The sequence below is a fragment of the Magnolia sinica genome, chromosome 17 (genome assembly GCF_029962835.1).
Source record: "Magnolia sinica isolate HGM2019 chromosome 17, MsV1, whole genome shotgun sequence".
In the NCBI taxonomy this organism is placed as follows: Eukaryota; Viridiplantae; Streptophyta; class Magnoliopsida; order Magnoliales; family Magnoliaceae; genus Magnolia; species Magnolia sinica.
This window is the reverse complement of record NC_080589.1, coordinates 7,859,823-7,924,453: the sequence shown is the minus strand read 5'-3', so window position 1 is coordinate 7,924,453 and position 64,631 is coordinate 7,859,823. Positions and strand designations below refer to the sequence as shown.

At 39.7% G+C, this 64,631-nt stretch overlaps 4 protein-coding genes across 7 annotated transcripts; 1 reads left to right on the top strand and 3 right to left on the bottom strand.

Annotated features, from left to right (window-relative positions):
* Positions 1 to 5,520: 5,520 nt before the first annotated feature.
* Positions 5,521 to 18,076, top strand: LOC131231822 (kinesin-like protein KIN-14I). The gene is made up of 20 exons (XM_058228126.1): positions 5,521 to 6,046; positions 9,277 to 9,443; positions 9,601 to 9,744; positions 10,633 to 10,893; positions 10,979 to 11,047; positions 11,155 to 11,223; positions 11,628 to 11,786; positions 12,007 to 12,141; positions 12,210 to 12,291; positions 12,394 to 12,489; positions 12,584 to 12,760; positions 12,845 to 12,951; positions 13,089 to 13,267; positions 13,361 to 13,522; positions 13,629 to 13,882; positions 14,303 to 14,466; positions 14,647 to 14,922; positions 16,669 to 17,162; positions 17,501 to 17,647; positions 17,968 to 18,076. Exons 1-20 carry the CDS (start codon positions 5,929 to 5,931, stop codon positions 18,074 to 18,076), a joined length of 3,369 nt encoding a protein of 1,122 aa, XP_058084109.1. The 5' UTR covers positions 5,521 to 5,928.
* A 976-nt stretch (positions 18,077 to 19,052) lies between these two features.
* LOC131231679 (uncharacterized) lies at positions 19,053 to 23,969 on the bottom strand. Of its 2 annotated transcripts, none has more exons than XM_058227965.1 (3): positions 23,862 to 23,929; positions 21,630 to 21,883; positions 19,053 to 19,816 (listed from the first exon to the last, which is right to left on the bottom strand). In XM_058227965.1, exons 1-3 carry the CDS (start codon positions 23,862 to 23,864, stop codon positions 19,429 to 19,431), a joined length of 645 nt encoding a protein of 214 aa, XP_058083948.1. In that variant the 5' UTR covers positions 23,865 to 23,929; the 3' UTR covers positions 19,053 to 19,428. The 2 variants fall into 2 exon arrangements, with proteins under 2 accessions (XP_058083948.1, XP_058083947.1); XM_058227964.1 differs by having other exon boundaries at positions 19,056 to 19,816; positions 23,767 to 23,969.
* Positions 23,970 to 32,079: 8,110 nt separating this feature from the next.
* Positions 32,080 to 47,479, bottom strand: LOC131230966 (protein FAR1-RELATED SEQUENCE 11-like). 3 transcript variants are annotated; one of them, XM_058226995.1, is made up of 6 exons: positions 47,027 to 47,478; positions 46,693 to 46,905; positions 40,067 to 40,190; positions 34,902 to 35,909; positions 34,015 to 34,458; positions 32,080 to 33,150 (listed from the first exon to the last, which is right to left on the bottom strand). In XM_058226995.1, exons 2-6 carry the CDS (start codon positions 46,803 to 46,805, stop codon positions 32,293 to 32,295), a joined length of 2,547 nt encoding a protein of 848 aa, XP_058082978.1. In that variant the 5' UTR covers positions 46,806 to 46,905; positions 47,027 to 47,478; the 3' UTR covers positions 32,080 to 32,292. The 3 variants fall into 3 exon arrangements, with proteins under 3 accessions (XP_058082978.1, XP_058082979.1, XP_058082980.1); XM_058226996.1 differs by having other exon boundaries at positions 46,693 to 46,874; XM_058226997.1 differs by lacking the exon at positions 34,015 to 34,458 and having other exon boundaries at positions 47,027 to 47,479.
* Positions 47,480 to 63,330: 15,851 nt separating this feature from the next.
* On the bottom strand, positions 63,331 to 63,993 carry LOC131231035 (uncharacterized). The gene has a single exon (XM_058227112.1). It carries the CDS (start codon positions 63,930 to 63,932, stop codon positions 63,504 to 63,506), a length of 429 nt encoding a protein of 142 aa, XP_058083095.1. The 5' UTR covers positions 63,933 to 63,993; the 3' UTR covers positions 63,331 to 63,503.
* Between the last annotated feature and the right edge of the window lie 638 nt (positions 63,994 to 64,631).

Here is a 64,631-nt window from a genome sequence, read left to right as displayed (position 1 = left end):
TGACCATCATTAAAATTTTCCTAGGGCTTAACTTAATGTTTATTTGCCATCCAACTTGCTAATGAGGTTACACGGACTGGATGAAGGACAAACAAAAATATCAGCTCGATCCAGAACTTTCGTGGCCCACACGAATTTTTTAATGGTTAATCACCAATGTTTGCTGTGGTATGGCCGACCTGAGAGTTGGATCTTCTTTATTTATTTATTTTTAATCTCATCCTAAATTGAGCTGGAAAAAAAAATGGATGGACAACATGGATATTAAAATGCATACATCAAAGTGGGCCCCATGGTCTGGGCTGCACCTAATCTGCTCCCTTCTCTGAGTAGGGAGCGGATTACTCATTAGGCTTGAGCGTAATGAGTGGAAGGGGATTGCGTAGTGAGTGACTCACTAAGCTTAGCGCACCGAGTAAACTCTGTGAGGTCCACTTGATTTATTTATTTTATCCGCTCCATCCATCCATTTTCCTACATAACTTTAGCACTTGAGCCTAAAAATAATATATATCACTCAAAACATTCAAATTCAAGTGTAGCCTATTTGATGGTTTGATTGGCCTAAATTTTCATTTGTGCCATCATGAAGGAGCCTAGCTCATTTGGCTTGGCCCAAACCTACATCTAGGGGTGTACACCAATCGAGCTAGCTCGACTCAACTCGAAAAAGCTTGATTCGACTTAGTTTGAAGCTGAGTTTGAGCCAAGTCGAGTTGATTTTTTGAGCTCGAAAATGAGTTTGAGCCGAGTTCGAGCTGCCCCAGCTCGAATCGAACCAGTTTGGTGACTCGGTTACTTTGATATTGATGTTGCTCAACAATTGTTTGATGAAATGACTCAAAGAAAGTGTGGCTGGTGATAAGGAAGGTAGGTATATGAAACCAAAAACTTTTTTTTTTTCTTGATTTTTATGTTACTCATAAGGTGTTTGATAAAATACCTATTAAACCATTACTGCTATCTTAAATACAATAAGATTTTGAAGGTGCATTCTACGTGTTTATGAAAATGCCTCAACAACGAACTCCACTTGATCTTGGCTCGAGCTCGGCCCAAGCTGGCCTGAGCTGCTGATCAAACCGAGGACCAAGTTGAGCTGAGATTGAGCTGAGGCCAGCTTGACTTGGTTTGACTTGATGTACACCCCTAAATTGAGGTGCACTTGTCCTGATATAATTACAACCATGGACGTTTATGGTATGATTGATTCATGTTCATAACCAGTGTTAATTACATCACATTATGTAGAACAATCCAAACCATCCAAATCATGGGCTTTGCTCGAGATGGTTCATATCCTTGAAATCAGATCAATTGGACAACCGTAAAGTCTCTGGCCATGGCTAGTAGCCATTCAACCCAAGACGAAGTTTGTAGCTATTCCTTTTTTTTTTTCCCAGAGTGTTTGGGTCCGATCCACCAACAGTACTACCTACTATTTCAGCAGTTTGGATTGGGATAAATACATGCCACGTGTACGTTAGCTATGTGACGGCCTACAGATTGTCATACACTGCAGAGTACGAGAGGTTTTCTCTTTTCATATTTAAGTCTCATGTGTCTTGACGGCGGGCCTGAGCCGGTTTCTGGAATTTGAGCGAGCCATGGGTCCCGCCCCTCTGCAAGCCGAATCTTGTGGGCCGACAGCCGGACAAGAGCATGCCAGCCGCTGCGCCCCACCTAAAGTGAAGACTCATGGGACCTTTTGCTTTTTTATCTCCCCTTTCAAAAAACCGGTATCCAGACCTGTTAGCTTCGGTTCCCGAACCTCTTATCTGAATACTCTTCGAACGTTGGTAGCACATGCAAGGACGAAAATACCCTTATTGTTATTAACTTTCATTCCTGCAAAACCGGAATGGATACCGGTGGTATAGAATTGTATTTGACCCTGTATAAACTTCATCCAACGTTTGAAAACGAAGGAAATGATCATTTGGTCCAAGCAAAAAATAAAATGAGATTTTTGATAGATTTCAAAATCCACTACATTCGTGGGCCTATTTCAATTCATGTGTTTTATTTAAGCCGTCCATTCATATGCACCTCCGGATGGACCAATCAAGTTACATATGCACTAATTGTTAAATCTAAGTATGTTAACAACAATTTCATGATCCACAAAATGCAAGTTTCATTTTAATTTAATGTTTTTATCAAAAGAAGAACTTGATCCCTAACATGAGTTTATACTGTCAAAATACCGTGATATTTTCATACATGCAATCATTTTGAAATGTGTCATTTTCACCTAATGCAATTCAATACTATTTGATATTGCGTTCCAAACAGGCTGCAAGTGTTTTAGGGAGCCTCTCTCTCACTCTCTCAATCATCTATGACTATCATATCTTAGGAGAGGACATGATGACCAAAATTTTGTATTTAAAAGAAAATCATGTATGATTAGGGGTGTACATGAATCGAGCTAGCTCAACTCGACTCGAAACAGCTGGATTCGACTCGGTTCAAAGCTAAGTTCGAGCTGAGTCGAGCTGATTTTTTTAGCTCAAAAATGAGTTCGAGCAGAGTTCGAGCAGGCCCCAGCTCGAATCGAACTCGAATCGAACCAGTTCGGTGACTCGATTACTTTGCCATTGATGTTGCTCACCAAGTGTTTGATAAAATGACTTAACGAAGTATGGCTGGTGGCAAGGAAGATATGTACATGAAACAAATACTTTTTTTTTTTTCTTGATTTTTCTTGGTTTTTATGTTGCCTAGAAGGTGTTTGATAAAATACCTGTAAAACCATTGTTTCTGTTTCACATACAGGGGGATTTTGAAGGTGCAGTCCAGGTGTTTATGGAAATGCCTCAATGACGAACTTGGCTCGATCTTGGCTCGAACTTGGCCCGAGTTGTTGATCGAACTGAGCCGAGCCATGCTGGCCAGTCAGGCTCGAGGACCGAGCCAAGCCGTTCGAGTTGAGGCCAGCTCAACTCGATTTGACTCCATGTACACCCCTATGTATGATTGATTAAACGTTGAAAATTGTGAATTTCAAAATACTGATAAAGATAATAAATTTTTTTTGGAGTTTTTTATTTTTTAATTTTTGAGAAATTTGCTTTGCCCGAGAGAAAAAACTTTTGAGGGTGATTCAAAATGAAGATTGGTTGATATCATCTTCTAATAAACCAAGTAGATGGATGAAAACATTTAAAAGAAAATGACCAATTTATGTATAAATTACTTAGAAGAGGACTTGATAAAGTAAAACTAGCAATATTAACCTGCTATTTAATTATTAATGTAGGTTGTTACTCAAGAGTCATTTGGCAAAGGTGTGTTGGTGTGAATTGAAATTCAACTATTATTGAAGCAATGATTTTAAAATCACTCATAGAGGCTGTGATTTTAATCCTATTTACCATTGATTTCTTCAATGGTCTAAAATTTAGTTGCCGGAGAGATGGTTTTAATCAATTAGGTAATACAAAAGTGAGGCCTGGGCTTGAGGTGCGCCCTAAGGTGATGTATACGTTTAATTCACCCCGACAACCAAGTGTTGCATCCCATACTAATCCTATGACACAAAAATCAGCCCATTTGGTAATTCGGGTAGGCTATAGGGAGGGCAATGGTTGGGAGAGGGACACCCACCATTGATTTTTACATGCCCATTATAATGTTTTTGTGAGATCCACTCAACTGTTAGATGCATCATTCCAAGTTACATCTATGACAAAAGAAAAAAAAATAATAATAATAAAAAATAAAATCTGCCATTAAATGAATCATTCCAAGTTATGTCCATGAAAAAAATAATTCTAGATGTGATGTGGGCTTTCAGTTGGGAGAGAGCTAAATCTAGGCCAAAAAATAGAAGAGGAAGAAGAAGCTAAATTAAGCTTAAGGTTGACCACATCAACCAAAACAGTTGGGAGAAATACATCCACCCTTCATTTTTTAAGGACTGATTCTGATAATTATAAGCAATCCACTTCAAGCATTAGATGCCACACTAAAATTTATGCCTGAGATAAAAAATAAAGCTCAAATTGTAATTTAGTTGGTCCACATGAAGGAAAGCAGTTTTGAAGGTGAACATTGCCTTGTATAATATTTTCAATCGTGTGGTTTATCTGAGAAGCTGATGTGGCTAAATTTTAAGCCTTGAGACTACCATCAGGTGACACATCTGATAGTCGGGGTGGATTTCACATAAACATTCCCACGGGCTCATGTGAAAATTTGTAAAATCCTATCTAGTTAAAACATTGCAATTTGGATAAAATGTACCGTTTCAGTCTATCTGCCAACACAATTTTTAATTATAAGCTACCAAACACAATTAAAGATTTCAATTAACAAGGATTAAGTGACCATAACCTTTTAAAAAGGACCTATTTATTATAAACATATACTTCACAAGCCATACATGGCATGATTAGAATCATCAAACCAAAGTACTCTTTTGGAACAGAAGGCAAGATGTTTCAAGGTGATGATTTGACTTATTTTATTTATCCCATCAATCTCTGCTCTTCATTTATCAAGTTGAGATCATATGTTTAGAATCATCTGATCAACATGATTTTTTCCACGGCAGCCTTTTCTCATGAGTAAGAATAAATGAAAGGCCAGGATCTATGATTGGATATACTGGAGACATTGCCCATGACTGCATGAAAGTGGGCTGTATACAATCGAGTTGTGTAATGTGGTCCATTTGAGTTGTGGGCCTACCTGATTTTTGGTCATAGGATCTAACATCAGGGGTAAAATCTAATGGACGGGGTGGATTTTAGGATGTGATTTGGCTAGTGACCTAAACACCAGCCAGCTAGCTGTTGTCAAATGTCCATGGCCCCACCATGATGTATGTGTCCATTTATCCATCTCATTTTCGGATACGAGCCCAAAAACGAGCCAGAACCAAATGACAGGTGCAACACACCACAACAAAATAGTATTGATTGAACAGCCACCATTAAAAGCTTCCCAAGGCTCACTGTAATACTTATTTGTCATCTAACCTATTGGTAAGGTTACACAAACCCGGATGAAAGGAAGATGCAAATATTGGCTTGATCTAAAACCTTTGTTCCCCCCGCCCCCAAAAAGTTGACTTTCAACGGTCAGCGTTCAATTTCCACTGTATCTTGTGGTGTGGTTCACCTATGATTTGGATCTGCTTCCTTTTTTAGATGGAAAATGGATGGACAGCGTGGATAAAACACATCCATCATGGTGGGGGCCATAGAGCTTTGACATCAGCTAGCACGTTGGTGTTCGGGTCACTATCCAAACCACGTCCTGGATTTTACAACATGGTGGGCCCTGGCCGTCCAGTTCCAACCGTTCCCCATGTGGGGCCCACTTAAGAGCTTTATTATTATTATTATTATTATTATTTTTTTTTTTGGGGGGGGGGGGGGGGGGAGGGGCCCACATTCAAACATGAGCTGGCGCAAAGATGGAAGGAGTTTGACACAGATCACTGTAGGCCCCACATAACTTTTTGTTACACGGGCACCCTACAACAACGGTCGCTGGAAATTCGCGTGCGTATGGTTTCTCCCCCAGCCGCGAAAAAGAAACCGTTCGGACTCCGAACCTCTCGATTCGGGACGAGGCTCGGCAGCTCGGTTTCATATTAGAAGCAGAACGACGACGTCGGAAAGGGAGAGAGAGAGCGGAAGAGGCTCTCAATAGCAGCAGCTTTCCCAAAACCCTAATTTCCCTTTTCTTCTCTTCTCCTTCCATTCCTCTCTCTCTCTCTCTCTCTCTCTCTCTCTCTCTCTCTCTCTATCGATTCTCGTGAAAAGGTTCGATTTCTGGAAGCTTTTTTCTGCTGCATCAATGGCGGAGAGCTTCGATTCTTAAGGCTTTTGCTCTCTGGTGGCGGGAATTTCAGTTCGATTTGCTTTTGGAATTCTCCTTTTTTCCTTTTGTTTTACTTGAATTTTGGAGGGAGGAATGGCGGATGGAGGGATTTTGTCGTTCTCAGTAGCTTCTGTGGTGGAAGACGTTCTTCGGCAGCATGGGAGTCGGTTGAGCGATATCGATCTGGCTTGGCGGAAGGCCGAAGAAGCAGGTGCTTGGATTCTCTGATAACTTTCTTGTTTAAAGATTCCATTATTGTTTTCTATTGGAATGTTTTTGGAATTCTGAGGATGAGCTTTCTCTTCTTCTTTTTCTCATTATTATTTTTAGAATTTTGGTTTGGAACCTTGTCTTTTGGGAAATGCCGAAACTTAGGAGTTTTTGTTTTGCATTTGCAGTAGAACAGAGGGAAATTTGATAGACTGGTGTTGATTTTTTTAATACAACTTTAGATTTCTTTGATGAATTTTGATTGAAATCTGTTGTATTCTGATTTTTTTAACAATGATTGAGCTGGTTTTAGTATAGTTTTTTTTCCCCCTGATTCTCCTATTGAGGAATCATACAATATGTGCAAGAACCTCTGTCTTTGCACAGTATATTGCGGGTTTTCATTTCTGATTAGTGCGGCCCATGATTCGGTATCCCAGACCATTGATCCATTGCATCCCATCATGATGGGTCATACCCCAAAATTTCCTCGATTGGAAGATTGAAGAAGATCATATTGACCAATCTTGGATTTTTTTTCAGTTGAATTTAGACTATTGTTGCATTTCCTTCTTAACTAATCTCTCTGTAGGTTGTAAAGCTTGACATACGATATATCATTGGGTTGAGCCCATCTAGATAAATCTTTGAGTTGATTCTTGTATTACCAATCATCAAGTGAGCCACAAAATTGGACACAAATTTGAAATGCCAATCTGGCAAGGTGTGATGGATGATACACAAGAACTAGAAATTACTTAAAAATTGCACATGCGGAGTACAAGTAACCAAATTAAACTGTCCAAATTATTTTAACCAGTGTAGATGTATCATGAAATGAAAAATAAGCTTATTTGATTATCTGACTATCAGTTTAGTCGACATTTATTGGATGGTTAAAAGTGAAAAAAAAATCGAGTGGTCTTATTTTCACAAACAAGCGTTGTGAATCAGAGGCTAGGATTGTTTCATCTTGGGAATGCAACTTAGTGACAGTGGGGTGCACAATCTAGTCGGTTTTATCTGAGTTAATATATTCCACATGTTCAATTTCTGAGTGCCTATGTATCAAACATCATATGCAGCCTCAGCATCATATAACTCTATAGGGATGTGGATTGCATGTAACCTTGCTGCACGGAGCTCTTGTAACCTAAACTCTGTGGGTCCACTGTGATGTTCGCATGAAATCCACTCTGTCCATCAGTTTCACCAATTCATGTTTGAGAGCCCAAACGTAAGGTAGATCCAAGACCCAAGTGGGTCACACCATTCTAAATAGTGGGAGGGAAATGCCCACGATTGAAACCTTCCTGGGATTCACGATGATATTTTATATGAAATCTAACCCATTCATATGGTGATTCTCACCAAGGAAATAGCAAATATCAGCCTGATCCAAAACATGTGGGCCTCGATAAGGTTTCAATGGTGGGCATTCAATCCCCACTGTTTCGTGTGGTGTAGCTCGCTTGAGTTTCAGACCTGCCTCATTTTTGGGCTCAAATCCTTAAATAATCTGGGAAAACTGATGGATGGAGTGAATGTCATATGGACATTGCAGTTGGCCCCATAGAGCTTTGAGTTAGATGGATTTTGTGTAATAAGGGTTAGAGAGAGAGAGAGAGAGAGAGAGAGAGAGAGAGAGAGAGAGAGAGAGAGAGAGAGAGAGAGAGAGAGAGAGAGAGTCTTTTGAAAACCAAGTCACTTACATGCAATGTTTTCGATATTGGTATCAAAGGATGTATTGCACCCTTGAAATACAGAAACACATCGGTTATCGCATGGGAAACATTGGATGTATCGCATAATGTTTCATTGTTTTGTAGAAACGTTGGAAAACATTGGGAATTTGGTTGAATTTTTCAATAAAATTTTAGGAGATGTTAAAAAAGACATTATTACACACTTACAAATCAAAAGATCATAAAAAAAAAGTGTACATAATAAGTTTCCTTTGTATAAGGTCCTTCTGACAGAAGTAATGCAATTGTATTAAAAATCAATTCATACAATTTATAAATCTAAAACATGGATTAGAAGTAGAAGATTTGATAAAAAAATAAGATTTTGTAGGTTTTTTTTTTTTCGATTTTTTTTGGAAAACCCAAGTTTTGCTGTCGGTACCGATATATCAATGATACTATTGTCAACACACCATCGATACATTAAGATACATTGAAATAATATCGTCAATATCCAAAAATCCCGCAGCTTCCTGCGAATTTCGTTTTGTTGAAGTGTGATATTGATAATATCAGCTGATATTATCGATGTCACAAACATTTCTTATAGGTAAATGAAATTTCTTCTTTTTCAAATGTTTTCAAATAGGGCTTTTACCTGTAACTCACTTATAGCTTGTAACTCACAAGTGAAATTTCCCATCCAAATGCTACCTATAAATGAGTTAACTGTAAATCCATACAACCAATGCAACTTACAGGCATCCAAATGGCCCCTAAAGGTTAAGATTACCCTGCAAAGACGCTTGTTTTTTTCTATGTGTGTGTGCGTGTGCGTGTGCGTGTGCGTGTATTTGCCAATCAATGAGGACACTTCTTGTTATGTTTTTTGGTTGGGCATAGAAAAAGAAGCTTCTTTCTTCTTCTTCTTCTTCTTCTTCTTCTTCTTCTTCTTCTTCTTCTTTTCCCTTGAGTGGTTTTATCCAATGGATTCTGATTGAAGTCTGCAAATTTTTAGCTTTTTAAGTTGTTAATTGTTGAGGAATTCGATTGTTCTTTGTTTGGCATGTTTTCTATTATTAAATTATGTTGATATTTGCATTCCTTTTTTCTTCCTTTGATTTTTAGAAATCCCAGCTTTCTTTCTTTCTGATGGGTTTTCGTTGGGTTTGTCTCTTTTGCATTTCTGATGACGAATAAAGAAACAGAGATTTTATTTTATTTATTTTATTTTTTAATATAAAAAATTCAAAGCTGATACTCATTTGTTTTGTACTACCCTTGCAAACCTCAATCCGATTTAGCAGATTAAAAATGATTTGTGAAAACATTCTCTTATCGTTTTTCCTGCGTGAGTTTCATTCAACTTCATCCCTGCTCTGTAATTTCTGACACACAATCATGAATTCCAAGATTATTTGTGGATTTCGCAGCTTCAGAAATCAAATCATGTGGTGACAAAGACAATGTAGAATTTGTTTTTGTTTTTGTTGTTTTTGGCTTGAATTTTTTGCTAAAGGGAACAAAAATCTGTCATTATTTGCAGCACTAAGAAGGTATGAGGCAGCAGGGTGGCTAAGAAAGATGGTCGGAGTCGTCGGAGGTAAAGATTTGCCAGCAGAGCCTTCAGAGGAAGGCTTTAGGCTGGGTTTAAGAAATGGAATAATACTTTGCAATGTTCTCAACAAGGTTCACCCTGGCTCAATTCCAAAGGTGCACTTTTTTTTTTTCTTTTCGTTTTGCTCGGTTTGATTTGGACTTTTCCAAAGGTGCACTTGATGATGAAAATACATCTGGTTTTCAATTTTGACTTTTCCTCTAATTTTATTCTTTGCAGGTTCTCATTGTTTGTTTTTATTATTGATTTCAGGTGGTCGAGGCTCCGGTTGATTCAGTTCTTCTCCCTGATGGTGCAGCTTTATCAGCATATCAATACTTTGAGAACGTGAGGAACTTCCTTAATGCTGTGCAGGAGATGGGGCTTCCTACATTTGAGGCATCAGATCTCGAGCAGGTTGGGATTGTAATTTTTTGGGAAAAATGAAAGAGATATACTCATCATCATCATTATCTAAGACTTATCCCAACTGATTGGGGCCAGCCACACAAATCCTACTGCAAGAGAGTTTGCTAGTATGGAAAATATTGATGAAGTTTAGGTTGCATTTGACTCAGGCTCTGAGAAAAATAGTTTGATCTCTACTCCAGTAGAATTCTCAAAAATCCTAAAAGATACTCATGTGGGTACAAAAGATCGCTTTCCTTCCAGTACAACACCAAAGAGCCTCATTTCATGATTTTGGCAATTTTAAAGTTACTACTTATTTATCTGACTCTTTCTATTTCTGAAATGTCCATGAGCCAAATACCATGGTTAAATGACTCAGTGACTTGGACCGATTCATTCAGTCTTGAGTCGAGTGGTGACTTGCTTGGAGTCAAGGGTGAATCGGCCCAACTTGCATGATTTAGGGGTGTGACTCAAGAGTGTTGAACTGGATTGGTCTGGCCAAGTCTGAATAGACTCGGACGGGTTGCATGGGACTCATCCTAGTCTTATAACCATGCCAAAAAGACATCTTTAGGTAATTAGAGTTGTGTTCAAGAATTATGTTGACTTTGGCCTATGTCTAGAATTTTGAAAAATTAGATTTATATGCGTGAGTTGTTTTTTTTATTGAAATTTTCTTATGGAATGGTGATTTTAATTTGTAATTGTTTGCAACATTTTTGCTCAATCAAAAGATGTGGTTTTGAAGTTCATTGGGTAAAATTTACTTATCGTTTTTCTCATGATGATTGTGCAAAGAAATTGGAGAAATCATATTCTTTAGAAACTCCAAGAGCTTCCTCAGATACTTTACAAGCAAGTGATCATTTCATAGAACTTTTTTCTTTTCAGGGAGGGAAAGGCACAAGAGTTGTGAACTGTGTCTTGGCACTTAAATCCTATAGTGACTGGAAACATATAGGTGGAAATGGTTCATGGAAATATGTTGGCAGCTTGAAATCCTTCAGCTCAGGAAAAAGTTTTGTGCGAAAGAATACAGAACCTTTCATGAAGCCCTTGTCAAGGAATGCATCAATGAACGAGAGACTTGTGGATGGTTTGCCTGTTGATCAGAATTCGAACGAGGACCTTCCCCAAGGATCCCCTGAAATGGTTGGTGAGCTGAATTATTTGAGATTCATAGTACTATATTCAACCGATTTAATATTGCTGAATTTCTACAAACAATGGTCAGCAGATTAGTTCTGGTTCTTTGAATATCATCCGTGCAGTTCTATCGGACAAGAAGCCCGAAGAAGTTCCAATAGTAAGCCTTCCTTTGTTTGCAGTTCTTAATTTATCTATTGCTGGCTTCTTTGTTTATTCATTTTAATTGATTCTGGGGAGAAATGGATTGCATTCTGCTTGTTACAGCTGGTGGAATCCATGCTAAATAAAGTTATGGAGGAGTTTGAGCGTCGCCTTGCAAGCCAAAATGAGTTGGTAGGTTTCTTTCTTTTATCATGCTTTGCCGCTTTGTAGCAACATCTTCTGTTTAAAAGTAATTGCAAACTCCCTGCTACTTAAGAATGTTAGCTTAGTAAAAGAAAGAGAGAAAATATTTAAAAAAAAACTCAATTTTTAGGGAATGTTTATGTACATTCCATTTGTTACATTGGTTTCTTATCTATCACATTTTATGTTCTTTGACCCCCAGATTCAAATATTTTATATAGGATCACCTAAATTGGTTGACAATTTCATGATGGTGTCTTTTTCCTTGCAATTTAATTTGGATTTTTATCTTGTTGGTCTTAACATTATCTAATTAGTGACGGAAATTTGTTCATGATTTTTATTTTCATCATGTTTGCCCCTATTAAGTTGTTTAATTTACAACCAAACAGGTGAAACCTGTTCTAAAAGATCTTGATACATCTGATGGCAACAAATTTCTTCACAAAGATCTTGATACATCTGAGGGCAACAAATCTCCTCAGAAAGATCTTGATACATCTGAGGGCAACAAATCCCCTCAGAAAGCTGAAGGATGTGGTGAAATGAAGGTATGTTGGGATTTCTCCACCTGAAATGTGAGTTTGAAAGTTCATATTTGAGAAATAGATCCAAAAAAGATCACTTCTTCTAGAAGCATGTTCAGCATAAAAGGTTACTATAGATCTTTACAATGATAATTTTGCGGTCAGCATTTTGTGATACAATGGACATTTCATTGCATCTGGGAAAAAATACAGTTGGTTAACATCTTTCTTTATTGACATGAAGAAGGAATTAGAAGATGAAGATTCCACACAGGTAGAGGAGGGATGCTTTCATGTAAACTCAGTTGAAGACGAGGAATCAAAACATCGGATTCTCAAGCAGCAACTTCTCTTTGACCAACAAAAAAGAGATATTCAGGTATCGATCTGTTTCTCTGAAAGTTTGTTTAAGAGTTTATTGATGTTGCTAACTGAAATTTCGTGTAGGAATTGAAACATACTCTTCGTACTACCAAAGCGGGTATGCAGTTTATTCAGATGAAGTACTCCGAGGAGTTCTCCAATCTTGGTGAGATTTTTGAGTAAAATTTTTGAGATTACAATTCTTTTTTCTATAAACAGCCAAAGCTTTTGTCAGTTGTCTGTTCCTAATATTACTCTTTCTTAACAGGCAGGCATTTGGCTGGCCTTACTCATGCTGCTTCTGGGTATCATAGAGTTCTTGAGGAAAACAGGAAGCTATACAATCAAGTACAAGATCTTAAAGGTAACACTCGCAGTTGTTTTACGTCATGTGATTTTCATAAAAGATAAATAAAGTTTCTCAGAAGGATTGATTGGATCTGTTTGTGTTGAATTAGGAAGTATCAGGGTGTACTGCCGTGTGAGACCCTTCTTGCCTGGACAACCACATCGTCTAACCACTGTGGATCGTCTAGATGATGGAAGCATTACAATTATCACCCCTTCAAAATACGGAAAAGAAGGGCGGAAGTCGTTCAACTTCAACAAAGTGTTTGGTCCGTCTGCAGCCCAAGGTTGCTAAGTATCCCATTTATATGTTTTTTTCTATTTGCAAGTGATTCTTTTAGGTATCATCCTCATTTTCTTTTGTTTCACAGAGGAGGTCTTCACAGATACTCAACCTCTGATTCGTTCTGTCCTCGATGGCTATAATGTTTGTATATTTGCATATGGCCAAACAGGCTCAGGAAAGACTCACACTATGGTAAGATTTCATGCCAAATTTATTCTTTTATATATTTCCTTTTCTTACTGTCATTAATCAATTTCATTTTAAATATTTCATTCCTGAACGACTATTTGATGAGAGGTATACGTGATCCATATGACTTCCTTATACAGACCGGACCTAGAGAGCTTACAGAACAAACACGAGGCGTAAACTTCAGGGCGTTAGGTGACTTATTTCAACTGTCTAAACAGCGTAGGGATGCTATTTCTTATGATATTTCTGTTCAGATGATGGAGATTTATAATGAGCAAGTCAGGGATCTCCTTGTCACGGACGGTCTTAACAAAAGATATCCTTTGCAACGTTTGCTTGTTTGTACTATTCCTATTTCTTCCATTTTAATCTCCTCTTTATAAAGATAACTGCCTTTACACGTAAACACATTAGAAATCCGTAATACTTCTCAGAAGGGATTCAATGTGCCAGATGCGAGCTTGGTACCTGTTTCGTCAACATCTGATGTGATCGAACTGATGAACATTGGGCACAGGAATCGTACAGTGAGTGCAACAGCCTTGAATGATCGTAGCAGTCGCTCCCATAGGTTTGGATTTTATCACTGCCTGTCATTTAGAGTGATTATCCTTCAATAACTTCAACTTCTGGAAAAATAGTTCCTCCGGGAGAAATACTGATGGAAGTACCTGCAGTTGTCTGACAGTTCATGTTCAAGGAAGAGACCTAGTATCTGGAACTACTCTTCGTGGATCCATGCATCTTGTTGACTTGGCGGGAAGTGAGAGGGTTGACAAATCTGAGGTCACAGGTGACAGATTGAAGGAGGCCCAACACATAAACAAATCACTCTCGGCTTTAGGCGATGTGATCTCTGCCCTTGCGCAAAAGAATTCACATGTCCCTTATAGGAACAGCAAACTCACACAGTTGCTTCAAGACTCCCTTGGTACAATTATTGTTTCCTGTTCCTTTGGTTGAAATGGAAGAGCCCTGCTAAGGATGTTCATCAAAGAGTTTGAGAATCTCTTCGAGGCACACATGCATATCCATGCTGTTGCCATTCAAGAGGTGGGCCCACCATGAACATGCCCTGGCCCAAACATCAGCTCATCAGGCCTGGTACTATGTATGATTAAAACTTACGGTTCCAATAGATTGACCAGTTGTCCACATTCACTGCACGTGTTCCCACCTGATGAGTGGATTGGCCTGATATTCAGGCCAGGGATTTTTCATGGATACCATTCACACTTCTCATATTAGCCTGCTTTGCTTTTCCATGCACGAATACCATTCACACTTCCCATAAAGCCAGTTTTCTTTCCTTTTCCGTACCTAATTATTGTCTTTGGTCTTTTGTACTTAGGGGGGCATGCGAAGACTCTTATGTTTGTTCACATTAGTCCTGAAGCTGATGCTATTGGAGAAACGATTAGTACGCTCAAATTTGCTGAGCGGGTTGCCACTGTTGAGCTTGGTACTGCCCGGACGAACAAAGAAGGTGGAGATGTCAGGGAGCTCAAGGAACAGGTTTTTATGCTTCCTTCTGTTTTCCGATTACTTTTGCATGAACATTGATCTTTTCATATGCATCGTTCTGTTTCTCTAGCTATCTTGCTTCCTCCAAAAGTAAATAAATAAATAACAAAAAGAAAAGAAAAAGTTTTTTTAAAAAAGGAAGTTTGTCCTGATACTCGGTCCTTATTTCAGATTGCTAATCTTAAAGCGGCATTAGCAAGGAAAGAGGGAGAATCAGAGCACATACAAAGTCTGATATCGAGCCCTGAAGTACAGAGAACGAAGGTTGGTCTGTCATCTCCTATATATTCATACCAACATGATGAAGGAGAGATGTCAGCTGGTCAAAATTACCACAGGCAACTAGTGGAGGATGTAGGAGGTCACGGTAACCACAGGCAACCAGTGGAGGATGTAGGAGGTCACTGTAACCACAGGCAACCACTGGAGGATGTAGGAGAGATAGAGGTAATTATAAGCCCAAATGCCAGAAAAAATTCATCACTATCACCACCATCATATTCATAACCTTGCCCAGCTATTTGAGCTTGGCTCCATCAATCCTGCTTCACCAATCTCAAGATTTGAAATAGGATTCCTTGTGATTTGTTTGCAAAGGTTCAACAACTGGCTGCCCCATAGTTATACAAAACAATATAGAATTTCAGGGCCTATTTGGTAGGCAGCTGAAAATGGGTTCATCTCATTTTGTTAATTATAATTATGTCTTAGAGATCATGATCTCTGATACGTAATTACGATTAACTGAATGGAATTATGTATTAGAGATCTGTAATACATAATTGCAATTAACTAAAATGAGATAAAACTCATTTTCAGGTGTCACCAAACAGGCCCAACGTTTTGTGCAAAAGCTTCACATATTGTTGGATTGGATAGTTTCATTGTTACATAATTATATTCCAATATGCAACTAGAACTTATAATAGTTGCATATGCATTTGAAATTACCACACATTTATTCAATTACATGTAGATGCATGTTAATGTTGTGTATGCATCACTCGAAAATCTAGTGTAGATGCAAATTTCAAAACATTTGAGAAAAAGGATTAGCTCAGTATAGCTCGAACAAGTCTGATACAATTCATCTGAGTCAACTTGGTTCAGTAGTACCTGATCGGGTTTGATACCATGAGTCGCCCCTCCAAGTCACCCCCTTATTTAGGCGAGTTGTGACTTGATTCAAGTCGGGCTGAGTCACCAACTTTAAAAACTTGGTGCACACTGATCTGCATGCATGACATTCATCTTTGCAAATGCACCCATGAATCCGACTTTCTTTTATGCACGATTTTTAACCTAGTGATTAGCTCTGTCAATGGGTTTGGGTCACGTCTTATAGGCTAACGGGGTCTGGGGCCTTCGAGTCCAGGTCTAGTTATTGAATACCCAGACCCAGATCCGATCAGGTTCAGGTATCGTCGAGTACCCATCAGATCTTTGGATCCAGATTTCAAGAAAAATAAGAGCATCTACATGGTTGGGCCCACCCAATGGATGCATTAGATTCCACACATACATGCCACTTTGACACGTGTATGGTGTGTAAATGAGCTCCTTTGCATGTCTCTCTTAGGAACCTCATTTTGTTGCTAAAAGTATCAATATATATTAAATATATAGAACTGTATTATCAAAAGCCTAACTGGACCCAAGATCCAATCTTTAACAGGTACAAAAAGTGAGACCTGACCGTCCTGGTTTCATAAGGGGTCCAAAAGATGGGATACCCACCAGTCCGGGTATCCATTGACAGCCCTATTACTGATGCAACTGGGCAAACAACAGTAAGACCTGTACTAGGAATTTGACCATTACTATGAATGTTACAGCATGCATTTCATGGACCATCTTGGTAACTTCCGTAACAGCATGCATTTTATAGACTATCTTGGTAATTTTATGATTCTAGGAATTTTACCATTACTATAATAGTAACTTGTGCCTTTCATAGACTATCTCCGTAGTTTGAGGGGGGATGTTAGACAGGTCGTATGCCTTGTATAGCCGCATGCCTTGTATAGCCACATGCCTTGTATAGCCAATTAGATGATTCTGTATTTGTAATTTACCTTGGGTTGTCTCAAATATAAGAAAACCAAAGGAGTTCTCTTTGTTTTCAGTTACAGATAAGCATAATCTGTCTTACGCTTCTGCAATTAGAAGCTAATCATCTTCTGCCTCTTGTAGCTTGGAAGCAACTCTGGATTGCGCCAGAATGGGTCAAACTTCGATCCCCAAGACCTCTTATTGCCTACAAACTTGGCGCCATGGACTGAAACCAGTCCAAAAGTAGAACTCCATGAGGGAGATGAGAGAGAAACGGTGTCCGGAGATTGGGTCGATAAGATCGCCGAGAATAGGCAAGAAGTAAATAAAGGAAGTGACAATCCATCAAAACGATGGGAAGGAAGCAGTAGTTCCTTGCCTGAGCTGTTTTACCAGACTTACCACCCCAGCTTGGTAACTTGCACGGATAAACAGTCTGGCAGACAGGGAAGTAGGAAGGAGAACCGTGAAAATGAGATGGCAATGACTGATGATTCAGATCTTGAGATGGCCACTAGTGATTCTTCTGAAGCAGATTGGCAATTAAATCTTCCTAGAACTACAAGCATGGACAGCCTGAATATGCCAAAGATCAAGAAGCCTCAATCGAAGCTGGTAAAGAGCTCTGGTCTAAGGTAATCTATTTGCAATTGATATCCCTCTCACCACATTCAAAATGCGGTAATTCTGTAAAGAAAAACTACCAAACAGTTTAAAAAAAAATAAATCGAAAACTACTTCATTTTATCACCAACTAATTTGCAAGCCTGCCATTAGTGGACATGGGTTGTCATTTCTATGTTTCCTTGTGAAATAACTTTCAACCATGACAACAGATCCAACGGTTCAGATTGGCCAGTTCCAGTTGTTAGCTTAAATAGACATACCAACTTCAAAGGACATTTTGTTTAAGGAGTACTGCCTCCCGGATTGAAATCTTTCACTAATTTCACTTCTCTCCTCCTCTGCTTAGGAGTCCAAGTCCATCTCTGTCATGGAAAGCAACGAATGGGGGTAGCAAGTCTCTAAGCCGGACTGGAAGACCGCCAAGCGTTGACAGGAGACCACCAAGCGTTGACAGGAGACGGTCATCATCAGTTGGGAAAAATGGCAGAGAGAAGTAAGAAAACTGGTTTCATCTCATCATTTTCTTTTGAATTTGTATAGATAGAGAGAGACATAGAAGGAGAGTTCTCACATGGTGGATCACACCACCTGTTCGCTTTTGATTTTTCAACGAGTTTCATGATTCATTTGGTATTCTTTATTTCAGTTTCAATCATCTTTATAAAAAAGAGAGGGAGAGAGAGGTTTAAGCTCCATGTAGCTATTTGGGAGCCAAAGCTCCGATGTCTATATGTATGTTTTTGATGGATGTTATATACATGTTTTAAGGTCTGCTCCTTTTATTAACCACCTCTCATTTGATGGCATTGACAGCACAGGTGATATTTTTCTAGATGAATGGACCATCTTGCCTTACAAATTTCCTTGGGTAAGGCAGCAAATTTCATTACTTTTTAAGGGCCCGTTTGGATGCGCCCCATAAGGGGTGTTTGATTTCTAAACAGTGCATTTTGAGCTTGGACTTGCTTTCACAAAACCCATCTCATCTCCTCTCTGCAAAACAGCACATTGTGAGCTTGGATGTACTTTCACAAACCCCCATCTCAAAAGATAGGCGCAAAAATCCATTTTGCAGAAACCCTTTTGTAGAAGTGCGTCCACTCGAATCCTAAGGGGTTGCTTGAATGCCCGGAAAGGTCACTTTAAAATGGGATGTCTTCAGTGAGGCCTGATGGTCCATTTTACCCAATAAGTGCACCCCAATGGGGCAATGGGCTGGGTAGCTCGCCCGACCTGATAAGCCTGACCCGTCTTGGACCTACTGGCTTTGCTCGTGGGCTGAACTTTGGGCCTTGTGAGCATGTTAGTCGAGCTTGGCTTCTAAGTCATTTTAGCCTATCCTAGCTCAACCCAACTTTAAATATACATGTCATATCCTACAAACATGTTATTCTAATCCTTAGGCAACCATTTATTTGGAATGCAGAACGATGGTTTCATTCTTCTAAAATATAATGTGTGTGTGGTCCACTTAATAAATGGATAGATTAGGAAAATTCAAGAGGAAATAAGGATTTTATCAATTTTTGGGCCGGGTTGGGTGGGATTGTGTGGGGCCCTGCCCAACTGATTTTTTCGATTTAGGCTGGGCCTACTATGCTAGGCCCTTGCTGGGTTTGGGCATCGGGTCTCAAGTGTCTGGTCAGGCCTGGGTCTAGCCTGCCCAGCCCAAACCATTCCCATTGCCACCCCTACCTAATAACTTCAGGTTAGGATGCGACGACTACCCAACCATAACGTGGACAGCTCGATCACTAATCTGACGGTCAAACTTCCATTTTCCATGGCCAACAGCTCAATCATTATCACCAGTCTCACCACACGATCTATAGATCTTTCAACCGTTGAGAATCGGCCACGTTCTCTATTTCATTTACTGCCCTTAAAGAATGTCTCCAACATGAGAATTTCATGCTCCGTCCATGTTGATGATCGGTGCTATCAGGCCATCCATCTGTTTCAGTTGGAGAGAGATGCACTAAAATACTATGCAATGCAGATGTACCGGACAATTTCTCTTTCTGTATACATATTTACATCGAACGCTTTTTTTTTTTTTTTTTTTACATGTAAGGAGCGGTTCTAACCTGCACCGGTATGTCCTTTTGCCTATGGTGGCTCCAGTGGCGCACATTAGCACGCTCCGTAAGGGACCCAAATCATGCTGTGCCCGAACTCAAACACTGGAATGGGACCCACAATGATTTCAATACCCATGTGCAACGCATGCGCATTACTCACACTGCGCAGGATAGAACCTTCATGCAACAGCTGCTATACAGAACTGGAAGGCTTGTGTACGGATGACGCGTTGTCACGTGAGGTCTGGTCTACATTTTCTTGCCTGGCACGTGAGTTTCCACGCGAGCCTGTGGGGATCTGATGCCGGGGCGATCTCGCCGGAGATGCGTAGAGATAGGAGGCTTCCAGCACCTCCCGGCGCACGTTAGCCTCGGCCTGGTGTAGCCGCTGGGCCCTGAGTGCAGTCAGGTATAAGCCAGCGGCTAGGAAAACCGTCGTTAGACCGAAAACTCCAGCAGCTGCAAACAGGCCCTGTCGTATGACCAGGCAAGTGGCCCTGGGCCTACTCCATCTTTTCAGATGGCCCGATTCGATGCCGATCCCGATCATCAGCAGCACCTCCCCGACCGCGAAGCAGATCCTACGGTTGAGATTAAAGAGAAATCGTCAATGGTTCCTAGTGAGCATGTTCTCTTTTGTTTTGAGGATCGGGCGATGATTAGAAGTGGGCCCCACTTGCTTTGTATTTTTATGTGGCCAGCTAAACTGGGGTCACTTGTCATGCGTGCATGACATCTGAGCCATGCAGTAGGTGGGCCAACTGTGGTAAAGATCAGGTCTAGCAGCAAGTCAGATCATCGGTTGTCCGTTGATTTTGATAGTGTGGCCTACCTGATGAAGGGACCATTTTGATTTTGGGCCCAGGTGATCTTGATGGTGTGGCCCATCTCTTTCTTGGTTCGGATGTCCTACAGAAGTGACATGTTGGCGGGAAGAGAAATCCGCTGTCCGTGCAATAAAAGATACTCTGTGGGGCCCACCGAGATGTGATTGATATATCTACTCCGTCCATCATTTTCATCGGTTAATGTTAGGACGTGATCCTGAAAATCAGGTTTATCCAAAACTCAAGTGGGCCACACTACAGGGAAAAGTAGGGATGGGTATGCCTACAAGTGAAACGTTCTTGGGGCCCACTGAATTTTAGGTCAGGCTGATATTGGTTTCTCCCTTCATCCTAGTGGACTAGGACTCATCTTACAAAAGGTTTGGCGTATAGACATCAGGATGGGCCCCAGGAAGGTTTCAATGGTGAGAGTCCTCATCCTCCATTTTCCACGTGGTGTGGCCCACTTGAGTTTCGAATCAGTCTGAAATTAGGGCTCACGTCCAAACATTAACTGGTGCAAGTGATGGACGGACTGGATGTGGAATTTCCTAATTCATGAATTAATCGATATATATATATATATATATATTCTATATATATATATATATATATATATTATATATATATATATATATATATATATATATATATTCCTTATTTTATTTAATTTTTATGTGAATGATAGGCCCACCATTACCGATTTCACCATTCGGTGGGCCTTTCTGTGGTCTACAAGGGAACTTTATAACAGAGGACGCCAAGGGCCTGCATCCACCGTTCAAAGGCCTTGATTTGATGGTTAGGATTATCCTAGTCCAATATTTTTATGATGGATCATCCATAGTGGATCCTACTGAATGAACGGCCCGAATAGTGAAATGTGGACCCCATATATAGTAGAGATCTTGCGAACTACAATTCATGTAGTCCCAATACTACTAATATCTCCTTATAGGGCTGTCAGTAGGTGGGCCTGACAAACTCAAAATTTGGAATATGTCCAACCCAACGGCCCACCCAACTTCAAAAAATCAGGGCCTAAGATAACCTTACGTGAGGCCCACTAACAGTCCTATCTCCAGAGGAAATTGGCTACCATGAAGACATCAACCGATCCGACGGTCAAGATCTTTCGCGCAAAAATAGGTCTAACAAACAATTTGATCCATTTATTTATTAGGGCCCATCGCAAGTTGCTTATGATTCTAAAGAACCATTTTTTAAAAGGCAATCATAACCGTCCAATCCATGGTTTATGGATTGGATCATCTGATCAGTGAAATACTTGCACGGCAGCCTATGAAATGTGTTTTTAGGCTTAATGGACAGATAATCAGTTGATCAGACGGTCCAAATGAAATGATGCAACTAAGAGCATTTCTCTTCATCAAGTGTCCCCACTATTTTTAGAGGTGATGATGAAGTGAGCCCCACCATGCATGATAAATGACAAAAATGCCCTTGATATGCTAAACGGGCTGGGCCGGTTATTTTGTGATGGGCCCAAAAGCTCTACAGGCCAGACCGGGCCCATTGATAGTCCTACTCCATATGATTTCCTTACCAAGTTGTAACAAAGAAAAAACAGGCTTGCCATGTCAGCACTTTAGATGATCCTGAATCTGGGCCCCACACAATCAACGCCGGAGGCGTAGGTCTACTAACCGCAACCAATATGTACGTGTGTTTCATCACCATGGCGCACGCAAGGGCCACGAATGCACCCAGTGCGCAAAATAGCGGAGTCTTCCCGCTGCCGGTATAAACACATTCGTATTTCTGTCCGTCGCCATCACTGCCCGTAAGTATCCATGTCGCCTGCAAATGAGAGATTTATCTTTTGATCAAAATATATAAATGGGCGCAATTCAATCTAATGGCCCACCTCCATTTCCAGCCATTCATCAAAGTCCCATTTATGCCAGTGGCCTTGTTTGTCCCGGCCCATTATGATGGGCTTGGGCCTAGACTCTCGGTCCCGTCGGATTGGATTTGAGGCTAGACTTCTAATTCAGTCTAATGGGCCATCTCCATTTTCAGCCATTGGTAAAAGGTCCATGTATAGATGTGGGCTCTGGCCTAGCCCATTATGTTGGCCTAGGTCATCTTCATTTTCAGCCATTCATCAAAGGTCCATGTATGGCCATGGGCTCTTCTGGGCTGGCCCATTATGATTGGGCTTGGGACCAGACCGCCAATTCAATCTAATCTCCCACCTCCATTTTCAGCCATCCATCAAATGTCCATGCATGCCTGTGAGCTTCTCTGGCCTGGCCCATTATGTGGGCTTGGGCCTAGAGCTTTGCTAAGCCCAAAAAACACGTGTACAAGCCATCTGACCTACACGCACCGCATGTGCCAGCGTAACGTGTGATCTAAGCTGTCCATCAGGTGGGTTACAAATATCTTGATTGACTGGCATAAGAATCATGCCGTTCGGATCAATAATAGGTCCACAATTTACCAAAGCAGTGGATGGATTGGCCTGATTTCACACGTATGCGGATGGTTCGTGTGTGGACCCAAATCATCGAAAACCTAAAGAAATTAGAATAATGTTTTTATTTTCCGCAGGAATGTCACTTCAGTGGAACATCCGAGCTGTGAAAAAGATGGGCCACACACACACACACACACACACACACACACACACATATATATATATATATATATATATATATATATATATATATTGACTCAAACAATTATTTCTCAATTGAATTCGAGTTGTAGCCTGCCTGATGAGTGGACCCATCTTTTTTTTTTTCATCCCACGTGACCTTTCTCATGCATGCCCACCTTTTGAATGGCTCAGATGTCATACGCAGGAAAATAGCATCAAGGTTTCTAAGCCCGCACATGTATCATCTTACCAATGTGTTCCAAAACGGTAACGGTGGCTATAACAACTACCACCATTATGGTTATGATACAGGGTCTCAACTTGTATAAGCCCGTTACGACCATCTTTTTTTAAAATTTTTTGAAAACATTGTTATAGAATTATTACAGGACCTTATGGCCTGTTTTTTTTGTGGCGGCCGTTTCAACCTCGTAATACATAAGGGTTATGATCGTTACCACTACGTAACGACCGCTATGTTTGTTATGTAGTCGATTTTGAATACCTTGATCCCTATCCATTGCACACATAAATTACACACCATGGATACATGTAGCTATCTCCATACAATCCATTATCAATCTCTAAATTTCCATCGTGAATGCATGCATGCATGACTGACTCACTCAAGTCCCGAGTCGAGTTGCGGCTCGACCGGGTCATCGTGAATGCATGCATGCATGATTTGAAGACATGGCAAGTCAAACTAACTCGCTCGACCGAGTCATCTTGAGTTCATGCATGCATAAATTTAAGAAGACATGGCAAGTCAGACCGGCTCATTCAGTCCCGAGTTGAGTTGCGGCTCGACCGAGTCATTTTGAATTCATGCATGCATAAATTAAAGAAGACATGGCAAGTCAGACCGGCTCATTCAGTCCCGAGTTGAGTTGCGGCTCGACCGAGTCACGAGTGACTTAAGCAATTTTCATGGAAATGTTCCGTACACTCGGTCGATCAAGATTAGCTCAGATCAAGCCCCGATCGACTCGGGACTCTCATATGAATCTTAATACCTTCCTTACATGCTTGTATATGTATATGTGTATGTATGTGTATATACATGTATATATGATACCTCGGATTTTGTAGCTTCTGCAAGGAGGCACAAAATGAAGCAAGAGAGGCCACATAGTATAGAAAAGATCATAAGAAAGACTCCAAATTTGCCACCATGGTCTGAACGGCTGCGATCGATCGAGAGGTCGGCGTGTGTGACCGCCATGCGATCAGGCGAATTGGGTGAGAGATGAAAGGGAAGAATGAGGGAAATGGGTGATAACGGGCCATAAGAAGAGGAGAGGAGAAAGAGAGTATCGAATTTAACTTGTAACAAAGGCATAGTGTTGGTGGTGTTGCGTAATGGTGAGGGATTCTTGCACTGTTGAAGTCCTTTTCCCTTTTTTGCACCATACATAATAAAAGGACGTGTTTTTCCCTCTCTTTTTTAGTGTATAGTAATACACGTAAAACAGAGTATTTAACGGTCCACTTACGTAGGCCGTGATTGAGTTTTTTTTTTTTTTCTTGGATGTGACCCTGGAACCAGTTTTGTGGGTGAGACACTGACATTAGGGCCCACCTCAATGTGTTTGTTGTATATCCATTCCGTCCATCTGTTTTTAAAGATTATTTTTGGACATTTTACGAAAAATGAAGCAGATAAAAAATTTAAGTGGACCACACCACAAAAAACAGTGGTCAATTAACACCCATCGTTAAAAACTTTCTAGTGCCTACCGTAATGTTTATTGGCCATCCAACCTTTTTATAAGGTCATTAAGACCTGGATGAAAGGAAAAAAACAAATATAATCTCGATACAAAATTTTTTTGGTCCATAATTTTGTGTTTCTAATGGTCAATAACTACTTTTTTACTTTGGTGTGGTCCACGTAAATTTTTTATCTTTTTTGTTACTATAGTATAAAATAATCTGGAAAAACAGATGAACGGTGTGGATATACAATGCATACATCTATGTGGGCCGCTACGGTCCGGGTCTCACCCACATCGCTGGTCCCGGGTCGCAGCCAAGTCGCTCTCCCTTTTTTACACGTAGTTTTCATTTCACGAGAGAAATGCTTTGTGCCTCTGCTCAGGGCGCGGATCCGGGGATCCACCGAGGTGGGTGGATACCTGACCGGATCCTTCACCGTGGGGCCCACTTTCATCTATTTTTCTTACATCCACGCCGTCCATCCGTTTTGAAATATCATTTTAGAGCATGATACCAAAGATGAAGAATATATAAATCTCAATAAATCATCCAGTTTTATGGCAAGGAAAAAATCACTACATGCCACGGTGGGCCCCACCGAACAACGTAATTACCAACGGTATGTCTTCTGCACATTGGGGGAGGTGTACAGTAAATTCAGGTGGTGCGTCAACCTACCATATTAAAGGAAAATGAAATTTCATCCGCCGGACGACCGAATTAGTTACTCCGCATGCATTGCGTGCATCTCTCCTGCCTGCCTTTAACTAGTTTAAAAGTTAAGCAATAAAGACAGCCTAATCGCACACGCGTGTGCAATCAAGCTCATGAACACCCACACATGTGCCGGCATGGAATGATGGATCCGAGATCTAATCCATCCATCAGAAAGGAACCACTATATTGATTCCCTAGACCAAGAATCAGATCCATCCACTGGTCATGTGGGCCACAGTTTCTAACACAAATGTACGGCTCTGAAAAACTTAACTGAATTTTTTGAAACTATTTGGGCCCACATGCTCAATGGACCAGATTCATTTTTTAGAAACCATGTAGAACGTCGGTCAGTTTGTACGGTTAGGGCCATACTCAGGGATCCAGATCATTAACGTACGAGTGGCCCTAAAAAATCTCTAGAAGATCATAGCCATTGAATGTAGACCGCTGCTGTTTTTAGTCTTTTCTTCATTAATCCTTTTGCAGGCTACCCATCAGAGGGTTAGGATTTCCCCATCGTGACACTTTTTGGGCCATGGTCCATCCGCGATTGAGGCCATCAGATTAACCATCCAGATCACCAGCCCATGGGCCCTATCTGTACAGACTGCAGACTCGAGCATATTTGCACAGCATACTCGGGTTTCTGTTCTGACAAGTGGGGCCCACGTTTCGTATATCCATACCATTGGTGTAGCGTGTCCTATCGTGGATGGACCATCCACCTAAAATCTCCCAGGTTGGAAGATGGTGCACATCCATATCAGGACCCTCTTTAGTTGAATGTGGACCAGGCATAGGTCACAAAGTCCAACGGCGAGGATTGTTCCAATGAAGAGATTTTTTTTATTCCATCCACTACAAAAACACGAATTTGAACGGTCTGGATTAGTGAACCATAGACCCCACTTATCAGAAGTAAAAAAACCCGAGTACACTGCAAACCCGAGCACGTTCTCGGCGTAGGGCTGAAATGGGAAATATTTATTCTTTCTCTGAACACATTCAAGGAATTAGTATTAGCATTTGGGCTTTCCTCCAAGCAATCTATCACTATTCATTTAAACCTTTGACACTCCTACTACAGTGTACTTTTGCCACTACAAGTAATTGAAAGGACGATCAGGACCGTACATATAAAAAGCCCAATTATGAATGGGACAAGCAGGATAGTTATGCTGATCGGACAATCCTAACCATCCCAACTCGTGTCCATCAACTGGATGATTAGTGGTCCAAATTCAACAGCCGAACTCATAAGTTGGACGAGTTGCTACAACCTAATTAAGTTGTGGCAAATGCATATTGTAGGCTCTTGCTATAAAAGGGTAGAAGCTAAAAGAAATGGTTAAGTATCCAAGGAAAGAACCAATATACAAAAGAGAGAAAGAATGAGAAAAAAAAGGAAAAAAGAAAAAGGTTGGAAGTGAGCCACAAGGGAGTGCAGCCATAGATATTTTCTTATTTGTCTATTAACAAAGTCAAAATTCTTATAAAATTACTTGCACATGTAAGATTTATAGATGGTTGCATGACAATTTCCAACTTCATCCTGGGCCCGTTTGTTTCGGCAATTATCTGAAAATGTCTCATTATTACGATTTACCACTACCAAACCAAATGTCTCATTATTACTCTTACCCGGGTGGTAGACTCCCAGGAGTTTCAACACAGGGTCAAGGGTTCGAAATAAACTAGAATTAATAAAATGCGAATGTATTCAGGAGTCTGGTTTAGGAATTTTACCACTACCAAACCAAACACTAGAATAAGTAAAATACGGATGTATTTGGAAGTCTGGTAAAGAAATTTTACCACTACCAAACCAAACACTAGAATCAGTAAAATGCGAATGTATTCAGAGTCTGGTAAAGGAATTTTACCACTACCAAACCAAACACTAAAATCAGTAAAATAGGAATGTATTCGGGAGTTTGGTAAAAGGAATTTTACCACTACCAAACCAACAAGGATAAGCATATAGCCGCAGACAATATAGTTAAGAAGTTCTTGACAATGCATGCATGTGGATTACCAAAAAAAAAAAAAAACAACTGGAAGAGTCCAATGGCAAGTACAAGGAAAGCGGACGTGATCTAAAGTGTTTGACCGAGGTGACATATTGATGGTTCACCAAGGAAAGCATTTTTCCATAGGAATGTACAATAAGCTAAACAACAAGACGATCGGGTCATTACAGATTACTCATGAAGATCAATGATAACGCGTATGTTGTTTTCCCGAGGACTTGATGATATCGCGAACATTCAACATTTCATATTTGTTAAGAGTATCGAGATCAATCGCAACCACCAGTTAACTTGAGGGCTTCAAATAAGGGGACTGATGTAGAATAGGTGGTGGATGACATTATGGACAACAAAGATCAAAAGGAATCGGGCCAGAAGGCTCTAGGGCAAAGGTGACCTAAACACCCACTATAGCTTCCAACAACCATAACTTTGCTACCAGTCATCTGTTTCGCACATATACTATACATTTGGAAAGCTATTGATAAGCTATAGGCCTTGCCAACCACCTAAGGTTCATTGGCCCCACAACAGCTTCGCAGAATCCAATCATGTTAAGAATCTTATTAGGGCTTTAGTTAGAACTTACTATTTTTAGTAAGCTCCATCCTTACTTTTTTAGGATTTGAAGGGTCCGGTTGTGGTGGTCCTTGCTTTACTCATCTAGGAGTTGTTTATGAGTTTTCGTAGGACTAATATCTTTTTACTATTTTGGAGAAGTGTCCAATTTTGAGTTAAATTACGGTCTAGGGTTTATTTTCTTATATAAGCGCATGAGATATGTTGAAGCAATAATTTTCATTAATAAAATCAATTTAGTTATCTTTTTTAGAGACCTCTTTCCTTGCGGATTCAAGGGCTATGCTTGAAAAGAAGTTGATCTCTTCTTGTATCCACGCAGCCACCATGTTAGGATTCCAACCCAATTTTCATCCACCTGCCATAGCAAAGTAAAACATGTTTTAAGTCTCGGATAAGTGACCTAGTGATTGCCACCTCACACACATGTTCATATGCGGCATCTGTTAAAAAATCCAAACCGTTCATCAAACTTAGCATCACAGAACATCTTATTTTGTTGAAATTTCAGGTCCATGAGCGGGCCACATCCTTAAGCTCAAACCATCTATTGGACACTGTTGTCCACACCTCATCATCATCTAAGCCTTACCCAACTAACCGGGGTAGGCTACATGAATCCTTTTATGCCATTCCACTATCAAGGGCCATAACTTCAAGTAAACCATAGGTCATCAAGTCTTTACTCACTTAGTCCTTTTGGCCTTCCCCTAGCCCTTTTAGAGCTTCAACTTGTACAAATGAACAAACTGCTAACTAGCACAGTTCCTGGTCTCCATTACACATGACCAAACCATCTAAGTCTACTTTCCTCATCTTATTACCTATTGGTGTTATTCTTAAATTCTCTTGAATACATTCATTTTTAATTCTATCCTTCATTATCTTACCACTCATCCTTCTCAACATCCTCATTTCAGCTACATTCATCCTATGGACATGTTGTTCCTTAACTGTGCAACATTCTGTTCCATAAAGCGTGGCTGGTCTTGTAACCATCTTGTAAAATTTTCCTTTCAGTTTGTGGTACACAATGAACACATAAAAACTCTAGAGGCACATCTCAATTTCTTCCACCCCGCTTGAATTATATGCGAAACATCTTTCTCAATCTCTCCACTCTCGTGAATTATCAACCAAAGATATTGAAACTTCTTGGTCAACAAGCTTTACTAATTCCTCGTTCCCATTCCTATTGTCACTAAAATTGCATTCCAAATACTCTGTTTTAGTCCAACTAATTTTAAAGCACCTCCCCATAAATCTAGCTGTGTTGACGCCCTCCCTCATTTTGTTGATCAAAGCTATACCATCTACAAACAACATAAAATTGATGGAAGGAAAAAAATGCATAAAACTCATTCACATTGACACCGAAACACACCCTAAGAAGATTAAATTATCAGAAACTTGCATCATGGTCCTCCAAAATTTCCAATATTACATGAAAATACAACTAACGGTAAGCGAACTGGCTACAGAATGCTGACCATTATTGACCCTCTTTGAGTCTGAGAGAAATGGACACTTACTGGAAACTGGTTTGTACAAGTGGGGCCCAAAGAATTCATTTAACTGATTTGGAATCTCGATCCTAGCATGGTCACTGAATGCTCCCCTAGAGTGACGTGGCGCACTGGCTCACCTGTAACCAGCTCATTCCATGATTCCCGTCTCCATGAGAAATCCCATGTCGAAAACGATTGTTGGACTGCAAAGGTCTAAAGAGTTTTCCTTTCAACAATCTACAGCTTATAGCTAAGATAATGTGTTTGGCATTAGAATTTCATGTTTAGGTAAAGCTATAAGCCTCCACTAGAAAACATGAGTCCGATGACAATAGCATGAACATACCTTGCAACCTGCTTAGATCATAATTCGAACAAGATTCAAAAGTCCCAGTTGAATGATGGTAGACTTCGTCGGGTGACCCTTTTCTCTTCAAGCTAGGCACTGACATATAACACAAAACCCTATTAGAAATTGAATAAACAGTTCAAATTTTCAAGTGGAATCTCAATCAAGTGCGTTGGGTGACCCTTCTCAAGCAACACAAAATCTCTACCATATTTAATGAGAATTAGCATGGGCGAAAAATTACACGAAATTAGTCATTCAAAAAAATTAAACCAGGTAATATGAAAGAAAATGAGAAGGGTTTTTTTAATAATTGAAAGGCCATTTAGGTAATTTTGGATGAAGCTGTATCAGGGTCCTTGCACCACTAAAAGAGTCCTACTTTTTGCTTCTGCTCCCCTCTCCCATGAGTTGGAAGCCAATTCCTCTCTCTCCAGTTTTACTAGTATTCAAATAGACAAGCACATGAGCTAGTATGCAAAACCAAAAACTAAAAAACTAAAAAACAAAAGAAAAAAAGAAATGCATGCACAGACAAGGACATAGATGACACAAATGTATCAAAACTGAAACAAGCTATTAACAAAAATAAGAAAATGAACCCGACTGGCATAAACACAACTCACCTGTAAAGTTATTCACCATATGCCATAGTTTTAAATATCGTCTGATACGACTCAATATTGTCCAAGTTGTATCAGTTCAGTCCCAAATTATGCAAGTCACCACACCAAATCACCAATATGGATCCGAAAGAGGACTGAATCAGACTGAGTTGGGGTGAGTCATACTGGTTTCGTACCCCAGGCGAGTCGCACTCTGAAACCCGTACTTAAATTCACCATGCCATATACACAACAATCTCCTCTAAAACTAGCTGTAAGGAACATGTTAGGAGTTGGGACTAAGAACCAGATCAGAAATCAATTTCATGCACAAGATACATATTAAGAAGATTAAATCCAACTTACTGGATGGTATTGGTAATAGTATAATTCCCAATTCTAATGGAGTAGTAGTTTCTAGAAAGTCACAGTAAAAGAATGGTTCTTCTAATCAGCTCCAATTTGCTTCTTGCAACTACATTGAACCACAACCCCTCTCAGCTTGTTGGTTACCGGTGGATGCACAAAGAAACGAGCGGATTGCTTTTAAACCTGCAATTGAAAGAAGAAAGTAACTAACAAACTTCAATTACAATGTCACATATATTTTCTTGAGACTGCTGTTCTCGACATTGTAAAGCAGCTTACCACAAATCAGAACATCCAAGAGAAGTAATCGCAGTTTCGTTAAGAGCCTTTTCAAGAAACAGCTGAAGCTGAAATCTCCCATATGTATGGTTGTCATCTGAACAAGGAAACATTGTACTTAACAATTCCCATGTCGAGTCAGTCGATCTGTCTTTGCATCTGATGACTGTCTCAAGACTCAACAGTGGGCTACATTTTTTCATTGAAAACCATCAGCAACATGTCCCACTTCCATTAGGGAGTAGGATTGCAAGGGCTGAGGGACATTGGAAGAGTCTACCAGAGCATGCTATCGAATACTAATAGTCTGTCAAGGATATTCGAGGAAAGGGGAATTATATGATCCTCCACATGAATAGCATACTATGGTTTTTAGTTTGTATAAGAGGGGGCCTTGGTTCAATAATCCAAGCCACTGGCCTATTGGAACCCACCAAGGATCAACCATGCCCCAAAAATAATCTCAATTGGTGAATCATGACCGTCCAGTTTGTGTCTTTGAATAGACAAGAAGACAAATACACCATTCAACTGGAAAAGGCAGAAAATTCCGATCTGGGAGATTTTTGGGGCAAAATCCATCCATGGCGATTGACATTTGGCATTGGATGGACAGTCGGACAACTGAAACATGGACTCCATGTATACAAATTAAAAACGCAGTATACTAGGCATATCTGCAGATCAAGGAACATATAATTCCTCTTGAGAAGAATGCTAACAACCGACTCCTTTCAATTAAAATTGAAAAACCCCAAAAGTCATCATTATAACTTCGTCTCGGCTACTTGCGGTCATCTGCATCCATCCCGTCTCACCAATCTACAAAATAAGAATTCTCATGATTGTTTTGCAAATTTTTATGACCATCAACCATGATTTTTAAACTGGTTTTTCCAATCATGTTCATTCACCAAAGATACAGGAAAGATACAGGATCATATCACTCTGTATCGCCCCTGTTCAGGCCCATATCAGCGTGATACACTTGTATCGCCCATGGACACTACTGGTACATATCAGGTGATACAAAACGGTATTGGGTGATATGTCAATCCATGCCATAACCCTCCTTGACATTCATAGGTGAATCCATATGGATCTGTAAACCCCAAAGTAACAAAACATTACAATTAAAACAGAAAAAATACTAACAATTGAACCTTTTCAACCAATCAATGCTTTCCCGTTCAAATTGATGAATGTACAAAAAAAGGACCAAAACAGCACCTGTAATTCGTGCATGGAACTTCTTTATTCGTAAATGCCGAGAGAGTGTACATTGTTAGCTGCAAATAGCAGAGGTGACAAAAAGACTAACTGTATGATTGCAATGGGATTAGAGAGAAAAAAATTGTGTTGCAAGCTTGCAATTGATGTATGAACATTGATCAGTGTAACACTACTTGTACATGGGAACCCTACCCCATTATCCAACATCTAACTCTACAAGAAACCCAGCACATCGCTGTTCAAGCTTTCATCTTCCATTATCGAGCAGTCATCCACATCATGTCCAAACTGCCCACAGCAAGGTACAGGGCAGCGCCTCCGTTTCCTAGAAATCTCAACCACATCTCTCATTCTTCTTTGTTTCAGCTTTCCTAAAGCAACAGCTTCATGATTCACAGACGCAAAGCTCTGAACAAAAACATCGGAATCCTCCACCTCCGGTAGAATCAGCGAGTCAGTGGGACTACCATATGCAATATCGATCGTTCCATGCACGGACCTAGGGAATTCCTTGATCCGAGATAACACCATAGCAATTTGCTCAGAAGAAAAATCAAGCCGTTCTTCTGACTCAACCGATTCTGAAATAAGAGAAGAAACCATGGATTCCAGTAGTTGAACTCGATCGGCATGTTCCCTCAGAGAAGCCCGAAAGAGCTTTGTAGGAGATGAAGTGACCCCACGCCAACGGATGGGTAGATATTGGTCTGGAATGTGAAAGCAGTTATTTGTTGAGAGGACACGAAGAACATGCCGACAAAGGATACCTGAAAACTCGAATTGATGGCAGCTACAGCTAATGAGCTCTTCTCGAGGGACCCAAATCACTTTGCACCCTCCATCCATCTGTGTGTGATGTCTCACAAGAAAACAACCATCTTGCAGCTGAAATGATGCATATTGTGGAGCTAACACAAGCTCTTCTTGGAGCTTACAAAATGCATGAGGTGTAAGAATGGTTGCTGCATGCGATTCAATTGGTGAACCCGTTTTAAGACCGACTTTGCGAAGCTTCTGTTGCATCTTCTGTTTCACTCCCGCTTGATCTCTAAATTCGACCACAACAGCCACCTGTGAAGAGAATGTTGAAACAAGGTAAGGCTGTGAAGCTAAAATGATGTATAAAAGATATAATGTTCAATCAAGCAATAAGTAGTACAAGTGGGGCTCACTTTTTGGTGATGCAAATTGTACACATGGTAGGCTACCCTAAAAAATTACCCCACCAGATGGTTGTAAACATCCTATTGAACCCCCAATAAATGTGGACAATTGGTTGTAAGTCCATCTGCAACAGATGGCTAGGATAATCTAATAGGGGAGATACATGGAATAGCCCATCCCACGGCAGACAGGGCCAACAACATCAAAAGATAAGGTTACCAAAAGTTGTGCCCACCTGTACAATTGTGGGTATGAATGAAAAGGGGGAAATAACTATTCACAAACAAGCATATCATCATATAGAGGCGAAGCTTCCTATTCATTTCATGAAGGGAAGTTCCCTATGCAATCAGTTTGTAGATTTGGGGCCATGATTATTCTATCCAAACCGTTGATCTGATGGCCCCCATCATGGATGGACCATTCCAAAAAGATCCTCTCAATTGGTCAACTCTAACCTTCCTGTTAATGGCATGCAAAATACATGATTAAAAAGAAATGCATGAACAAGCCACATTCAATGGAGGAAAGACCAAAGATTCAATATTTAGGATCCTCCAATTTGGATTTTTTTTTTTTATTTTTTTTATTTTTAGGAATAGTCCATCCATGAAGTGGGCCTTTAGATCGATGGCTTGGATGGACCAACCATGGGCCCCAAATCTACAAACTGAGTTTCACATATGGATCTTCCCTATGCAAAACAAAGAGGAAACGCAGTCTCCATCGTAAAATACCCCAAAATAATTAGAAAAGAATAGGGTGCCATACTTGCTCTACAAAATGATTGAGATGTGATTGTGCACTCAAAAATCGTTGGATGAAAGTATTTATGGACTCTGATTGGAGAGTAGTATTAATTCCCGAGAAGAAGTTGCATCTCAAGTATGGTAGCACCCAAAATGTCCGTAATGCATATAAACTGAGAATATGCTTATTCATATGCAGTCCATATGTGTTAACCATCTCCTTCCATCCTACTTCAAAGTCCTCAACTGTCTCCATGCTATAGAGCTGATGGAACTCGGCCATCCAGTTATCGTATTGCGACCCAAGAAGTGCTGAAAACCAATCAGCGAACTTTGCAACGATGTGCCAAATGCAGAAAGCATGTTTGGTGGTTGGCATTTCAGCAACAATGGCCTCCTTAAGCCAAATATTTTGGTCAGTCAAGATTGTTTGTGGAGCTTTTCCTTTCATGAAACCCAAAAATGTCTGTTATAAAAAGAAAACAACTTCAGTTCAATGAAATCCTGTTCTCAGTGTACACAGCAAACATGTATGGTGATCAGGAACATTGATCTGCTGGGTCCCAAACATGATTGGACCATAGATTAAGATTCACAGTGATTGGAAAACCCAGACCATCGGATCAATGTGTGTTTTGCCTGTTGAATGTGGACCTCTGCTCTTTTACTTGTTGTTTTATTTAACCAACCCATTTTCAGGCCACTGACTGGATGTTTACTGCAGTCCAGTTGCCCTGCTTTTTGGGCAATGGCCCATGAAATGATCCAACAAATCAACAGTCCTGATGACCTCAGGCAAACCAATTAGTACAATGCAGATGTTTTGGTTTGCACTAATGGAACTCCACTAAGCAAACGTGTCATGGTAGCATTCTTCATGCCAGGAATAACAAATCACAAGCCTATTACCTTCAACGCCCATGAGAAGGAATGCATATTTTCATCCCGTAGTAGCACGCAGCCAAAGAAACAATTCATGCCATGATTATCCACTCCAATCCAGATTCCGAGCAGCATGTCATAGGCATCCAAACGGTGTGTCGTGTCAAAAACCACTGCATCTCCAAATGCCTCATATGATCTAACTGATGAAGCATATGACCAAGCGATATGCTCCAATCTGTTGTGTGAGTCTATTTTAAAATCATACTTGAAGTTGGGGTCTTCATCCTTTATAGTCTTGCACATTGTGAGAAAGTCAATGACATCATCATCCCGATCCACATTTCTAAAAGACTGCAATAAGTTTCTCACATCAATTTCCGTAAATGGTAAGCATCCTAGTTTCACACCTTTCTCTAGTTCCATTAGCCTTAGCATTTGCCGCACTGACATCCCAGCTTTGGTGAACATGCAAATGCGGCTTTTGTCATCTGCCGATATGGTACAATAAGCATGAAGGAGGTGAACGTCATTCGATTTCAAGAGTTCATGATTGTGGGTGTTGCTGAAGCCTGTAATACGCCATTCAGCAACGTCAAAATCTGCCCTTTTGACGATTCGCATGTATGCCGGACACCCACAACGTGACGATTTCCGATTTCTATGTAGTTTGCTTTCATCGGATGGCTTCAGCTGTGGATAGCCGCCACGATGGCAGGTAAAATCCCTTCTGGTGATTCCCCTGCCAACACCATCTTTTCCTCTAGTACGATGGCGTCTAATGGTGAAACCACATTGCTTAGCAAAACTGCAATAAAATTCATAAGCGGCGTCTTGAGAAACAAACCTTTGGCCAATAAAAGGAACAAGATTTACAGAAGTTTGCCGCGATAAAATTGTTTCCTCAGGTGTTTCCTCTACAGTGCCAATATCGTCTGGTGACAGATCGGTACCCGTATCAGAAGCTTCCATCACTAGCCCTGATTCTTCGGATATTCTTTCCATTATATACAAATGTGACCGTAAATATAATGCCTGCATGCAACATTGCAGGTATTAAAATACCAAAATAGAATGTCAAGCCTACAATCATATCAAGTTTTTAAAGAAAAAAAAAATGTCATGAACAACAGAAGGCATGTATCCTCATCATTTACAGATATATTACGAATACGGAAAAAGAAAAAAGAAAAAAAAAACAAAAGGTTTTCCAATTCCACTTGAATGATCTCAGATCTTCTGCACACAGCAACTTGTCATCCATCACATGGGTCAATCAGGCTCCTCAACCCATTAGTCATGCCATTCTTTAGGGCCCGTTTGGCCGGTCGGATTGGAAGGGATTGGATGGTATTGGAAGGGATTGGAAGTTAAATCCCGGGATTGGCCGGGCGTGCCAAACAGAGTCAGTGATCTGATCCCAATTCCATGGATCTTAAGACAATCCACTCACAACACCAACATTACCTTTAAAGCCCATCCAATCCACCTTAATCCGTTCAAATTTGCCTGGTACGTGTTTGGTTCAAGGGATTGGAAGGGATGGGAAGGTTTAATCCCCGGATTGGCCCGGCGTGCCAAACAGACTGGATATAGCAATTCAGGATATAGCAATCCCATGGATCTAAAGACAATCCACTGACAACACCATCATTACCTAGAAATCCATGCCATCCACCCTAATACCATTCAATCCCTTCCAATCCACCCGGCCAAACGGGCCCTTAGCAAACAAATGGAAGGCTAAAAACACTTTGGTCAAGTTTTATACATTGTGGCTTTTAAAACTTAGACTCCCTGACGAGCCACGTCCATACAATGTTTAACTAATAAAACATTACATGTAAATCATCATCTACCTTTCATTGTTAAAAAAAAAGAAGTAAAGTCAATCATCATCATTCCATCATCTTCATAGCCCTTATTATTATGAGTCCTCTTTTGCCAATAATTCCTATCCACCAAGGCTCTATCCTCAATAATTAAACAAGCCTTCATATCACTTCATCCTATTAAAATATTTATTTTAATATCACAGTGAAATTATTGTATTTTAATAGCATATTGAATTCCAATCTCAAATTGGTGGAACAGGAGCTAGGACAAAGCTCTGATAACAAACAGCGATTGAAATCATTTATACATAAGAATTCCAAAAAATAAGTGATCCAGTGGTACCGCTACCACGATAGCTCATGGTGGTACCAGGATGTTGTGGGGCCCATGAAATGTATTCACGACCCATTCGTCAGATTTGTCACCTCCTGTTACCACCAGGGCCCAAAAATCAAGCCAATCGATGAATCAGGTCAGACAAAGCACAGTGAACACTTTGAGAGGGTACAGCCACCCTTGATTTGAGTGGGAGCTCACAATGTTTTTTTGTGGAATCAGGCCATTCAGACCCTTCTCAGACATGGATGAAGGTTTAGGCCGAAAATCAGGTGGTTTTCAACTCATGTGGGCCTAGTGAAAATCAAGGGTGGGCATCCCCTACCAACTGTTTCACTGCTCTGTGGCCCACATACAGGTAACATGAGGTGACACATCTAATGGGTGGGTTGGATGCTGTGCATGCATAGTGTGGCCCCCACACCAGCCTGGTACCACCATAAGATATGATGATACCGGTGCCACTGGAGTGCACCATTACAAAATTAAATGGCAAAAATAGTAAACCTAAAAATCGACTATTTGCATTTAAAAAAGTATTGCAAGGATGAAAGATTAAACATAAAAATAGCTATTCATATCAGCTGTCTAGGAATGTCAGATACGACACCTGTTGACGAGGCAAATTTTTTTTAAAAAAGGGCAATCCTGATTACATGGTGCAGCCCAACTCATAGACTGGCTGAATGTTCCACATCCTGCGGGCTTGGCACATGTGGAAGCATGTACATGGGCTGGAACCAACAGTCTTCTGGAATTAGCAAACCTCCAAAAACAAATGCAATGAAATAGGAATGTTACAAAAACAAACAGTATGAGTCCAGTGTTGAGGCTGAGAAATCAATCAGGCAACAACCACTGATATGGTTTTACAGTTTCACTACTCACCCATGCACTAGCATGCATATTTCCTCCCTTATTCGGTAATAGTTTTGATGAGATAAGTTGTAACAAATTCAGCTTTGCCACTGCAGCATAAAGGACAAAGGCCCTTTTCTCATCTTTATCAGCTGGGAAATTCATTACTAACAAGAAACTGTAGCTACCAAAGAAAAGTAGCAGATAAAACCAATATCCCCAAATATTGGAGCTTCCAGAGAGGCCCAATTACTGTTTCGCGCCGTAGAAAATCAAAGCAGGAGATTCAACTTTACTTTCAAAAATGAACTTCAGACATGAAAATGGTTTAACTGTTTAGGTCAAAGTAATAGCCTTTAGTAGTTGGGTGCGCTCCAGCAGTACCGGTACAACCATAAGCTTATGGTACCGGGCAAATGTGGAGCCACATGATGTATTCACTCCATCCAACCCGTCCATCAGATAGGTCATCTCAGAAAACCCCTGCAACAAAAAACCTCAGCCCGATCCAAAACTAAAGTGGGCCACAACAAAAAGAATGAGGTGGGATGGAACACCCACCCTTGAATTTCAAATGGGCCCACCAAGTCTCGAAACAGAGTGAATTTTGGTCTGACCCTTCATCTGGACTGGATGAAGGGTCTTAAGTCTTAACGGCCTTGATTATATACACACACACACACACACACACACACACACACACACACACACACACACACACAACACATTGGGCCATCCATGCCAACCAAGAGTGGGCGTTCTTCTCAATATATTCCATTTACTGTGGCCCACTTGAGTTTGGAATCGGGCTGATTTTTGGGATCTAGGGGTTTTTTTGAGTTGACAAATCTTATGAACATGTTGGATTCCGTGAACACATGCCTTACGTCTGCCAAGAACCACCGTAAGCCTATGATGATATCAACAGTGTTTTAAGTATCGACGATATCGGCCGATATATCCCACGATATATCTTGTATCCCACATGTGCGATACGAAACGCACAAGTAGTGCGATATATCCCACATGTTCCATTGGGTGAACATTTTCAATTTTCGATCCTTTTTTTGTCTTATGTAAATCATGTTAAATCAATGTCAAATTGTTAATTTTCCATGTTTTGCATGAAAAATCATGGATCGAGAGTTTTGATTTTGAGATTTTGAGGAGATGGGCCGAGTCGTGGAAAATTGAAAAAAAAAAATCAAAATTTCTCAATTTCTCACATATCAGTTGCAATCTTTGTGTCTAAATATAAAATAAAACATGTATGTAACCTGATCTAATGATTCTTCTTTTGATTTTGAATGTATTGCTTGTGTTTCCACACATCTTCTTACATTTATAAATTAAATGAATAGACTTCGAATATACCTGCATCAATTCAATTACACAGCGCATAGATTAGGATCTCATACAAAGAAAACCTATTATGTGCACTTGTTTTTTTATAATGTTTTGATTTATAAGTGTGTATTGATGTCTTATTTTTAACAATCGTCAAAGTTTCATTGAAAAATCCGACCAATTTCCCAATGTTTCCCTATGTTTCCAACAACAACAATTCATTACTCGATACAACCGATATATCCCATGCGATAACCGATATGCATCCGTATCTCAAGAGTGTGATACGTAATGCGATACCGATATTTCAAACACTAGGTATCAGTACCACTGGAGTGTGCCCCTTAGTAGTTTCTAACCAGTCACCAACTTGTTTACCTTTTAAAAAAAAAAAAAGATATACAAAATTAGAAGCGAAAACACAACCTTGGAAAAACGTTGTCTACAACAATGACAATAAATTAAAAAATTGTTCTACACCCACACAGATGATGACGACAACGACAAAACAATCACATAAAAAGAATAAACATCTCTTTTTCTTCCCATGATAAAGTTTTCATTATAGTAGGCAACAAAGGAACATCCAAATCACACTCTAAAATTTTCATTTGGAAAAATGAGAGAAGTAAATATTTTATTAGAATATCCTAAACTGGAGATATACCTATTAATCACAAAAATGTTACAATGTAAAGATATGAATGTGTGTTGCCCCACGGGTCCCATCCCCACCAATTCCAATATTTTCCAACCTGAAGCATGTAGGGGAAATATCAAATACCCACATGAATGGAAGAATTCGGTAGTATTACCTCAAATCCATCACTATCATAATGCTGTCTTCTATCTGGACTTGATAAAAGATTATACGAATAAGCAACCTCTTTAAAACTTTCTGAAGCTTCATGGTTGCCAACATTTTTGTCAGGGTGGTACCTGTTAAACATTTCACAATAAGGTTAACAACAAAGCATCAACTTTACAATCATGATTTTTAAGTCAGGAAAGAAAACTAACAAACTGGAACTAGCAAAATCTGTTGGGGAAAATAGTTGAAGTAACACTTTGAACAATATGAAGTTAATATCACAGAATATAATAGATATAAAAGGCAAACAATCTTTACATTCTCTACAAACCAATTCCAAGTGTTTTTTTTTTTTTTGGAGAAAATGACCATATACAAAACAATAAAAAGGAAAGATACAAAGGCAAAAGCCTAAAGCAGAAGGTGACCCTATCGTCAATCCGCCTCCAACCAAGCCCTGAGCAGAAAAGCAAAGAAAAAGAAAAAAACGGCATAGCCCAAACACCCAGGACCTAAAATCCAAAAAGCTTAGGCACCCAAAACAATGTAATCTCCTTCACTCCACAATGCAGCTAGAGAAGTTCCATTAAATTCCAGCAATGAAAGGGCCAATCCAAATGCCATCGATGTGATCGAGTGCTTGAGAGAGCCTCAAGCGAAGAAGCTTTGCCATAAAAAAATTCTAGCATCTCTCTCTACATGCCCCATGAAACCCTGAAGGAAAGATCAACCAGATTAATCTTCCACAAATTGAACAAGAATCACCCGACCAACCAGCAATGACAGCAACAACTGATGTATTACTAGCTCACTCAACCTTGAACACATCAAAGAAATTATCCCAAATGGCCCCTGCAGGGACTGAGAATGAAGAAAAAATTATCCACCAATTTGTCAGCTTGTGTACACATAAAGCACAAATTAGGCATTAATGCATCACCGAATTTCTCTTCTTGAGATTGTCAACAGTTAAGATTGTATTCGTTGTGGCAATCCACAAAAAAGTTTGGACCTTGTGAGGAATAGAAGTAGGGGTGGCAATGGGCTGGGCTAGAGCCGGGCCAAGGTTGAGCGTAGTTCTGTAAGCCCTGGCCCTAATCGAGCTAAGAGGCCTTGGCCTTGATCCTAACCCTGCAAGGCCAGCCCTGTAAGGAAAAAGATTTAAATAATAAAAGGCTTGAAATAGGCAAATCGATTTTTCCCCCTGGGTATCCTCCTACAACGTCCTATCAGATAAACGGTTTGGATCATTAAAACATAACCCAGATCCACGAGTGTTTTTAAACTATAACATAGATCATTGATCAGTAAGCTGGGCTCGAACCCAAGACCTCAATGTTGAAACATGCCCTGTCTACCATCGAGCTGCAGCTATTAAAACTCACAATTGTCTTTCTGACTTGGGTAGGATCCTCCAACAGGATATTATTAGCAGAAATTTAATGAATATGGTTCATCCTTCGTCTCCCATTTGTTATCATGTGAAAGAAGAGAGTGGTCTTGTCCTCCTCCATGAACTACGGGGCTTTGGATTTTTGCCTTCAACCCACTTTTCCTCTTCTCAAAATGACTTGGTATTCAGCTTTAAGAGATTCCCTCTACTCAGCCCTATCTTCATCTAGCCGCCTTTCCTCTTCCTCTCTATCGATGTAGTTGATTTTGCTGAACAACTCATCTTTCTTCAGCCTATCTAACCCAAAGGTAGCTGTGTTCCATTCTTTCAGCCTAGATTTAACATACTCCTTCAGGATCCTACGACCAACCCACCCTTCAACATTACATTTAGCCCACCATTTTGACACCGGATCAAAAAGGCCTTCGTGATCCAACCACCAATTATGAAATCAAAATGGCATGGGACCAAGTGAGACACCAATAGACTCAAGGAAAATCATACATGATCCAAAGCTGGTCTCGCCAATACAGAATTGCGTTAACTCAGGAAAACGACCCTCCTAGTTGAACAAGATTTAAAATAATAATAATAATTTTAAAAAAAAATAAAAAAACAATATCTAATTTGCACATCACCAGCCTTTCTTGGTTGTTTGACGAAGTAAAGATCAATTAGATCATTGAGTGCAACAAACTCTGCAAATTTCAAGTCATGACTCATAAATTCTACTTCCCTCCAATTTTTCAAACCCAAAGTGGATGATGTTAATGTTGTAGTTTTCTATATAAAGGTAGTAAAGAAAGAGAAATAAGGGAGATTGTTATAATATATTTTATACTAATGTCTGCCAAATAACATCAGGCGAGTGGCTACATGACCAAACATAAAGCAAGGTGGGCCATAGAGTTATACAACCCTCATTACCACCACCTAGTTGTGTTGTACAACCATACGACCCACACCCATCATCATTAACACTCCCCTCAAGAGGGAGCGTAGATATCATCCATGCCCAGCTTGTCCTGAATACTCAACGATTAACTTCTTCCAAGAGCCTTGATGAAATTGTCCTGCAACTTGATTGCTACTAAACGATTGACTCTCTTTTTTCCCCTTTCAAAAAAAAAAAAGATACACAAAAGATACATCTTTAGAGGACACCTTCTCACAAATAAACTAATTGTCCACTTCAATGTGTTTGGACTTTGGTCCTCCTATAGAAGACGGCGTTACTAGCAATGCATGAAGCAGCCTAATTATCACAATGTAAGGGAATGGGACTTTCAACTTAGAAAAGAAAAAAAAAAAAAAATCTCATGAAGTAACATTTTGAGCCACATTAGCACGTAAGTCATATGAGCTATAGCTCTATACTCAGCCTCTACACTTGATCTCTCCACCACATTATGCTTTTTGCTCTTCCAAGTTACAAAATTACCACCAGCATATGTACAATAACCTGTAATCGAGCGTCTATCAGCTAGGGAGGCACCCAATTTGCATCCAAGTACCCCTAGACATGAATATGCCCAAATCTTGTATAATTTATTCCACAGCCAGGAAATCACTTCAAATACCTTAGTATACTAGTACAGTAGTACTGCATGGCAATGAGAAGTTCTAGGAACCTGCATGCCTACAACAAATGTTATGTCAGCACAGGTGACTGTGAGATAATAATCTTGCCAACCAGACCACAAAACCAGCCTAGATCATCAAACAAGTCTCCTTGATCAACAGCCAGCTTTTGGTTAGGGTTCACAGGAGTATCAACAGGTTTGGCCCCAAGCATACCAGCTTCCGATAGTAAATCTGTAACATACTTCCATTGGGAAAGATTAATTCCCACCTTAGACCTAGCCACTTCGATCCTCAAAAAGTACCGTCGCTTTTCCAAATCCTTGGTCTTGAAATGACACTTGAGAACCACCATCACAGCCTATAATCACAATGTCATTGATATACACAACCAACATAATCTCACATGCACCCTCACCTTTCTCAACAAAAAATGATTGATAGGCTTGGCTCCATACTAGCCCAAACTCTAACACCACTCAGCTAAATTTCTTGGACCATGCCCGAGGAGACTGTTTCAACCCGTAAGTTGACTTTTTTAATCCTTCACGGTATATTTGACTTCCTCTAAGCAACGTATCCAAGAGATTGCTCCATGTACACCTCCTCATACAAATCCTCATTCAAGAACACATTTTTAACATCTAATTGAAGTAGAGCTAGCTCAATTTTGCAGCAATAAAGAGAATAAACTCGAATGCACGGAGAAAATGTTCCAGAGTAGTCCACACTAGATGTTTGTGTGAATCCTTTGACGACAATATGTGCCTTTAAAGGATCAACTGATCCATCTGGAAGATACTTAATGGTGTTAACCTATTTAGACCCAACAGCTCACCAACGGGCAATCATGCCAAGTCCCATGTCCCATTAGAGTGTAGGGCTTGCATCTCTTCATCCATAGCTTCCTTTCAACTAATATCACTGAAAGGAATGAGGAAAAGAAATAGATGACAAGGAGCACACAAATCACAGGATGGTAGGAGAAATGATCTAGACCCAAAAAAAAAAAACTGAGATAGGATGTAGAGTGCTAGACCAAGTACTTTGGCATAATGGATAGACCATCGGAGGTAGTAGGGTGCAATGAATTTTTGGACGTGGAAGATGACAACTAAGAAGCTTGAGAGACAGCACAACACCACCCTTCTTCTGTCTAGTGTATTCCTGAAGTGGGTAGTAGGGGGAAGTGGATTTGTGGACATGGAAGACAACGGTTGAGAAGATGAGGGACAGGTGACACAATGCCACCCTTCTTCTATATAGTTCATACTTGAAGTGATCGAGTGGTAGATGGATCAATAGAGAGTGATGGATCTGGAACAAGTAAAACAACTTGAGGTGGTATAGGCATGTCCACAGACTTCTGATGCTCAAATGGAAAGAACGAAGAGAGAGAGAGAGAGAGAGAGAGAGAGAGAGAGAGAGAGAGGAGACTTGTATCCATGCTGAGACCTAGAATACCCAAAAGATACGTTTCAAAGTGCAAGGATCTAACTTGTCAAACCCGGGTCCCAATCGATGGATAAAATATGTACACCCAAAAACCTTTGGACAAAGAAAGAATAAGCGACCTCTGGACTCAAATTTTGACATGGAACATTTCCCTTTAACACAAAATAGGGCATATGAGTGATGAGAAAACATGTGGTTAGTATAGCATCTCCCAAAAAATACTTTGGTACATTCATCTAAAATAAAAGAGCATGGTTACTTCAAGTAAATGATTATGCTTGCGTTTAGCACCCCATTTTGTTATGGAGTGTGACTAGAGATGAACACAAACCGAGCTAGCTTGGTTAACTCACTCGGTTCAGCTCGGATAAGCTCGACTCAAAGCTAGGTTCGGCCCTGAGTTTGACTCGACTCGACTCTAAGCTCCGCCTGAACTTGACTCAGTTCGGCTCGAGTTATAACTTAATTATATATATATATATATATATATATATATATATATATAACTTAATTAATATATTATATATAATACAAAAAAGGGCCCGCCTGTATAAAAACTAGAAAGAAAATGCTCGACTCAAAAGCTTGAACTCGAACTCGGCTTGGAAGCTTGAGCTCAAGCTTGAACTTGGCTCAAACTAGGCTCAAGCTGCTGACCGAACCGAGCCGAGCTGCCAGTCAAGCTCGAAGATCAAGCTGAGCCGAAATCAAGCTGGGATAGGTTGTTGGCTTAACCGAGCCGAGCTGTGCCAAGCTCAACTCGGTTCATCTCGTGTACTGCTCTGAGTGTGACGACAAGATGTTTGATGTATGATTCCATGCTTTTGTAAAAATGACTGAAAATCATTTGAAATGTATTTACCCTCATTATCAGAATGCACAATTGTATGTTTGTTTTGAATTGATTTCTAATCTCAGCACAATATGAATGAACCATGGAAAAAAGCTTATGTTGTATCATTCTGTAAATGTAGCCCAGTTGTAGAAAAATCATCCACAAATGTGACACGATACTTATACCATGATAGTGCATTTTGACACCATTGACAATGGAAACAGACCCAAAGGTTGTCAAGGTTGAAACCGCGGAAGCTGACCTTTGGTTAGGAGAGGGCTCACCCAACATCGAAAGGGACAAGCAACTGTTTTTGACGAACAAGAGTCAATCATTTGAACTCATTTGACAAGCTCTTTGTGAATGATTAGTTATTGAAGTGGGATCTAGAAGGGTGCTTGTAGCAACATTAAGGACAAGGTTGTTTTATGGGAGATGGAAGTTATGATCCCCAAATTCTTTATTTCTATTTTTAGATTTGAAATTTACTGTTTCAGGATTTCTTTAGGAAGTGAGATGTCTTATATGTAAGGAGACCTTTTGAAAGGGAAAAATGTTATTTAAATTTAAGATAGATATCAGGATATTTGATTAGATTTATCTACTATTCGAGCATCAAAGTTTCTTATAAAAAATAAAAAAACAAAAATAAAGATAAAAACTGCAATGAGGGCTAGAGGATGAGAATGAAATCCATTTCAATCTCACAAGCAGGTTTGCCCCTCTAACTAGCAAAGTCATATCAATAAATATTTACATCTTATTTTTATTATTTAAGGCTCATATCATGTAATGGCATCTTATTTAAATCTTGGTGTGGGTGTGGGTGTGGATGGGTGAGTGTCTGAATGGGAGAAGATAGGGGCCATGCTGGTGTGTGTTCGCAACCATATGTTAAATGGTAGTAACTCATCCACATTACACTTGCGTTCTTCCAGACCACCCAAACCATGAGCCCTGTTAACACACTGAGCTGGCGATCCAAACCATCTGACTTTGAAACTGAATTGAGAACACTAACCATTTTAACCATGCATTTGGTTCCACCAATTTGACAGTTAGGACCATTCAATCAGCACAATTTTCATCCTAAACCCCATCCATAACAGCGCCAACAATCTGGACGGCATGGATTCACTTTATATAAGCCTCACCCATGGCACATGAGTTGCCACCAGATAACAAATGGTACCAAACACACACTTCAGTCAGACCATAAGCACAAATCATTTCAAGGAAAAGGAATAACTAACTAAAACTACCAACTCATATACACCATAACAACTGTGTATACACATCCCAATAACCCAGAATCAAACAATACAGGCTGACATTTCTCTCCCCCATTTGGATGAGAGGGACTTACTTTAGAGCTAACTTCCTGTAAGCTGTCTTGATCTCCAGGTCCGTCGAAACCCTAGAAACCCCCAACACTTCATATGGGTCCCGCCGAGGAGCTGGCCGAGACGGATTCTCCATCTCCTACGACCTCACTGTCCGATACAACCGACTAATCTCAATCACATCCGATCATATCTCAAATTCGACCTAACTCAATCAAATCGGATGAAAATGAGTCCTGGAAAAGGAAAGAACCCCATATCAGTTGAAAAAACCTAAATTCAAATGAAATTCAATCGTAGGAATGAGACATGTTCCTAAATTCAAATGAATTTCAATCGCAGGAATGCGAATTTTACCATTTTGAAGGGAAGATGGTAGATCTTTGGAGGGTGAAAGCTGGAAAAAATCTATGATGGGAGGAGAGAGGGAGGAGTAACGCGCATGGAGAGTGGCTGTCTATTAACGGTAGAGGCTAACGTGCACCGACGGGATGCACGGGGTTATCGAGCGCACGCGATGTGAGCCGTTGGATACGACGGTTGCTTTCATTCTGCCGTTGTTATGGTTTTTTCGCCTGGGTCGTGATTTCAGAGCCTGCTTTTTCGCGCACGGGATGATCTGCGCTCCCTGCGCACTCCGGATCAAACGGCGCACGCGACAAAGGAAGGGGGGGTGAACTTCTCACGGTGGCGTAATTTAGACGAACCCTAATTGAAGGAAAACCGTTTCGACCTTAATCGGCGCATGCTCTCCGTTAAGGTTTCTAACGTGCGCAGGAGCGGACGTTACCCGATCAGGTGGGACGGTTTGTTTTGGAGAGCGGATCCGCTGCCTCAAATAGCGTGCCATAGAAACAGGCACACGTATATGATGATCTGAACCATGAATCCTGCAGAATCAGCCGTTGATTGTACCCTGATCAAAAAGTTACTTTGATTGGATCATCCTAACCATCTAATAAATAAACGTATTCTAAATGAATGTGAGCCTTTGCTGACTTTTATCTTTTATGTTTGTTTGTATGCCACCAGTTCAAGGGCCAGGATCATCCAGTAATTGTAATTTTTGAACCAAATGAGTGGTTTTGATCTCACCCATGTATGCAACTTGTACGGATGCAAGAGGCACCAGGTCTCTACACCACATGTTCTAGGAAGAGCGTGCAACGCCCGATGTCTGTGGGCCCACTATGATGTTTTTGTTACATCCACTCATTCATCAGTTGAGAAACATTGCTTTAGGACTTCTGGAAAGTAATCTGTCCCATCCAATACTTAGATGGGCCACACCATGGGGAATATTGTAGATGGCGAAGCCCACCATAGAAATCTTATTGGGCCCACCTTATTGTTTACATTCCATCCAACCCGTTCATCAGCTGAGATGCACCAGGATGAAGTTATCACCCGAACTCATCTGGTGTCGTCTATGAACTTAAATTTGAATTTCATTAAATTTAAATCACAATTACACTGAATCAAAATAATTTAAATCTTTAATTACATTGGATAGCTTGTAACTGAAATGTATTGGAATATAAAAAAGGGTATGGATTGAAATACCATAATATATTTGCCATAATTTAAATTTGAATATTAAATCAACTTTACTAACCCTAAATTAGTATATTGTAATAAGTCAATTGAAATATATATATTTCTTAGCAAAAAATTGATGAAATCATCCATCTCAAGTAGGTCATAAGTATTAGGGCCCATTTGGAGCATGGATTCAGAACCCCTGGATTTGAAACCCCTAAGATTAGAAATCCTTATATTGTGTTTGGCACCTTGGATTGGGAATCAACGGTACTCTAAAAGTAGTTATACATGGTATATTTACATGGGCTTGAATTTAATTACTAAATTAACTTTAATATCTGTAATTAGTAAACGTATCTAATGCTTAACACAATGGTTGGCCCACTGAAATATATGTTTTGCTCGAAAATAATGAGATTACAAGTTTTGAATGGGCCACAAGTACAAAATCATGTCCAAGTGACTAACCAAGGATTTTTAGCTGTTGATTTACTTGGACAATGTTTGGACCATGTTAATCATCATATTAAAGTAATTATAGTGATGCAACTAATAATATAATTGCTTTGGGACATCATTAGTGAACCATGTGCCCCTTAGAACAATAGTCCATTGACATACATGTTACACATGTAACTCTTTAAAGAATTTTAGATGTAATCCAAGCTTTCATTGTGGATTTCAAACACTAATTGAGGGGATTTCAGACTAAACCCTTCGGATTTGAAACCCCATGTTATTTAATGATGCCAAACGTGAAATCCCCCCAAATCCTTGGTGCCTAATGACCCCTTGGGATCATAAATGATTGACTTGCTTATATTTATAAAAAGATATGATTTTAGAATATACAGCAAGATTTTAGTATTTCATTTTCCTTCGGTTTCATTTATATATATGAATCCATGCTAATAAATGACTTTTGAAAATTGGAAACACTCGAATACATTCAAACTTGTCATGTACTTGCTACTAGCATTGCACCTATAATAGCCTACTTTTTCAACTTTAATGAGTCATGGTCCATTTAAAGTATAACTCAAAAGGACAATGTCTAAAAGGTATGCGGTTGGTGGGAGCTCTAAGGGTACCTTTTTTTACAACCATCTATGGAGTGCCTAGTGTGCAGTAGGCCATTCTTTCGCTATTTGTGTTTTGGGGAATGCATGTATGAGAAGTGGATTGATTAGTGACCTATATCCATTGTGATCCAATACGATAGGATTTGATTTGGGTCATGTACCGATGTTTGAAGTGGGCTCGATTGAGTAAGTGCTAGACCCAACAATTTTCAAACATGTTTTGCTTCTTGACCCATCTCCAACCGCAACACATGGACTAATCCAATATGGCCCTATCAGTTCTCATGAGGATATCTAAGGTATTCGGATAACAGAACATGGTAGATTTTGATTAGACCAGGTAGTGCTATGAGATAATCGTAGTTAACCAAACAACTTTCTAATATACTTTTGGAGGGTTATCTTTGTCAACAGCACTATCCAATTAAATTCTACCACATCTTATTTCATATTTCTTTTAATGGGTCATATGTATTTTTAATATTATAAGAAATGGACATGAATTGCCTAGGACAAGCTTGAGGAGGTTAAATGGATCATATTGTATTACGATGTTTGCTGTATTAAAAAATAAAATAAAACGAGGCAGATCTAAAACTCTTAGTGTGCTGCATGACAGGAAATGTACCTCATAAAATAACTAGCATTGATTCCTTCCTAGTCTACCATGATGTTTATATGTCATCCATACATCTCGCAAGGTCATACTTAAGATGAATTGAAAATACAAAAATATTAGCATGATTCAAAACATGTGGCCCACGAATGTTTCAATGGTGGATGACTGTTTCCTTTTTCCGTGGGTAGGCCACTTTAGTTTTTAGATCTGCCTCATTTTTTAAGACATGTCATAACATGATTTAGCAATGGATGGACGGTTAGATTTCTCACAATCATCACCGAGGGCCCCACCTAGCTTCCCCAACTCCATGCAAAACACTTTGGCGTGCAATCCACGTCCCAAGAATCAAAGGTACTGGATGATGGCCTAAAAATGAACCGTCCAAAAAATGGAAAAAACATTGGGTAGTTAGAATAGTCCGATCGATGCTAATTTTGGCCTGTGATACATCCACATGATGGCCCACTGGATCAACAGTCCTGATCATTAGAAATTTCTTACACTTGTACTGAGCACAGAGCTTTTATGCACCGTTCTACATGCTCGCGTCGCGTGCCTCTTTCAGCTTTTTTACAGCTCACGTACATAGATTATAAGATAGAAGGCCCGCATCTTTCAACGGCATATACGGCTTTTCATTTACGACAAGTGGACCAATGATTCAGTAATCCAGACCATTGATCTGTTGAATCCAACGTTGGATGGAAAATAACCGAAAAGCCATTTAATTTTGGAATATCACAGTGACCACTTTTAGGATATTTTCATTTGAACTTGGACGGTTGCTGTATTTCTGATGAGGACATTGTTTGTCTACCATTCATCATGGTGGGAATCACCTTGTGAACGGATTGCATGGCATATATAACCAGTAAGGTTACAATGGTAGACGATTCCTCGCTATTTCCTGTGTGGTGTGGCCCACGTAAGTTATGGTTATTACTGATTTTTGGACTTACATCCTCACATTAGTTGGCACAGGTGATGAACAGGTCGGATTGAATATAAACATCTCTGTGGGCCCCACAGGGCTTTTTTTTTTTTGTTTGCATGGCCTTGTAGTTGGAAATCCAAGGAAGCCGATTGGCTAACACGGTGGGACCCACTTGTGAAAAATACTCCCAATTTTTTATTTTATTTTTATCAGCAGGTACCTGCTGATGGGACCCATGAAGAGTGGGCCCACTGTTTTCAACGTCCAGGATATCAACTAAATTCGGTGCTTGCTCAGACCACCAAACCAACCTTTTGTAGCTTTTACCGCTGCAACCGATTCTTGCCTACACGCGCCTAGCCTCTCGGTTTTAGCCATTGAATTCAGCTTATTTTCAACCAGCCATTTGATGGGGACCGATGGATGGTCACGATTGCACAAACATTGTGATTTTGGGACCACAATCCATTGACAATAGGTCCAACGGTGTCGATTAATGTAGATGTATGCCACACGTGCGGTATAAAATTTTCGCACAATGGCAACTTGGTGATTGGTTAAGATAATAAGACCAATCATGTAAGCTCGGTGGGATATTTGTGGGCAACCTGCCAAAGCCCAGAAAGTGTGTGACATCTGAACCATCCATCAGGTACGGCCCACTAGACCGTGCCACGTCCAAAAATCTTACTGGTATAATCATTAAGCCGGCAACATTTGTATGAGAAAATTGTTAGATTGAATGTTCAATGGTCAACATTGGATGTACGTGTGTCGAGCATCCTCAAAGTTACCCGTATGTGATGAATGGTCTGGATTTCAGATGCATGTCATGTTTCCACTGAAGTAGCTGTACATTCAATGCCACTGTGCACACGTTTGGGAGATTAGAGGCCTGTTCGAACTGGGTAATCTCTATCCCTAGTAATTTTCTGGTTTTATAGTACATTATCATTGCTTTATGCTGTAGTTCTTTTCCATAAGAGTTTTTTCCATGTTAAATTAAAAGTGCTTGTGATTGAACTTGATTGTGTGATTGGAATACTTTGCTTAATTTATTTTTGTGTGCTTCCATGGTTCCCTAATAAGTGATATCCGAACATAACATTAGAATGCAGCTTGAATAAGAAAGCATAATATCAATGGCTTATAATCCTAAGTTTGATGTTGAGAAATATTACAAGAAAAGTAATTTTGAATTGTCGAAGGTTAAGATAACCGGTCTCCTAATTTAACAAGGATTGGATGATGCACTTCTTGAGAAGTGACCGCAATGACAAATGGAGAATGGAACAAGATAGATAAGAAAGCAAGAACCTTTATCCAAATGTATCTAATGGATGATATCCTCTATAATATCATAAAAGAGAAAACTATAGCAATTGTATATGGGTAAAATTAGAGGACATTTTCGTGAAGAAATCTCTTGAGAATCTCCTATATTTGAAGCTTCATTTGTTCAATCTAAAGATGACATGGGGAGTTGCTGTTGAAGCTCACATTAGTAACTTTAACAAGTTAATTTGTAAAATGTTGGATGTGGAGGAAATTATGAAATATGAGGATCAGGCATGTATCCTATTAAATTCTCTCCTAGCTTATTATAGGTCATTCAAGGACTCATTGTGCACCAGTAGATTAACCATTAGTATCGATACCGTTATCTCAGCCCTTCATTCGAAGGAAATGAGAAAGAAAAGTAGTAACGTGGGTGCCTCTATTGATGCACTGGTTATTAGGGTACGAAATTCTAAGCAGGACAATAGATCTCCTCGATCGAGGTCTAAATCCAAGGGCTAGGGCAAAAGTAAATTGAAGTGCTGGAATTATGGGATGTCTGTGCACATGAAGGGGGATTGTCAAAATTCTAAGGCAAGAAAAGAGAATTCAGAGTCTTCTTCTAAGGAGACTAACATTGTCGAGTCTGATAAAGGTACGAGTGGTTATGATGTGTTGTCAGTGTCCATGATCGGACACTTATACGAGGATCATAAGGATAAGTAGATTTTGGATACTGGGGTATCATATCACATGATTGCTCATCATAGTTGGTTCGCCAGTTACAGATAGTGCGATGGTGACCAGGTATTTATGAGCAATGATAATGCTTGTAATGTGGTGGGTGCTAAATCAGTGCGCATCAAGATATTTGATGGCATTGAGCGTACCTTAACCGAGGTGAGACACGTTCCTGAAATGAGAAAGAGCTTGATATATTTGGAAGCACTCGAGGTGCTTGGGTGTAAATTCATCGGGTTTAATCGTGTCCTTAAAGTTTCAAAGGGAACACTCATAATCATAAAGGCACATCAGAACATAAATCTTTACAAGCTGATTAGGAGCACTTCATCGACTGTAGCTGCATCATCTGTAGTGGATTCCACGTATGTACGTATGTGACATGTACGCTTGGGCAACATGAGCGAGCGAGATATGAAGGTACTTTCTGACTATTGTTTAATTATAGTTTTTAAAAGTATTGATTTTAATATATGTGAGCATTGTATATATGGTAAACATTTAAGGTTATCTTTTAAGTCTGGTAAACATGTATGTAAGGGTATTCTTGATTATGTGCATTCTAATGTATGGGGGTCGTCCCCTGTGGTTTCTGATGAAAGGTCATCATGGTTTGTCACATTCATTGAAGACTACTCTAGAAAAGTAAGGGTTTATTTTATGAAAAATAAATCTGATATTTTTACCAACTTCAAGCAGTAGAAGGTGATAATGGAAAAACAGATAGTGCGAAAGGTAAAGGTATTAAGGACATATAATAGTGGAGAATTCACTTCTGGGGAATTTAATCGGTATTGTAAAGATGAAAGGATTGTTAGGCACAACACAAAGCGCCACACACCAAAGCAAAACAGTGCGGCTGAACAGATGAATTAGACTCTCTTGGAGATGGCCCGATGCATGATCAATAATACTTGGTTGGGGAAGGAATTACGAATTAAGGCCGTTAATATGGTTTGTTACTTGGTGAATTGATCCCCTTCTACGACCATTGAATGTAAAATTTCAGACGAAGTGTGGAGTGGTCGACAGGTAAACTACTCGGGACTACGAGTATTTGGTTGTGACACTTACCCTCATATACCGTCAGTTGAGAGAGATAAACTAAACCAATGGGCCAAGAAATACATATTTGTCAGCTATAGTGGTGGTGTGAAGGGGTACAGGTTGTATGACCGGGTCATATGGAAAATCATCATTAGCTGCAATGTCAAATTTTACGAAGGATTTTTGTTCCGTAATGATGAACACAAGGAACCAAAAAAGTTAGTTGTGGACGTTCAATTAGACAGAGATGAGACACAAGTTGAGATAGAGATACAGACAAAGGTATAGGAACAAGTGGAGCAACCACCTGTGAGAAGGAATCCGCAAAGGGGTCGCATGTTACCAGCAAGATACAAGAATGACTCAAATATCATATTTTCTCTCATTATATATGAGAGGAATCTGTCCACTCTTCATGAGGCACTTGATGAGCTAGATGCCAAAAAGTAGAAAGTTGTGATGGATGATAAGATAAACTTTGTATACAAGAACGAGACATGGGAACTGGTGAAGCTTCCCGTCGGCCAAAGAGTGATCAGGTGCAAGTGGATCTTCAAGTAGAAATAGGATAGGTACTGTAACAGCCCGAAATTTCACGGCTAAAGTTCATACTCATGCTCGAGAAAATCGGGTGTTGATAATATATAAGCCTAGATGCTTTTGACAATCGCACCCTTTTTTTTTGGATCGCGTCCGGATACATTCATGAAGGTAACATTCACAAGAATAAAATCATTAATATTGATTATATTTCATCAATGTAAAAATAATAATCAAATGCCTTCTCAAGGAAAGTTTTTACAATATCTGAGTTCGCAGCGGAAGTGTAAAACTAAATTAGTAAACTATCTTCGTAATCTTTCAGTATAGCCTTCCATAGGGAGATGGTTCTCTAGATATTCAATCTATACATCACCTGCATAACCTGTACGGTTGGAGAGGATCAACGCCCTACTCATAGTGATGATTATCCTTTAAGAGTAACAGTAATTCAAGAGATTTGTTATTGTAATGTAAATGTTCTGATATGTCCCGTAGTCTACTAATACGAGGATATCAGAATGTACAAACAACTTACATGAGATGCATGCCTAGAAAAGTATGTGGGGCTCATCATACGTAGTGATCATCACAATGTGGAATGCGATTTATAGAAAACCCGGCTCGACCCGCACTCTCACTATACGGATATTCGCCGGCATGACCAACGCTACTGTAGATTTACGTGAACTCCTCAAGGCGCACAACACATGACCTAGGTGAATTACATGACACGACTTGATCATGGAGCGACTATTTATGACATCCAATCCCGAAATGATGTGACATTGCATTTGTGAATTACACACATCGACTTGTGCACCACTACCCAAAGGCCCATGGAATTACGTGAACCAAGAGGGTCTATACCCAGAGCACATTACATCCATAATAGAATATTTGAATCACTAGTTGTTATACATCTTACACATCACTTGCACTTATAGAAAGATATATTGAATTATGGAGGTTCTGGAATATCAAGACACATTTTGAAGCCTTAAAGGTAAATAGTACATGACCAATATAGTAAAGAGAAGAGTGACAATGGTTAATTCAACAAAGATAAAAGTGGTAATGGCCAACATAATGTAGAGGAGAGTAGCAATGGCTAACTCACAAATAGACGCGTGGCAATGACCAACTCAATAATAAGGAGAGTGGTAATAACCAACTCAATAAATCAATAAAGGCAAGGGCAAGGCTTGTATCCAGGGCCCACATAAATTCATAAATATTTCATGTAATATCAAAATTTTCAAAGGATAAGTAAACGATGATATCAACTAAATCAATTGAAAGGATAATTCTCAAAAAACCTATAAACATAAAAAGCAGGATAATTCACATCATTAAAGTCATGAAAAGGTAGGATAATTCACATCATTAAAGGCATGAAAAGGCAGGATAAATAGATCAACTTAAATTAATGCAAGCTTAGAAGATAAAACCCTCACCTTTAGTGTCATTTCTCCCTCAAGAGTGAGTATGCACCGTATGATTGAATTCTAACATGATTTAAAACAATTCGGGTTAACCTGGTTAGTACTCAACCTTAACCGATCCAACCCAACTCGAATCTTTAGCAGAATTACCTAACTGAGTCGACTTGGTTCAACTCGATCCTAATTGACCCACATATGGTTATTGAAAGCCCAAAGAAAATCAAGAACTAAGTTTAAGAACTTACCTCTATTCCTTAAAGGAATCCACTCCATATTTGAACCCAAACTCGGCAACTCAGTGAGCTATCACTCGAACCCGAGCAACACTCGGTCTCTCTCTTCCTTTCTCTTTCTCTTTCTCTTTCTTTTCTTTCTTCTTCTTTCTTTCTTCCTTTCTCTTTCTTTTTCTTTCTTTTCCTTGCTGCTACATCTAGCAAGGAGCTGGACGTTATTCTCCCTTTCTCTCTCTCTCTCTCTCACGTTTTTCTTTCCTACCTTTCTGTTTTCTTGTTCTCTCTCTCTCTCTCTCTCTCTCTCTCTCTCTCTCTCTCTCTCTCCCGTTTCTCCTTCTTCTTCTTTCCTATGATGTAATTTCCCACCCCGATTGAGGTATTTGTATACCTCTTAGGAGGTCTCGAAACTTCTTGCGCAAGAAGTAGCTTGGGTCGATCACAGTGCAGAAAGAAAACTTATGCACATCTTTCCTTTCCTGCCGACTTGCGTGATCATGGCTTGCACGACTGCCTGCCTTTATCTTGGTCATTGGGTCCTTTTACGCTCTTTGATATCCGCTGTAGCTTGCCCTTGAGACATCTGATTGGTGATTTCAAGTGTTTGAGTCACTTAACGGTGTCAGTTTACTTAAGGACAGATGGCCCTGTTTCGGATAGAGTTTCTTGTTGCCACCCTTTTCGATCCCGATTAACTTTCTGGATGGTCCAGATCTACTGTCTAGTGGCCCTGGGATCGGATGGGATCGGATGATGGAGTCCATACTCCCTGTCTTCCATGAATTCTCCCTTTCGCAGTAAAAGTAGCGCAGCGGAAAGCGAGAAGGCCGATTTTCACGCAGCAGGGGAAAGCCTTATATTCCCGTTTTCTTGGTGTTCCAGGCCGGAAATGGAACTTTCTTACGTACAGATCCAATGGCGCAGACATTCAGGGTGTGGATGGCCAGAGAAAACAGATGGTCGTTCTTTAACTTCTGGTTGTTTCTTTGCGCATAGTCCGGCTCGTGGCTAGACTTGTATCTTCGTGGGACCTTGACTCTATGTGAAACAAGCTAGGGTTTGGTCAAAATTGGGGTCTGCACCTGATGGACGCCAAAATCAATGGTTAAGGGGTTGATCTGTCAATTGGGTCACTTTTAGAATGATCTAAGGGCTGAAATTCGACGTGTATGGTTAATTTATAATAATTAGGCCTGGTATAAAATTTCACACAAAATGGATTGTGGGAACCATGTGATCTAGAATTCAGGGGTCTAAGTCAATGGCATTTTCATAATTATTATTGATCCATGAGTTTTGGCAAATCCAATGGCTCCACCTGGTTATAAGCATGTTTCTAAGAAATGCTTACAAAAGAATGTATATCTAAATCATTACAGATAGGGAGTTATTCATCCTATCATTCATAGGAAAGTACTTATGTCAAATTACGTGATGGATGGTCTTGTCTTGAAATCAACTGTCAGATGGTTGAATCTATTGAATGGAGGTAATTCTCAATGGTTAGATTTATGTCAGGGCGAGGATGTAAGGCTAAGATAGTTGGATTGGTATCAAACACATGTACATACTAAGTAAATTTCTTGGTAACGCTTAAGAACTTTCAATACTCAGGTATTGAAAAGTTTGGGGCGTTACAATAAGGCAGTATTAATAATGAAGAAATATGCTCAAAGAGAAAATATCAGCTTCACGGAGATATTCGCACTGATAGTAAAACAAGTATTTATCAGATTCGTGTTGGCATTGGTTGCCTAATACGATCTCGAGCTAGAGCAAATGAATGTGAAGACTGCCTTCCTACATGGGGAATTGGAAGAACAAATTTACATGAAGCAATCAAAAAGTTATGAAATACTTGGGGCAGAGAACAAAGTTTGCAGGTTAAAGACGTTGTTTTATGGCCTGAAACTGTCGCTTAGGCAGTGGTATAAAAAGTTTGATTCTTTCATGGTGAGTCAAATATTTTATCAGGAGTGAATACGATCACTATGTCCATTTCAAGACATTAAGTGATGAGAAGTTTATCATCCTAGTTTTGTACGTTGATGACATGCTGATCGCTAGTCATAACGTGTTTGAGATCGACTTATTCGAGATGAAAGATCTAGAGGCTGCAAGGAGGGTTCTCATCATTGATATACACAGAGACAAGAAGAAGAAAAAGATATGGTTATCTCGAGGCGAATACCTTGACATGGTATTAATGAAATATGGGATGGACAAGGCAAAGCCGGTCAACGTTCCCCATCCAACTCATTTTAAGCTTTCTTCGGAACAGTGTCATAAAACAGATGAAAAAATAGGTTATGTCTTATGTGCCTTATTTCAGTGCGGTTGGCAGCTTAATGTATGTCATGGTGTATACGATACCGGATATTTCACATACGGCGGGTGTTGTTAGTAGATATATATTTAACATCGGCAAGCAACATTGGGAAGTAGTGAAATGGCTACTTTGATACATTTAAGGTACGTAGGACTACATCTTATCTTTTGAGAAATCAGGGATCAAGTTAGTAGGCTATCTGGATTTTGATTACACAGACAGTAGAGACAATAGAAGATCAACTTCGGGTTACTTGTTTGTACTAACGGGTGGAGTGAATAGTTGGAAGTTGAAGTTTAAGTCTATGGTAGCTCTTTCCACAACTGAGGTTGAGAGTATGGAAATAACTGAGGTATTTAAGGAAGGTGATTAGTTGAGAAGGATGATAAATTAGTTGAGGCTTTAATAGGAGGTCGTGCCGATTAATTGTGATAGCGAAAACACGATCAATTTGGTTAAAAACTCTGTTTATTACTCACGTACTAAACATATTGATGCGCATCACTATTTTATCCGACAGGTACTTGAGAAAGGATGTGTGACTATAGAGAAAATTCATACATGCGTGAATCCGGCTGACATGCTCAGTAAGGTGGTTCCCACAGAGAAGTTTAAATTATGTACTTCTCTAGACTTAACAAAGGTGTAAAGGAAGATGGACTGTGCACGAGAAGTAATGGTGGAATTATGATGTAAAACAAAATTAGATATGAAGAAAAGAAGCTATGAATAATGAAGATTGAAGACATGATGGAGATTGTTGTTGATATCTCAAAATTTTCAGCAAAAGGGTTTGTCGATGCCATCGACAGACAAATTAATTCCATTGACAAATGTTCGATGTCATTGACTGCTGCTCGATGCCATCGAGAAAATCCGAAAATCCAATTTTGGTTGTTGGACACTTTTTGGTGTCCTACTTGATGTCATCAAAGGGGTTCGATGCTATCGACAGGTTGTCGATGCCATTGAAGTCTCATCGAAGATGACATTAAAAAAATTTGAAAAACCCATATTTTATTGGTAGAACGTTTTGGTATTCTATTCGATGACATTGAGGGTATTCGATGCCATCAATAGACTGTCAATGCCATTGAATTGCCATTGGAGGTTCCGTCAAGCACGCACGCAAAATTGTGTAAGTGTGGGATTTGTTTTTTATTTCGATTGTGATTCTCATAAAGATTATATATATGGATGTAATCATAATTTAAGAGTATCAATATGCCTTTTTAATTCGTTCTAGGGTTTCAAGGGCATAGCTTGGGGCAATTCGAAGCTTGTTCTAACTGGGCAATCTCTCTATTGTAATTTTCTGTTTTCATAGTGCATTACTGTCGCTTTGTGCCGTAATTTTTTCCTACAAGGGTTTTTTTCACGTTAAATTCAAAATGTTTGTGATTGTACTTGATTGTGCGATTGGAATACTTTACTTGATTCATCGCTGTGTGCTTCTGCGGTTCCCCAACAGGCAATCGGCCGATGGATCTTAACTATTACTATGTTTTGATCAGTCGAATGTTTCTATTGTACCAAATGGTCGGTGGATTTTGACCATTACCCAATTAGTCAATGGATTTCAAACATTGTGATGGTTATAAGAAACAATTACTTTCGTCGTTTTGAGTTAAGTCACATCCCTTCTTAAATGATTTGACTATTGCCAACAATTTTGGATGTATCTTTAAGAAATGCCTTTTTACGAAAATGCATGGACTTTCATTCTCTATAAAAACCCTTATTAATCAAGGATTAAAATATATGACATTTTTCATCTCTATTGTTTTTCTCTAAACAACAAGTGAGTTTCTCTATTTTCTTAATACACAGAATTTGCCAAAATTGTAAACTACTTATCGAGTTTCTGTCGTGGTCTCTTCATGACTGCTACACGTAGAAGCACCAAGGTTTGTCGTATCTTGAAAGAGGTTCATTCGAAACTTGACATATCAACGAGAAGAAGTGAATAATGCTTTAAGGAAATCATATATGATATGTGCTTCAAAGCCCGGCTTAAATCTTTCTATTTTGTTTGGATTTCGGTTGCTAGCTCAACTTCATTAAACACCACCCATGATGTATATGTTGAATTGCAACCATTTATGAGGTGAGAATTTTCATATGTACTGTGAATCTTGAGAATCATTGCTAGCAAAAACTCAACTAAGACACACCATCAGATGGAGCAATGTACATTCATGATCACCACTCACATATTCACATGTTGTGGCCATTTTTAAATTTTGAATGTTTTGATTTTCTATGCCCCTTAACCCTTATGTGGCACACCTAATGAATGGGTTTGATGACATATAAGGGATTTTTTTCCTAGAGACCTGAGATCTGCTTAGGGTAGGCAAAATAGCACATCTTTTTCAAAATTTCTTTTTCTAAACTTTAAAGTGCATTTTTTAAAATGAAAATGTCTCTTGAATTTCTTTTTCACACCTTCCTTTTCTACCACTACAATTTGGCAAAAAAAAAAAAAAAAACTATTTTCTAACAATATTTCATGTTTTCTAACTACTCTCTTAGATAAAAACTTTCTCCTTAGAAAAATAGGTTACTTGCTTGTTTGAGAAGAAGAGAGAAAATAAAATGAAAAAGAATATTACAAAAAAAAAAAAAAAAAACCACTTCTAAAAGACGGGTTTTTCTTATTTCCTCAAAAGATTCAACTTAGATGGGGTCTTTTGCCAAGAAATGGATTGAAGAAAAGAAAAGAGAGTAAAAACTCAACTTTTAGAAATGAAAAGGAACATAAAATGAACTTTGGGCCTACTTTTAAAAGGCCACATAGTGTCCAAATGAGATGATTCAAATCTATTTGAACTGTCGACGGACTATCTTTCCAATGAGCTTAAAATCGCCTTGATCTGACATTTAATGAGTGAGTTATAAGTGTTTTTATATGATCGTGTGATGCTGAAAATGAACACGAATGCTATCATGAACTTTAGGCCCACTTTTAAAAGGTCAAATGGTGTGCAAATGCAATGATTCAGTCCCATTTGAAAGCTCTTCAAATTATCTTTCTAATGAGTCTAAGATAGCCTAAATTCAACCTATATAAGAGAATTATGACTATTTTTGTAGAATCACGTGGTACTAGAATAACTACAATCTATGCAATGTTACAACAACAATCCATGTTGTGTTAGAACAACTATTCATGTAGTGTCACAATCACAATCAATGCGGTATTAAAACCACAATGCATGATGGATTATCAATATTGAAGGTGGAGTCCACATGATAGACAATCCACATCAAAGGTGGGCTCTTCATGATGGGTGGAGGATATTAAAAGTGAGCCATGCATGAGGGACAATGACATTGATGGTGGTCTTTATATGATGGATAACCCACATCAAGGTGGGCCCTGCATAATGGATGGTCCACATCAAAGGTCAACACCTAATGAGCAATGACCCACATCCTAGGTGGGCCTCACTTGATGGACAACCCACATCGAAGGTGGGGGCCACACAATGGACGGTTCACATCAAAGGTGTGCTCCACATGATGGGTGGTGGATATTAAATGTGGGCCCCACACGAGGGATAATAACCTTGATGGTGGGCCCCACCTTGAGGCCAGTCATCCATCATATGGGCCCATCATTGGTGTTATTATTTAAAAAACTAGCGAGCCCTTCTTCCAAAAAACATGACCCTAACAAAAAAAGCAAGCCATGAGAAAGTCAATTCTCATGTTTGATATTTTGAGTTGTCCATACATACAAGGAAATAAGCCATCATAATTTTGTACACCTCTAAAGGGAATTCTACCTCAAAAATCGATCCAAAAAAAGACTGAATTATTTTATGGGCCCCACCGTAATATATGTGACTTATTCACACCATCAATCTATTTTTGATAACGATTTAAGCATGAGCCAAAAAATGAGGTAGATCCAAAGCTTGGGTAGACCACATCATATGAAACAATGATCCACAAGATATCCAAAAGACAACGACCATTAAAAGTTATTTTATTCTTAGGGCCTAAATTAATATTTATTTATCATCAACTTTGCTCGGAATGCAACGAAGACATGATAAAGAAAAAACACAAATATTAGCGATCCAAGAGTCCTAGGCCCCAAAAAAGTTTCCACTAGTAGGCATTCCAATCCCACACTAAGGTGCGGTCCACTTGAGCTTTGGATCTACCTCATTTTTTTATTTTTTTTTTGGCTCATGTCTTAAAATGAGGTTGTGAAAGGGACGGATAGTGTGGATTAGTTACATACATCATGATAGGACTTTCAGTTTTATTGTTACATCTACGAGGTAGCAACAATAGTATATGAAACTATGCACAAAGTAATGATTATCCATTTTCAGGTACTTACATGGATATTGAAAAAATCAAACACCTATTTGGGGATTTCAAAATATATAAAAAGGTGGGCCAAACTCAACATTTTGGTACCGATTCCTTGCTCCTGATCTGGTGGTAGACTCTCAATAGTTTCAACACGTGGTCAAGGGTTCGAGTAACCATAGATGGTGAAATGCCACCACCGCCCGAGTGTCTATGTGCATGTGTTTAAAAAAAAAAAAAAACATTTTGGTATATTTATATTAGATTACCTTCGATTACAGTCAATTTCAGAGTACCAAACGGTGTGTAACATTAGGGAAGGATGGAATGTAAGGGTTGGATGGCACAAACACACCACGATGGCCCCACGCACTTCAAACGTATCCATGCCCTGATACCATGATACTCCGTAGGAAAATCTGGGCATTTCCATAGTTTTTTTTTTTTTTAAAAGATAAGGATAAAAAATGTGGGGCCCAGTGTCAAACCGGCACTGATTGAATGGCAGCAGGAATCAAATCGGCAGATAGAAATCAATTCCCCCAAAAGAAAAAAGCCTTCCCCCAAAACACCCAAACAAATAAACAAAAAGACATACAAATTCATCAACCTTCCTCTCCCAGAAATGCCCCTCGATCTCCCACGAGCGATTAGCAGCAGGAAATAAAAAAAAATAAAAATCAGTGAGGGGTATTTCCATCAATTTCTCTCTATTTCAGTGGCCACGGACGAAATTGGAGCAAATGTTCTTGACCCAACGGAATCCCTTACGGAAAGAGGACTTAACCTGCCCTCCCAGAGCATACGACTTGTAACCCGCGACTCGTTTTCTCCGCTGCAGCTCACGATCGTTGATGGCCAAGGATGAAGGCGACATGGATGTCGAAGGCATGTGGTAAATCGTCCTCGGCCTGCTGGAGCACCATTCGGAGGGAGGATCGGGCGAGCGTGTGGATTTTTGGTAGGCCTGCCCAAAGGCACTGTCGTTCGGCATCTCCGGCTTCCGTTCCCCTCCTCCACAGGTCCGGAAGCTGTTGCGGGAATCGGCCATGGAAGGAAAGGTAGAGAAGAGAGAGAAATGGTAGTCGTTTTGGGATTTTCGAGAGAAAAGATCGGATGGAGTTGAGGTGGAGAGCTCTTGCATTTTCGCTGTTTGGATGGATGGACGAGAGACAGAGAGAGATAGGTCGAGCTCGAGCTTCTCGCTCCGGATTTTCTGCATTTTTTTAAGACGGGAGTTTCCGGAGCCTGTGCAAGAAAAAGGTACGTGGGGCGTACCGTAATGCATGTGACATCCAATCCGTCCATTTGCGCCAGCTCATTTTCAGACGTGAGGGTGAAAATAAGGGCCATGCAAAATTCAAGTGGGCCACACAACAGTGAAAAGAGGGAAGCGGATTGGCTGGTGTACCACACACCACCTATATAGCCGATGTAGGTACGTGTGGTGCGAAGACGAGCGCTTACATTCATCGAGCTCAGAGTTGTACGAACGGCCCAAGAGAATTATCCAGAAAAAAAAGAAACACATCCAAAAATCAACTGGACCACACTACAAATAACAAAGGGGATAATGATTTTCATAAAAATTAGTAGGGCCCACAATAACGGTGATTTTCCATCCAATCTATTCATAAGGCCACAATGACCTGAAGATGAAAAACAAATTTCATATTGATACAAAACTTCTGTGACCCCTAAAAGGGTTTCAATGGTAGACGTTTAATCCCCCACTGTTTTTTGCACTGTGGTCTATTTGATAGTTATATCCGTCTTATTTTTCATCTCAAGAATTAATATGAGCTCGCCAAATGAATGGACGGTTTGATATCATATATACCTC

Bases quoted from the DNA above. Each gene is read 5' to 3' on its own strand.
- LOC131231679 (XM_058227964.1), bottom strand. From the start codon at position 23,913: ATGGCGGTCACACACGCCGACCTCTCGATCGATCGCAGCCGTTCAGAC. The intron at 21,884-23,766 runs GTATCATATATA...TCTCATTTGCAG, and splicing joins CAGAAGCTACAAAATCCGAG to GCGACATGGATACTTACGGG. The intron at 19,817-21,629 runs GTAAGGAAATCA...TCTCAACCGTAG, and splicing joins TTTTTCTTTGTTACAACTTG to GATCTGCTTCGCGGTCGGGG.
- LOC131231822 (XM_058228126.1), top strand. From the start codon at position 5,929: ATGGCGGATGGAGGGATTTTGTCGTTCTCAGTAGCTTCTGTGGTGGAA. The intron at 13,883-14,302 runs GTACAATTATTG...TTTTGTACTTAG, and splicing joins GTTGCTTCAAGACTCCCTTG to GGGGGCATGCGAAGACTCTT. The intron at 14,467-14,646 runs GTTTTTATGCTT...TCCTTATTTCAG, and splicing joins TCAGGGAGCTCAAGGAACAG to ATTGCTAATCTTAAAGCGGC.
- LOC131231035 (XM_058227112.1), bottom strand. From the start codon at position 63,932: ATGCAAGAGCTCTCCACCTCAACTCCATCCGATCTTTTCTCTCGAAAA.
- LOC131230966 (XM_058226995.1), bottom strand. From the start codon at position 46,805: ATGGAGAATCCGTCTCGGCCAGCTCCTCGGCGGGACCCATATGAAGTG. The intron at 40,191-46,692 runs GTAAGTCCCTCT...AATGTTTAACAG, and splicing joins TACAGGAAGTTAGCTCTAAA to GTACCACCCTGACAAAAATG. The intron at 34,459-34,901 runs GTAATAGGCTTG...TTTTTATAACAG, and splicing joins CCTTCTCATGGGCGTTGAAG to ACATTTTTGGGTTTCATGAA.